The 72,089-nt window shown below is 35.5% G+C and overlaps 3 protein-coding genes and 1 pseudogene across 4 annotated transcripts; 1 reads left to right on the forward strand and 3 right to left on the reverse strand.

Annotated features, from left to right (window-relative positions):
* The first annotated feature begins 10,270 nt into the window (after positions 1-10,270).
* On the forward strand, positions 10,271-41,447 carry LOC127905829 (uncharacterized; annotated as a pseudogene).
* Positions 18,090-24,266, reverse strand: LOC112328848 (uncharacterized). The gene is made up of 5 exons (XM_052456656.1): positions 24,162-24,266; positions 23,214-23,924; positions 22,707-23,015; positions 21,958-22,565; positions 18,090-21,550 (listed from the first exon to the last, which is right to left on the reverse strand). Exons 1-5 carry the CDS (start codon positions 24,264-24,266, stop codon positions 18,232-18,234), a joined length of 5,052 nt encoding a protein of 1,683 aa, XP_052312616.1. The 3' UTR covers positions 18,090-18,231.
* On the reverse strand, positions 41,434-44,911 carry LOC112328872 (receptor-like protein 9DC3). Of its 2 annotated transcripts, none has more exons than XM_024610022.2 (2): positions 41,773-44,910; positions 41,434-41,664 (listed from the first exon to the last, which is right to left on the reverse strand). In XM_024610022.2, the coding sequence occupies exon 1, from the start codon at positions 44,579-44,581 to the stop codon at positions 41,795-41,797; it is 2,787 nt and encodes a 928-aa protein (XP_024465790.1). In that variant the 5' UTR covers positions 44,582-44,910; the 3' UTR covers positions 41,434-41,664; positions 41,773-41,794. The 2 variants fall into 2 exon arrangements, with proteins under 2 accessions (XP_024465790.1, XP_052312173.1); XM_052456213.1 differs by lacking the exon at positions 41,434-41,664 and having other exon boundaries at positions 42,023-42,202; positions 42,292-44,911.
* Positions 44,912-62,002: 17,091 nt separating this feature from the next.
* LOC127905830 (uncharacterized) lies at positions 62,003-68,025 on the reverse strand (the record flags this gene model as incomplete). The annotated part of the gene is made up of 4 exons (XM_052456258.1): positions 66,913-68,025; positions 66,454-66,828; positions 65,725-66,324; positions 62,003-64,900 (listed from the first exon to the last, which is right to left on the reverse strand). Coding segments are annotated over exons 1-4 (4,986 nt in total), but the record flags the coding sequence as incomplete, so codon positions are not given.
* Positions 68,026-72,089: the final 4,064 nt, after the last annotated feature.

Raw genomic sequence — 72,089 nt, forward strand, 5'->3', positions numbered from 1 at the left:
AAGATCCAAGTACTGAAGGTGCTTAAATTTCCCCATTAAGGATATGAGTTTTCCTTGCAATCCGCAGCCATTGAGTTTGAGTGATGACAGAGAAGAAGACAGATTCATCAAGGAACTGGGTACAACCAGTGACATGTGTACCCAACTCAAATCGAGTTCTCTAAGCTTGGTTAGGTTTCGAACAAGTTTGTCAAAAGAAATTGCTTCTCGACTTAGATAGTCGTTTTGAGAGAGATCAAGTGAAACCAATTTGGAGAGGTGAGTTATTTCCGACGGAACTTGTCCTGTAAAGACTGAGAAATTTAGGTTAGGAGTGTGTCAGATTGCAGAACTGGCCAAATCGAGAAGAAATATGGGAGCTATTGAAATGATTGTCAGAGAGGTCGAGCTTTTGAAGATGATGCAGGGAGAAGAGGGTGCTATTGGAATGGAGGGTGCCATAAAGCATGCTGCAAGCAAGGTCCAGTCCAGTGACATGCCCGGTTTTCAGGTCACAAGTGACTCCATCCCACAAGCAGCAGTCTGTACCCTCTTTCCACGACTCTGTCTTGGGATGGTGGCAACGAATTGAAGCAGAGCTATAAATGGAAAAGGATTCTTTGAATTGGAGCAAAGAAGGACTTTGGTGAAGAGCACAGAAATGAGATGAAGAAATTGTTGAATGGAAATGGAAGAGAAACAGAATGAAAGAGAGAGATGAAATAGGTGGAAACCCCATGTTTGGCTGGCCTTACAGGATTCAAAGTATATTTGGGAGAGATGAGGAATGAAGAAAGACATTGTTAGAGCATCTCGAAGCTAAATGGATAATCAAAAATAAAAAATTAATTTTTTTGTTTTTTATTTATATTCTAAAAGAAAAGTCAAATAACATGTTAAAATGTATTTTTTTTCCATAAAAGCTATTTTTATATATCTCTTAAAAGAGTTAAAATTAACAAAGTAGAGCTAACAAAAAAATAAAACAATTAAATCTAGCCATGTAAAAAAAAAACATCAAAATCATTAAAAAAAAATAAAACATTTATTTATTCTATTCTAATAAAATTTGCTTTTCAAATAATTTTTCTTCATTAAAACATAATAAATAAAAATATATTTATATTATTTAAAATGCTATTTTATTAATTTTCCTTTTTAAAAATTATAGACAAACTAATCTTAGATGTGTAAAACATGTAAAGACGAAATCAAAGTCACTGGGAAAGGCATTAAACAAGATTAAACAAGAGTGAGTGAGTATTGGAAACGCGGCAAAGTATATTAAAACAAGATTCCTTGTTGACTTCAAATTGTGCAAACTGAATTGTTGTTTCTTGGCAAAGTAATAATTACGCAAAGCAATGACTTTGCACTTAATATCTCGTTTCCCCTGACCCTAAAGTATAACAGTTTAAAAATCGTGACAGCTTAATTTGAATGTTCAGAGATGTTTTTCCAAATTGAACAAAATCTGTTTCCTGGAATTAATTTAATTTAATTAAAAAATAAAATTTATTTTTAAAAAGCTAGATTTAATAAAGATGAAATAAAAAAATCCAAGTTAATCTTTATTACTTTCAAAATCATAAAAAAACTTATGTAAAGTAAATACAAAAAAATAACAAAATATTGATGGATAAAACTAAAAAAAATAAACTTAAAAAAAATCAATATTGATTCCTAAACAGATTAAATAGTATTTTAGGGGTTGCTAATATTTCTTAAATTAATTAATCATTTTAGTATTAAAAATAACAAAATAGTTATTTGACAAATTTTATATTGTAAAAACTATCATAATGCCAAACAAATATTTCATTCACTGACGGGAATAAAAAAAGGAACACGATAATATTGATTTCCTAAAAAGATTAAAAGGGGTTGCTGATATTTTCTTGCTTATCAATCTTTCAATTTATATACTTTGATTTTTCCTTTTTCTATTATAATTTCCAACTCTTTTTTTTTTTTGGGGTATAGTTTATGCTTTATTTTTCTTTTAAATCTAGAGTTTAGTCACATTATATTTATTTTAAATATCTTATTTAAAAATGCATCTTAACAAAGATAGTGAGCAGCAATAAAACTTTAAGGAAAAATAACTCATCATTGACAATAAGATATTCTTTTTATTTTAATTTAAACATAATTAATTTTAATGCTAGTATGCATGCTAGATTTTTTGATTTTATATCAATTATAAATTTAAAAATATGCTTATGATCTTTTGTGTTGAAAGCAGAACTACTAATGGAAAATTACGATTGTTTGAATTGAAGGAGAGAGACTTAATTTGAATGTAGAGCACACAAAAATTCTTTCCATTCCTTCAATTGATGTACTTTGATTTTTCCCTTTTCTATTTTAAATAAAAAATAATTTAAACTATGGGATTATGTATACATAATTGAAATAAAAAATTGATAAACAAAGTCATCTTCACCTTCTTATGTCCAATCCATTTCACAGTTGTACAGCAAGATTAAGCAACCAATAATTTCATTCAGCGAATATTTCCACACGTTGAGGAAAGATAAATAAGGTAGACAACTAGTTGGTCTAGTGGTAAGAGCTTGGAATTAAGGGGTTTATTCCTCCTGTAGTTTCAGATTCGAGCCCTATGGTTGCTAATATGATGGCTATTGAAGGCTTACATGGTCGTTAACTTCAGGACCCGTGAGATTAGTCGAGGTGCGCGCAAGCTGGCCCGGACATCCACGTTAATCTAAAAATAATAATAAGGTAGATAATTAACCATCTAATAGGTGATCCAGTGGTAAGAGCTTGGGACTTGTGTCGCACGTGTGCGGCGTCGCGGCGAAATATTCCTCTTTAAATCTAGGAAGTGTATATGGTATCTATCTGGCAAATGTGGGGAGACAAGAAAATATTGTCTTTTATTGGTGAAAAATAGAATGGGAGTCGCCACCTAGTATTTTAGTCACTAGGAACCCTAACTGGTCTCAGAGATCGGGTATGGGGACTGGTTGCGTAAAGGAAAGGTATTAGCACCCCAAATACGCCCTACCTAAGGTAAGCTGCATTGTTTTATTGTCTGATAAAATCTAAGGTCTTTTCGTGTTTCCTAGTTGTTGGTATGGTTTAAGAAAAGCCATCCTCGGTAAGGAGATCTTTATCTTATCGGGTAATTCTGACGTTAATAAAAGAATTTAATATCCGGAATACGTCTTATGTATAAGATCGTAACCCCAGATATTAAAAGAAAACAAAATAATTTTTTTGGAATTTTTGAAATATTGGCCTAGTTCTCATGGCTTGAATAAACTGGTTATTAAAGCCAAAATGCATGCTAATACATATATTGTTTTTGAAATTTCCTTTGTTGTGTGAAAATATGATGTTAGAATATATATATATATATATATATATATATATATTGGAGAGACTAGGCCGAATGCATGAAAACAAGTTGACAGAAGCCCGGTGACAACAACTGTTCTTTCCTCTCTGCAGCGGCTCCCTCTCTTCAGTTTTTGGCTTTCTCTCCTCTGTCTCTGGTGTTTCCTTCTGTCATCTGTTCGTTATTCTCTTTAGGTTCTTCCTCTGGTTTCTGTCAACTTGCTTCTCTGGTTCTTCTTCCAAGCGGTGGTTCTGCTGTTGTTGGCAGTGCGGATGGTGGCGGAATGGCAGTGGTTCCAGGGGGTGTGGCAGCTGCTTGGTCTCTTTGTTTCCTCTGTTTCTTTCTCGTTCCCCTCTCTTTTGTTCAAAAACTTCCCCCCTCTTCTTTCCTTCCTTTCTCTCCGTTCTCTCTTCTCTCGTTCAAACTTCTCTCCCTCATTCAATTTTCCAAAAGTTCCCCTGCTTTCGTTCCTCCCCCCCTTTCTTTCAAAACAGCCCTCTCTCGTCCAAAAGATCCTCTCCCTGCTGCTGGTGTTGAGAGCAGTATTTATAGGCTAGAGGGGAGCAGGCTGGTCGGCCAGTGCGGCGGGTTGTCTGCCAGTGGGCGCGGCATCCCTCAGTTTTGGCAGCATGCGGGAAGAGGAACAGTGTCAAAATGACACTGTTCAGTTTCTTTTTTTTTTAATTTTAAATATTTTATTTATTTATGAGGTACCCAAAAATAGGTTACAATAACTTGTGGTCTCAGGTCGAGTTCTGAGGTTGCTAATATTGATGGTCACTGGAAACTTACCTGATCGTTAACTTCAAGGCCCATAAGGATTAGTCGAGGTACGCACAAGTTGGCCCGGACACCACCACGTGAATAAAAAAAAAAGGTAGATAATTATGAATTCCGCATTTTACATGAAATATTTATAGCAAGATACAAAATATATTAAAAATCGTGACAGCTTAATTTGAAAATTCAGAGATGTTTTTCCAAATTGTATTTATCAATGAAATTTATGCGAAGATTGCTTTGCCCACTAAAATGTAATTTACGATCGTAGTTTAAGCAAGTGGGCATGCAGAGTTAAAGAGTCATCCTCACCTTCTTATGTCCACTTCAATTCAATCCAGTCACCACGGTCTGGCAATAGCTTTGTTGAACAGTTGCTAGAAAACTGACAAACAATGGAGATTGGTGTTTTAAGGTTCTTGCCCTCAAGATACTGTGGGATTGGTCGTCCTAAAAGGTCTTTCTCTTTCAGCATCAACAAGGGAGAACTTGGATGTATAGATATTGTCCACTGTTCATGTGGTGCTGAAGGTTCACTTGCAAATATTTCCACACAAGGAGAGCTGTGAGCGTTGGAAACACGGCAGTACTAATTTCCAAAATTGACATTTTTTCAGCAAGTCTTTGTGCTAACAGATACAGTTCATGCTCTAATTAGAACTTCTTTTGTAGCTCGTCTGATGGCAGCTGTTCTCTGGGACATCTACCCTTCTATTATTCCTTGCTGTCTTATAAACTTAATACTACAAGGACCCCCCTTCGCATGTACTGATAGATTATTATTGCTATTATTAACAAGAACAGGGGACTGTTTACTTGAAGGGTTAAACAACTTACATGTTTCTCAGAAGAAGAAGCAGCATTTCATAGCATTTACATGCTATTATTAATCAATCTTCATTTGGTCTGTCCTTGACCTCCAAGGTAGAGGTGGTGAAGTGTCAATTTTATATCAAGGTCAGAAAGCAATAGGCAGTAGTCCAGAAAAGTCTTCATATGCTGCTGAGTATGGAACTGAGGGTAGAATTATTCAATTGCGAATATTTCCTTCAACATTTTTGTTGAGATCAAGTCTATGTGGGTGATGTGCAGCAAGTATATCTGCTACTTAGAACTTTCTTTGTAGCTCGCCTGGTGTTAACTGTGTGTTATTTCCATCAATACATAAAAATAATTTAAAAATATATTAAAAATATAATAATATTGATTTCTTATAAAAAATAAATTTAAAAAAATAAAAATAATATAAAAATATTATTTTGATATATTTTAAAATGAAAAAATACTTTAAAAAACAATCTCTACCTCACTAGCATGCTCTAAAAATAAAAACACGACAATATTGATTGCCTAAATGGATTAAATAGTGTTTTAGGGGTTCTTATTTTTTCTTAAATTAACTACTCCTTTTAGTATTAAAAGTAATTAAATAGTTATTTGACCAATTTTGATCATGCTTATTTGAGTAATATCTTTTTTTTAAATACTTTTCTTGCTTATCAATCTTTCAATTTATATACTTTGATTTTTTCTTTTTTCTTTTTTCTTTTTCTATTTTAAATAAAAAATAATTTAACTATGAGATTATGTTAATAAATAATTGAAAAATATTTATGCAGTAAAAAATAAAAATTATAAACTCTTTACCTGAATGATTCAATGAGTATTTATAGCCCTGAACCTTGTTATTTTGCTGAAATGGAGGGCTTAAAGAGTCATTTTCTTCGTATAACAATAATAAATGATAGATATCTCTTACATAATATTAAATGAGAAACAAATATTTCTTGCAAAATATTAATGAGGGATAAATATCCGTTACAAAATATTAATAGTAATGAAAATATAGTAGGTCCTTAGAAGATTTTTATACTACTAGAGATATAGAAAAATATTACTTGAAACTAATAAATTAATCTCAATTATAGAACAAGATGATCATGATGTTGGCATCAAAAAGTTGATATTTCAAATCTAAATTATCAATGATTTGAAATTTATCAAACATAAGATTGTGTCAAATATTTAGGAAGAATTTTATATATCTAAGGACAAAATATCACTTACACAGTACCATACCCTTTTATATTATAATTCATAAGAATAAATAAATAAAATCTTATAGCTTATAATACCAATTAGAACTTTCTTTTTAGCTCATCTAGTGATAATAATCGTAAAAACATCAAATTAATATTTTTTATATGTGTTTGTTTATATGGTTTGCAATGCTTTTAATATGTTGATGTTAATTACTTTTTGAAAACATGCTATTTCGATATATCTTCAATTGCAATTTTTTTTAAGATTTAATAATTAAAAAAATAAAGTAAGAATAAAAACCTTAGAAATATGTAAGGTTCCTATCAAATTGACTTAAAATTGCGCAAACTAAATTGTTGTTTATTGGCAAAGAAATAATTACGCAAAGCAATGGGGGCACTAACGACTTTGCACTTAAGATCATACTTTTTGTGTGCGCTCGGTAATGTATAGTAGTTTAATTATTTTCCAAATCTGTTATTTATTTGAAAATATATGATATTTTTAAAATTTTATTTTTAATTTTTAATATCAGAATATTAAAATCATAAAAAATATAAAAAAATGAATATTGATTTTCTAAATGGATTAAATAGTGTTTTAGAGGTTGCTAATATTTTTTAAATTAATTAATCTTTTTAGTATTAAAAATAACTAAATAGTTATTTGACAAATCTTGATTAGTAATATTTTTTTAAAAATAATTTTCTTGCTTATCATTCCTTCAATTGATATACTTTGATTTTTCCTTTTTCTATTTTAAAATAAAAAATAATTAAACTATGGAATTATGTATACGTAATTGAAATAAAAAATTGATAAGCAAAGTCATCTTCACCTTTATATGTCCAATCCAATCCAAGCAATGGAGCACTAATGACTTTGCACATATATCATTTCTCATGACTCGAAGTTTTTCAGTGTGATTCATAATGTTGTGCGATATATTTTTTAAATGTATATTTTAATTGAAAATATATTTAATTTGTTTTAATTTTAATATAAATACATCAAAATCATAAAAAAAAACACATATAAAATATTTAATTTAATGTTTTTTTAAGCAATATGTTTTTATAAAAAAACAAAAGCTATCACAATGTTTTATTAATGAGAATAAAAATAGAAACATGACAATATTGATTTTTTTAAAATTAATTAATCCTTTTACTATTAAAAATCTTGTGGGGGGATAGAAAGTGTTGATCATAATACAAATAATAATTAATTAAGTTATAAATACAATTAAAATTATAGAGATTAAATGTATAGTTTGCAAAACTACGCACAAGGTTGAACCATGATTGAACCACAGCGCTAAACATTAATTTATAGAAAACATGGATATACTGATTAATTGAGTGAGAATAATACCTCTTTCAGGATTTAAAATTTAAAACAAAAAAAGCAATATGCATTCCTAATTCTTTGTTGACTCAAATTTGTGCAAAATCATGCTGCCTAAGTAGTTGTTGCTTATGTTTGTTTTGTGTTTAAAAAGTGTTTTTTTAAAAAATTAATTTTTATTTTATTTTTTTCTTTAAACTGAAATTTTTTTAGTTTTTTCATATCATTTTGATGTGATAATATCAAAAATTATTTTTAAAAATAAAGAAGTACCAAGTGTTGGAAATTAACATTATTGTTGTTGATTATAATATAAATTATATAAAAATTATAATTTATGTTGTTATTTATTTGGTCATCACAAAAAACAAAATACATAAAATAAAAAAAAATTGTTGAAAAAAATTAAAATAATATATCAATAAGAAAAAAAATACGAATGCTCAAAAATTAGCAATCACTATTTACAAAAGGTAAGGTTCCTATCAACTTTCCTTGTTGACTCAAAATTGTGCACAATCATGCCCCCACTAATTAATTTATGAAAAAAAAACAGAAAACAAAAGTTGAAAACAGAGAATTAAACCAAATTTTTTTAAAAAAAAGATGATAAAAAATAAGACAACATCAATTTAGAAAAAGAGAAAAAAATAAGGCAAATCTCTTAAACTAATCTATTCTCTAAAAGTCACATCCTGTTAAATTTTTTATCCAGATTAAATCAAAAGGCATAATTCTCAACCAATTTAATTTTGAAGAATGAGATCGATAGAACAGTATTAATAAAAAAACCTGCAAAATAAACAAAAAGAATGAGGATAAAATTTGTTAGAAAAAAACTAAGAAGGATGCAATTTAATGAAAAAAATAAAATAAATATCAAGTAAAATAATAAGGATCAAATTTTAAAAATTAAAAAAATCATAAGTGGTGAAATTATAAATATCTGTAAAAATCAAGCATACTCGAACAAACATCCTTAACATGGTCAAATATTAAAAAGCTTGCAACCTATGAAACCCTAGATCTGGGTCCCATCAATAAGTTTATTATAAGCCAATTTAAGAATATAAAATTTAAAAACTTTATCAAAGCAAAAAAAAAAAGATAACTAAAAAAAAACCTCGAGCGAACCCTACAACCAACTCGAGTCAACAAATCAAACACTTGGTTTAGGACACGAAATTGAGATGACCCTATAAAAAGAAAAGCTAAAAAAACACTAACAAAAAACAACATTAAAAAATAATTTTAAAAAAAAGATAAAAGTCGAATCGGGCTAATGTTTTAGATCTATTACCCAGGTAATGAGACTAGGGTGACCCCATTAAAGGCAAACTTGAAAAAGCAAAGAACGACAAACTTGAAAAAAAAGAAGCAAGATTTTTTATCAAACAAACATTGAAGGATAAAACTGAGAAAATAAATCAAATAAAAAAACATTGCAAAACAAAAAAAAATAGCAATTAAAAAAATTAGGACTAAATTTGACATAAAAATGAAATGAAATTAAATATTTAGGTAAAAATCAAATCAAATCAAATGTTTAGGGATGAAATTGTAAAAAAAAAATCCATTAAGAAAATGATTTAAAAATAGCAAATAAAAGAATTAAGATCAAATTTGACATAAAAGTTAAATGAAAATAGATGCCTAGGGGTGAGATTGAAAAAGAGTAAATTAATCAAGAAAATGATTAAAAAATGGAAATTAAAATAATGAGGATCAAATTTGAATAAAATTTTAAAAATCAAATGACCAGGGATAAAAACAAAAATAAAATCAAATTATAAATAATCAATGTAAATTAAGTAATTGCAAATAAGAGAAGAGAAACTGAATCAAAAGAAGAAATAAAATGAAGAGTTGAAAAGAATTTTTTCATGGCGAACACGCAATCCGATGAAGAAAAAAAGAATAGAAAAGTAATTTCAAGCCAAATCATGCCGAATCACCATACACACGCCATCTAGAGAGGAAGAGAATGCCAAGATGAGTCAAATGATACGGTAGAATCACGGTTACAACCGCATGTGCCGCTAGAAGATTGTGGAGTGCTTGTTGTGTGTGAAGCACGAGTCAACTGCTTTTTTGTTTCATATTTTTTGTGCAAAAACTGAAAATATCCTTTAGACTAAATAATATTAACAAATAAACCACGGTAAAATTACAACCAAGTCCTTAAGACTAAGGTTAAAAAAAATCAAATTGTAAGGGCAATATAGTAATTCAATTGTTCTATAAAATATAAAAATACAAAAACACATTTGTGCATAAAACATTGAATTATTTTATTCAAGGGTTATATTAATAATTTTTCTATGCATTAAAAATATAATTACCAGAATAATCCTACATAATCCTCCATAAACATTTATATCATGGTAAAAAGATTACCTTACTCTTGAAACAAAGACAAAAATAAAATGACGAAGGAACAAAATAATAATTACTGCAATGAATAGAAATTTACGTCTGGAGATACAATAATATTGTTAAGGGGATTCATGTTTTAGGTAATTGTATAAATATTTAAGTATGCATATTATGTAAAAAAATAGAGATAGAGATAGCGGGGCCAAATAAGATATGTTTCTATATATTTTTTTATTTTAAAAATACATAAATTCATTCATCGTGAAGATTAATTTATTTTATGTTTTTTTATCCCTCCAATGAAAAACATTTTTATCCCTACTGAAATACCGTAAAAAATAGTAACCAAACACTAATGAATGTTAATAAAAAAAAAGTTAAATGAATGATAAATGTGTCATTGAACATAAGAAAGAAATCACTAAGCGTTTGGGTCGTCCCCTTATCCAAACAAACCCTTATGAGGTGTGTGTGTGTTAAAGTTTCTGTTTTTGTTGAAAAGTTTGGATTTTGTTTTTTGCATTTTTTGATTTGGTTTTTTTAGGGGTTTTGAAGGATTCTGTGAATCTTGGTTCTAGGGGTAATTAATGGTATTTAGGGTTTGTTTTGGTTTATTGTTTTTTGGAGGATTCTGTGAATTTTGGTTATATGGTCTGATCATGGAACGAAGAATTTTTTGAATTTGGATTATAGGGTTAGTTAATGGCGTATAGGCTTTGTTTTTATTATGTGCTATTGGTTTTATTATATGGTTGAAATGTCATTTATCTGCAAAAGTTTGAATTTTGTCTGTGATAGCGGGGTTGAGGTTGATATTGCAATGAGGGATGAGGGTGGTTTATTTTATGGAATAGGGATTGGGGGGGTTTTGAGTGTTTAATGTAGATAGGTGCTTTAACTGGTGTTTGCGATATGGGGGAGTGATTGCTTGTGCCGAATAGGATGGGATTAAATTTCTAGTTTTGCTGGGATGAATGGAGTTGCTTTGTGGTCATCGAAACTAAGTTCATTTCAGATTGAGTTGTTTGTTGAACTTTTGAACTGGTGGGTTGGCCTCTGGGTTGGTGAAAGGTTCGAATTCTTGTGTGACAATGGAGATGGGGGCTCTGAGATTAAGATTGCGATGAGGGATCCTGGTGGTCTAGTGGGTTATTATAGGGAATAGGGATTGGGGGATTTGGGTGTTTTAGTGAAGATAGGTAATTTAATCAGTTTTTGGAATGTGAGGGAGTGGCTCCTTGTGCTGAATAGGGAGTGTTTAAGTTCCCAGTTCTGTTGGGATGAATGAAGTTGTTTTGTGTTGGTAGAAACTAAGTTCATTTCTGATTGAGTTGTATATTGAGCTTTTGTACTGGAGTTTAAGCCTCTGGACTGATGTTATAGCATGCTTGAATTGTCATTTATTTGCAAGAAGTTTGAATTTTGTGTGATTATAATGAGGGATGTGTGTGGTTTGGTGGGTTATTGTAGGGAACAGTGATTGGGGAATCGGGGTGTTTTGGTGAAGATAGGTGCTTCGATCAGTTTTGTTATCTTGGGCTGGTGGAAACTAGAGACCAAGTTCGTTTCTAATATATTGGAACTTTTGTACTGCTGTGTTGACCTCTAGGTTGGTGCTATAGTATTGTTGTCATTGTTTATACAACCATAGACAGTTATAATATTTCTTCGTGTCTTCAAACGTGCCATTTGTTTTCTAGGCTGTCTATACTTTATTGGCTACTACCTTGCAACAAATACTCAGAGTTTCTAATGTCAACTGAATACATGAAAATATCCATCATATGGAGTGGATTTGAGAATCTGCTATATCATAAACTAATGGCACTTGATTATTAGTTTCATTTGTGCGAGTCCACCTTTTTTGAAAATGATACTATGTGAACACTGATGGCTGCTATGTTCAGTAATAGCCTCCTGCGTGATTGACTGGGACAGGTTCATAGTTGGAAGAAATTAAATTTGAAGACTTGGCCTTGAACCAATATGATGGCTATAACTGGAAAATGTAGATATTAGTTCTTTCTATGCCAGATGAAATTTCAATCGAAAACCAACTTTTCAATTATGAAGCCTTCTGATTGTAATTGCTTTGTGGAAGATCTAAACTACTTTGTAACAATCAAGCCTATCCCCTAAACACTATCTAATATGGCCATATTCTCATGTTGAAAATATAATTGATTGGAATAGAGGCTTTAGAATTTATGGTCGGTCTGATGGTTTATCCAATATGGCACATGATTTTTGAATCAATTGGAGGATTGGAATCTATCAAGCAAGCTTTGTATGAACTGTTGATTCTTCCTCTGCGGAAACTTGAGCTCTTCTCACACGGGAAACTTCTTGGTCCACAAAAGGGGGTATTGTTATATGGACCTCCAGGCACCGGGAAGACTATGCTTGCAAAAGCTAATGTCAGAGACTCTGGAGCTGTTTTTATAAATGTGAGGATCTCTAATCTGATGAGCAAGTGGTTTGGCGATGCACAAAAGCTCGGTGAGTATAGATCGCATTTGAATTGCCTCTCTTGTGCTTGAGCTTTGTCTTGCATTTAGCAAAACAATGACGGTTTAAAATTATTGCCTTGTTATTCTAAAACTTGCTGTCACCCACCGACTATGTTGAGTGAAATTTAGTTTCACTCTGATAATGAAAGCAAGGTAGTACTTTGTGAACATTCTTAACTTGTCCTTATTGAAGATCTTTATCAGCAACAAGATTTTGTTGGATGCTCTATTAACTTTAAAAAACCGGGCACTGTAGCTTGCTTATCTAATGGATCTTACTCTAATGAATAAGATTGCAAAATGATCAAAATATTGGTATTTTTGTTGCTGTGTGGTATTTCTATATATCCTGCATCAGGGATTTAACAAAAGTAATTGAATGGCATACATTCTTGCAATTGTGAAAGTGGTCATTACTGTATTTTGCAACTAAATCGTTGTGTTGAAACCATCCCTCATTAGTCATTACATTCTTTTCTGCATCTGAATCCATTCAAGTCTTGTTGGTTCTGTGCTGACTAGAAACAGACTTAGAAGTAATTAACTAAGTTTGCGTAGTTGCTTTTTTGCTCTTATTGAAGTTCTTATAATCTGATTGATGTTGATTCTCTTCTATGCTGTTGCAGTTGCTGCTGTTTTTAGCCTGGCTTATAAACCTCAGCCTGCCTTTATATATATTCATGGGCCTGGCCTGGCCGGACTCAATGACAATATCTTACAAAAAATTATTTTAATGTTTTCCGTATCAAACATTGTTTGTATAAACCTATCTTGCTTTTTTTTGCTTTAGATATAAACAATGCTTTAGAACATTGTTTGTACATGTTGAGATGGTTTTATCACACTTTTTAATAGTCATTCATGTCTTACAAGTTACCAGAATTACTCTATTTTACTTGCAAGTATTGCTGCTGTTGTGATAATAGAATCTCTTAGTCAAGGGTTCTTTTAAATTTACAAGAATTGCTTCAATATGTTCATAACTCTATGACTTTCAAAATACTCCCAGAAACAGAGATTGATTTAAGAGATCACGAATAAGGAAATGGACACATAAAAAAAGGACCCAAAACATAAATGATTTTATAGTTAACACAAACTTGTACATTTAACCTTGAATTATGTAAACTACAAAAAAAAAAAAAAATCTAATACTATGAATTTGCCACCCTATTGTTGATCCACTTGATATCTTGTTTGTACTGCAAAATTAGAAAGGTAAGACTAATCAAATGAAATAGTAAAGAAAAGACTTGCTGTGAACATAAAATTTGACAACTCAAATGCTTGCAAAACTTACTTGAAAATATCAATTGCATTATTTAGTTTCTTCTAGCACCATATCTGCCAGCATTCTTCTTTGTTTTTTTGCTCTGGAGATTCCATTTATCTTCAACCATCCTAAGAAACCATGAAGGCTTTTTTGTTCTAAACACAACGTATCCCGTTGCAACTCCAAACACAAACCCGCATCCATACCCCATTGTCACAGCTTTCCATCCAAATCCTTCTCCAAACAATGTTGAATCATCTCCTTTGTCGCACATGAGCGACGTCGCGGCGATCGTCCACCCATAAAAAATAAATAAATGGACGGGGGATATATTTGGTCAATGTGGGAGACAAGGAATTCGTTGTCTCTTAGCAGTGAAAAATGGTGTGGGAGTCGCCACCTAGTATTTTGGTCACTAGGAACCCTAACTGGTCTCAGAGATTGGGTACGGGGACTGGTTGCGTAAAGGGAAGGTATTAGCACCCCAAATACGCCCTACCTAAGGTAAGCTGCATTGTTTATTTGTCTGATAAAATTCAAGGTTTCGTTGTGTTTCCTAGTTGTTGGTCCATCTACGGTTCAAGAAAAGTCCTCCTCAATAAGGAGGTCCTTATCTTATCGGGTAAAACTTAACCGTTCTAATGTCTATGTAAAAAAAACAAATTTTTAATATCAAGAAATACGTTTTATGTATAAATTCATAATCCCTCATACTAAAAGAAGACCAAAAGAATTTTTTTTAGAATTTTTGAAATATTGGCCTAGTTCTCATGGCTTGAATAAACTGGTTATTAAAGTCAAAATGCATGTTAATACATATATTGTTTTGAAATTTTCTTTGTTATATGAAAAAGATGATGTTATAATATTTATATATATATATATTGGAGAGACTAAGCCGTATTTTAAAACAAAACATTTTTTAAATATGTATTTTGTACGCTTTGACGCAAATCGGGTATTTTAATACTGGGTTTGTAAAAAATACAACCAAACATTAATCCACTTTGATAAAATAAATGCAGAAAAATCAACAATATTTTCAAAGATATTTTTAGAAAATTTTTGAAAGCAAAAGACATTTTTTGTTTTGAAAATCTTTGATGTTTTGATGAAAACCGGGTATTTTAATACCGGATTTTGTATCTTTACAATATAAAATACCAACCAAACTTAATCAAAATATAATAATAAAATTACAACAAAATCACATATATTTTTCTATAATTTTTGCAAATTTTTATAATTTATATATATATATATATATATATATAAATAATACAAAATATAATATATATATATATAATAATAATATTAAATCGGGCTGGGCCGGCCCAAACCACTGGGCCGGACTCAGCCCAAAACCATGATGGGCCGAGGTCGGCCCAAAAATGTATTGGGCCGATCTCGGCCCAAAAAATTATCTTCTGGGCCAGACCCGGCCCAGAAGACTGGGCTAGACCATGATGGGCCGAGGTCGGCCCAAAAATGTATTGGGCCGATCTCGGCCCAAAAAATTCTCTTCTGGGCCAGACCCGGCCCAGAAGACTGGACTGGGCCAGGACCTGCCTGGCCCAGCAACAAAACGGGCGGGGGGAATTAATTTCCCCCCGCCCCTGCATGCAGAACGCTATTCGTTCTGCATGCAGAGAAGGAAATAAAGAAATGCCAGAATGGGGGAGGGAGAAGGGTACCTGGCGCGGAGGAGGTGGTGGCGCTGTCGTTGCTGGCGGAGGCTGTGGCGGAGGCTGGCGGCGCTGCGACTGTTTCCGGCGGTTTGGTTCGTTCTCCCCGTTGCTCCTTTTCTCTTTGTTTTTTTTTTCGGTTTGCTTTTTTTTCTTTTCTTTTCGGGTTGGTTCTACCTCTCTTCCCGTTCCTCTTCTCTGTTTTTCGTTCCCCTCTCTTCCTTCTCTCTCCTTCGTTCTACCTCTTCCTCTCTCTCTCCTCTGTTTTTTTCGTTTTTTTCTCCCCGTCTCTCCTCTGTTTTTCTCTTTTTTCTTTTCTCTTCCCTTCCTCCTCCTTTCTCTGTTTTTCCTCCCCCCTGCTCTCAGCGTTCTTGGCCTCTATTTATAGAGGCCAAGGACGCTGTTTTTTACAGCTCTCATGGGGGGCAGCCGGCTGGTCGGCCATTGGGCGCGGCTGCCGAGGTTCGGTGGGTGGTGCGCGGTGGGTGGTCGGTGGGCTCCAGGCGAGAGTGGCCGGCAAAAATTCAAAAAAAAGCAACCCTTTTTCCCTTCTTCCCCGCTGCGTGATCGGGGGAAGAAGATGAACAGTGTCGTTCAAAACGACACCGTTCTGCTCTTTCTTTTTTTTTTTTTTTTTTGAATGCATGAAACGGCGTCGTTTTGGCGAAAACGCGCCGTTTCATTTAAATGTGGCGCCAAAAATGCGCTAAATCTCAAATCAGCCCTCAATTATCTTTTGTCCCTTCAATTGCATCCCTGCCGAATTCGAACCCCGTCCCTATATTTGGCCGCGTTTTTCACTTTGGTCCTTGGCCTCTGAATTATGCAATTGAGCCCTTAATTGATCAAAAACTTCTAATTTCTTCAATTAGGCCCCTGAATCAATTAATTCCAGCCCCTCCATTTACGCGCCTCTTCCAATTTGGTCCCTGGTTTCGAATTTTCTTAATTAAGTCCCCAATTGGCCCTTAAACTTCAATATTTATGCAATTAGGCCCCTGATTTGACCTAATAAATTCCTAAAAAATATATTTTGGCCCTAGAACTTAAATTTCTTCTAATTAAAGCCCAAATTGACTTAAAAATCAATTTTTCTTGCAATCAAATCCCCTATAAATTCATTTAAAAATCAAATTAAGTCCATAAACATCTAAATTTGGGCTTTTCTCCTCAAATTTCAAATTTTCCTTCTCAACAGGGCTCTCCTCCTTCAAGAATATACTGTCAAAAATCCAATCTTTGTATTTTTAACCTCATTGACCAATTTTCCAACCATTTTCTGAGCGCTTCTGCCTCCTGTTATTTTTCTAACCCCCTTTGGCTATATATTTTTATATATATTTTGTGGGGACCCAAAAATGGGTTACAACAGATGCCCCCTCTTTATAATGCTTACAGAGTAGAGGTTTTGCGCAGTAAGTTTTATAAAGATAACCCAAAATGGAACTCCCAAAACTGATCTGGTTGAAGCTTGATTGACCTGAAACTTGTCTTTTACAGCAATCCTCCTTAACTTCAAAAACTATGATCAAAATTTATCATCTTGAGATCCCTTCTGGCGATTTCTCTAAACCAAAATCTATAATTATTGCTTACTCAACTTGGAATCCCGTCTGGCAATTCCCTTTTAACCAAACGAAGTGTGAGGTCCCATCTGACGACCTCCAAATAGCGAAATATGAGATCCCTTCTGGCGATCTCCCTTAGTCAACTTGGAATCCCATCCGGCGATTCCTTTTATTCAATGAAAAACGAGGTCCCATCTGGCGACCTCTAAATAACAAAACACGAGATCCCTTCTAGCGATCTCCTTTAATCAACTTGGAATCCCATCTGGCGATTCCTTTTTTCAACAGGTAATACGAGGTCCCATCTGGCGACCTCCAAATAGTGAAACACGAGATCCCTTCTGGCGATCTCCTTTAGTCAACTGGGAATCCCATCTGGCGATTCCTTTTATTCAATGAAAAACGAGGTCCCATCTAGCGACCTCCAAATAACGAAACACGAGATCCCTTCTGGCGATCTCCTTTAATCAACTTGGAATCCCATCTGGCGATTCCTTTTTCAACAGGTAATACGAGGTCGTTCTTCCTGATGGCAGGGTTCAAAACTTTTCATTTTCTCTCTTTTTCTTGTTCTTCTTGTTGTTCCAGAATCCACTACGGTTCGAAACCGTAATTCTTTGCTATTACCCACCATAATTCTTTCTTCGTCTCCAATCTTGCTGGTTTTGAAACATAGGCCCCCATCTTCTTCTTCTAGTTCGTGAGACTCCCTCTTGCTTGAGCTTGCCGTAATTCTTTGCTATTACCCACCATGATTCTTTCTTCGTCTCCAATCTTGCTGGAATGTATTAAGAACTCCTCCTGTAATGATTGAGAAAGCATATATGCAATGATTTATGATTATATGCCATGCATGCATTCGTACCTGGTTTTGAAACATAGGCCCCCATCCTCTTCTTCTAGTTCGTGAGACTCCCTCTTGCTTGAGCTTGCTTTTGAAGTCGTATGCTGGATTCATCTCTCGTGTTGTCTCTGACTTTCTTCGAGTAGTCTTTTTCCCAAAATGTATGACTTGTCATTGCCTCTTTGTCATGCTTTTGTCAAATGTTTTAGCTTGGTTTTTTTTTTTAAATCTATAGGCTTTCGCACATGAAAATATCTCTTATTGCCCCCCAGTGTAGGGGTGTGATTCTAGTCTAGGCTTTTATAGAGAGAAGAAATTCGTTCAGCCGATGCTAAACTTTTTAAATGAGATAACACAAGACATGCACTGTTGGGATTAATGCAAAAATGACTGTTGTGAGATCAATGCAAAAGAGAAAGAAGTCAATGGCCAAACTTTGCTTTATTGATTTAGGAGCCTACATCAAGCATAATATCTTTTTACAGAGTCAGAATTCACAGGTCGAGCTAGGTCTTCTCCATCCATTCTAGCCAACTTCAGTGCTCCTCCTGAGAATGCCTTCTTTACTATGTAAGGACCTTCGTAATTCGGTGCCCATTTGCTTTGATCGTCTCCAGGTAGTGACAATATTTTCTTCAATACTAGATCCCCTTCTTGAAACAACCGCGGTCTAACCTTCTTATCATATGCCTTGGCCATTCGTTTCTGGTACAGTTGGTGATGACATATTGCGGCCATCCTCTTTTCACTGATCAGGTTCAGTTGCTCATATCTCACTTTGGCCCACTCGGCCTCTTCTAATTCGGAGTCCATCAATACTCTTAACGACGGGATTTCTACTTCCAAAGGCATCACTGCTTCCATACCGTACACCAGAGAATATGGTGTAATTCCTGTCGAGGTCCTGACTGTAGTGCGGTATGCGTGAAGAGCAAATGGCAACATCTCATGCCAGTCTTTATACGTGACTACCATTTTTTGAATAATCTTTTTGATGTTCTTGTTGGCGGCTTCTACTGCTCCATTCATTTTCGGCCGGTATGGCGAGGAGTTCGAATGCTTGATCTTCCACTTGGTACACAACTCCACTATCATTTTGCCATTGAAATTCTGTGCATTATCAGTCACCATCTTTTCCGGAGGACCATATCGACAAATCAAATCCTTTTCTATAAACCTCTTTACTACGTTCTGTGTTACGTGGGCATATGAATTAGCTTCCACCCATTTTGTGAAGTAGTCAATAGCTACGAGGATGAATCTATGACCGTTGCTAGCTTTTGGGTTAACAGGTCCGATCACGTCGATTCCCCACATTGCAAATGGCCAAGGGGATATTAGATTAAATAGAGGAGCTGGGGGCATATTGACCTTGTCACTGTAAACTTGACATTTATGACATTTCCTGACATAGTCGATGCAGTCTTTCTCTAAAGTCATCCAAAAATAACCAGCCCTTTGTATTTTCCTGGCTATCATATGCCCGCTAGCATGTGTTGAGCAAATCCCCTCATGGACCTCTCGTAATGCCTTTCTAGCATCTGCCTCATTCAAACACCTTAGCAGGGTTCCATCAAATGATCTTTTGTACAGAATCTCTCCATCTAAATAGAAGTCTGTAGCCAACCTTCTCAAGGTTTTCTTATCCGTTTTGGAGGCTCCCACCGGATATTCCTGATTTTGCACAAGGTTCTTGATATCATAATACCAAGGCTGTCCGTCTATCTCTCCTTCAACTAAGCAACAGTGAGCTGGGTCATTTCTAATGTCAATGTGTACCGGTTGTACCTTGCACTTGAGATCAATGGTAGTCATAGCAGCTAGCGTGGCCAAAGCATCTGCAAAATGGTTCCCCTCTCTTCCCAGATGGGTGAATCTAATTTCTTCAAATTCCTTTGCTAGCGTGGACAGGTATTCCTGGTATGGCCTCAACTTTTCCTCTTTGGTCTGCCATTCCCCCTTAACCTGACAGATAATCAACATTGAATCTCCGTACACATCTAACTTCTTTATCTTCAGCTCTAATGCCGCTTTTAGACCAAGGATACAAACTTCATACTCAGCTGTATTGTTGGTGCACTCGAAATGTAGTTTAACCGAAACTGGATACTGTTTCTTATCAGGAGAGATTATTACCGCACCGGCCCCGTTACCATATACATTCACTGCACCGTCAAAAAACATTGTCCACCAATCTGTCTTTTCTTCTTCTTTTTCTATTGACAATATATCTTCATCAGGGAAGTCAAAATCCAAAGGTTCGTAATCTTCAACAGCATTATCGGCCAGATGGTTCGCGATTGCACTTCCTTTTACGGCTTTCCTTGTCATGTATATTATGTCATATTCTGCTAATAAAACTTGCCATCTTGCAATTCGACTTGAGAGAAAGGGCTTGTTACAAATATACCTCAAAGGATCCACTTTTGAAATCAACCAAGTGGTATAGTATAACATATAATGCCGCAACCTCTTTGCTGCCCACACCAACGCACAACAAAGCCTTTCTATCTCCGTGTATCTAGCCTCACATTCAGTGAATTTCTTACTTAAGTAATAAATAGCTCTTTCCTTCCTTCCGGTTTCATCATGCTGACCCAATACACATCCCATAGCTGCTTCAGTCACTGTTAGATACAATACTAGAGGTTTTCCCGATACCGGAGGGACCAGTAAAGGTGGATTTTGCAAATAATGCTTGATTTTATTGAATGCCTCCTCACACTCCTCATTCCAGGTTCCAGGATTCTTTTTCCTTAGTAGTCGGAATATTGGTTCACACGTCGTTGTTAACTGAGCTATGAACCGAGCAATGTAGTTTATCCTTCCCAAGAATCCTCTTACTTCCTTCTCCGTCTTAGGGGATGACATAGCTTGGATGACCCTTACTTTATCTGGATCCACCTCTATACCTCTATCACTTACCACAAATCCTAACAGCTTACCCGATTTAACTCCAAATGAACATTTTGCAGGATTGAGCCTTAATTCATACTTCCTCAATCTCTCAAACAACTTCCTCAAAACTTCAACATGATCCTCTCCTCTTTTAGACTTGGCAATCATGTCATCTACATACACCTCAATTTCCTTGTGCATCATGTCGTGGAACAAAGTCACCATTGCTCTTTGATAGGTTGCTCCTGCATTCTTCAATCCAAATGGCATGACCTTATAGCAGAATGTCCCCCACAGTGTGACAAAAGTTGTTTTCGTCTTATCCTCCGGAGCCATTTTTATCTGGTTGTATCCTGAAAAACCATCCATAAAGGAATATGTGGAACTCCGGGCAGCGTTGTCCACTAAAACATCTATGTGTGGTAGAGGAAAATCATCCTTGGGGCTAGCTTTATTCAAATTCCGAAAATCCACGCACACTCTAATCTTCCCCTCCTTCTTAGGTACCACAACAATGTTAGATACCCATTGTGGATATCTAACTACTTCTAGAAAACCAGCATCCCATTGCTTCTCGAGTTCTGCCTTGACCTTGATCCAGACATCCGGGTGGGCCCTTCTCAGCTTCTGTTTGACTGGTTTACAACCTTCTTCCAACGGTATCTTGTGTACTACAATATTTGTGTCCAAACCGGGCATATCTTCATAAGACCAAGCAAAGACATCTGCATATTCTTGTAACAGGGCGATCATTTTTGTCCTTTGTTCAGAAGTAACTAAGGTACCTATTTTCAACTCTTTCTTGAGCTGATCACTACCCACATTGATGGTTTCGAGTTCCTCGGCGATAGGCTTCCAAGTCTGTTCCTGTTGTTCTACTAGCCTGGTGAATTCACTAATATTGCTTTCATCCCATTCTTCTTCTTCCATAGCTATCACATGCTCGTTCAAGTTTGGCCATTTATTCTTGATGCTAAATATATGTGATGTTGTTGGAGATCCGCTTTCAGGATTCCTGAAAGCGGGAAGTGTTTGGTGTAAATGCATAAAAAAGAAAGCAATTTGTGGAAAGTGCATGATCTCACAATTTATTTAAAGAAAAAGTGGGCTCCATGACAAACATAAAGTCTAACCGACAATTGAGCCTTGATTGTCAACTAGCGAAAATAAATGAAAACCAAACAAAGCAATGACAAAAGCATGTTAAGACAAACAAAATTGGTTTACATTTTGAAAACCACTGGAGCTTCTTGGGTCACCCAATTCTGAAACTTCTCGTCTTGAGCCAACTTGCGCACAAAGGTCTTGGCGGAGACTTCTTCTATGGTGTAGACCGTCAGTTGTGGGAGTGCTTCATCTCCCTTTCTTGCTACTGTCTTCATGTCATCTCCTTCCACCTTGTTTTCCCCCAAGGTATTTATGCTAAGGTTTGACAGCTCTTGATCGAGGCTTTCGGCTTCTTTATCATGTTGCATTATGTATGCAGCTTTTGAGAATGACACGCTAAGGGGAGGGATTTCTAGCTTTTCTTCATCAGGCTCTCTTCCTTTAATTCTAGCCATCCTTCTTGCCCTTCTCCGACCAGCAGCCCACCGATAATCTTCTTGGTTAGGTTGGTATCCTAACCCAAATCTTTGAGCAGCACTTTTCATCCTTGCCAGATTAACCCCTTCTGGTATCCTGATAATAAAGTTATACTGAAATGGGATCCCGCGGTTCAAAAGGCATAGACTTGCCATCCTTGCTGCTTCTGAGATCCTTGGCCTTCTTAGCACTGTATTCTCCGGCACCCAGTCGGTGTTCACAATCTCAAAGGCATGGATATTGTTACCCTTGCAATCATTCGCTTCGATAAAAGGCACAGCCACATTCTTTATCATGGATACTGTCTCCTCAGCCTTGACAGTTACCAACATCCCATTCATGATATACTTCAGGCATTGGTGCAATGACGAAGCTACTGCCCCCGCTGCATGAATCCAAGGTCTTCCTAACAACATACTATAGGAAGGATGGATATCCATAACTTGAAGTGTTACTAGGAACATTTGTGGTCCCACATATAGCTCCACTTCTAGAGTCCCAATTATTGGCCTAGGTGAGCCATCATACGCTCTGGCCATCATAGTACTTGGCCTTATATGGGATTCATCGATCGGCATTTCTTCCAACATGTGCTTTGGCAACACATTAAGGGCCGAGCCGTTATCAATGAGTACTTTTCCTATGAGGCAGTCCTTGCACCTAACCGTAATGTATAAAGGCTTGTTATGTCCGGTACCTTCAGCATCAAGCTCATCAGCCGTGAAGTACAGGTAATTAGTTGCATGGATCCTTCCCACTAGATGCTCCATGGTTTTATATTCAATGTCTTGGGGTACATATGCCTCATTCAATACCTTCTGCAAGGCGTTTCGATGCGGCTCAGAGCTGAGTATCAGGGACATAAGGGAGATCCTAGCTGGAGTCTTCTTTAGTTGATCTACTATGCAATATTCATTATGCTTGATCAACTTCAGGAATTCATTCGACTCCTCTTCTGTTACTGGCTTATTAACTTCTAGTGCCTTGTCAAGATCTACCACTTCTTTACCCTTTTCCTTTCTCAACTCCTCGGAAGTAAAGCAACGACCACTCCTGGTCAACCCACTTATCTCAGTCTGGAACAAAGGAAGAGGAGCTTGAACGTTGGAGGCATAACCATAATTATAAGGCATGGCATTGTGATTCCCTTTTGTGTAGGACGGTTTAACCAAGATTAGCCTTGGGGGACCATTAGCTGTTTGTTGGACCCTGCATACTCCTGTCATCTCCATTTGACCTTCCATCATACTCACCTCTCCGCTGCTCTTCACGGGTTCAATCCTCAACTCCCCCATTTTTAGCATTTTTGCAATCTTTTCGCAAAACTCGATGCAATCCTCAATATGATGTCCTTCTCTTCCATGGTATTCACAGTAATCATCTCCCTCTAAATGGCTCTCCACCTTTGTCTTTAGAAATCCTGATTGTACCAACATGTCGTACAACCTCTTCATGGACACCTTCAACACCTTGCATTGATTTCCCACTTCGATCATGCCTATTCCACTACTACTTGAGGCATGTTTAGGCAACGGGTTTGAATTAACATTGGGCTTGTCTTCAAAGGATACCCATCCTATCTTAATAAGCTCCAGCAATCTTTTCTTGAAAGCGTAACAGGTTTCAATCCCATGCCCAGGATTACCCGCATGGTATTCACAAGTTAACTCGGGCTTGTACCAAATTGGGAATGGTGGTTGTAATGGTAGTGTAGGGATAGGAGCTATATGCCCAATGCTCAACAGTTTGGCATACATGTCCTTCAAAGGCATGGGTAACGGTGGCAGTTGTTCTGAAGGGTATCTCGTATGGGGTCTTTGGTAGTGATTTTGGTAGTTTGATTGGTTATTTGTTCGATTAGGGGAAAAAGATTGGTTAAAGTTTATGCGTGAGAATTGAGAGGTAGGTACTTGTGGATTGTGGGAATCTACTTTCTTGCCCTTATACCCATCTTCCAGATTGTTAACATCGCCTTCTCTCTTTCTTCCAATAAAGCCCTTCTTTTCCGCTGGCATTGCTATTCGCCCAGCTTTAATCCCCTGTTCTATCCTCTCAGCTATGCGTACCGCATCATAGAAATGTTGAGAGGAGCTACCCATTAGGTGCTCATAATAAGGTGCTTTGAAGGTATTGGCAAACAAGCTCACCATCTCCGTTTCTATCAAAGGGGGTTGGACATGCATTGCCTCATCCCTCCATCTTTGCGCATAAGCCCTTACTGACTCCTGGCTCTTTTTCTCCATTGCCATTAGACTTGTTCGATCAGGAGCGATTTCCATGTTAAATTTGTACTGTTTGAGGAAAGCCTCCACCAAGTCTCTCCAGCTCTTGATCCTGATGCTGTCTAACCTCATGTACCAGCTTAAAGCGGATCCTGCTAGGCTATCTTGAAAGAAATAGATTAGCATTTTATCATCACGGATTGCTTCCGCCATTTTGTTGCAGTATGATCGAAGGTGAGTGTTTGGGCATTCCAAACCGGTATACTTAATGAACTCTGGTATTCGAAAATCTTTTGGTACCACGATGTTTGGTACCAAACATACTTCGGCTGCTCGCATAGGGTCAAACCAGTCATTACCCTCAACTGCCCTTAATCTTTCTTCCAGAGCAAATAGCTTGTCTTGGTCTATCAAACTGGGAGACCTGTTATCCGGGACTCCCTCCGTTGTTAGGTCAACAGTGACTGGAGTATGAGGTGGTAGGATAGGAGTAATAGGCATAGATTGTTGTTCATTGGCCGAGTTTGCCCCCTGGTTTTGAGATGCTTGAGGAATGTGAACTGTTGGCGCTCCTTCAAGCTGTCGTGCTGATGTTCCCTCCCCATTCTTAGCCCTTAGAAGCTGCTCAAGTAAGTCGGTTAGCCGAGAAACTTCATTCTTTACAGACTCCAACTCGGTCTGATAATGTGACTCTAAGTGAGCTCTTTCTTCGTTCTCCATTCTCACTCGAGACCGGGTGTTGTGGATTTTGGATGTGGGACCTATGTTTCACGGTCTGAGATGCATGGAAAAATGTAAATGAACGTATGATAAAGGAAACAATGCATGAATGCTCTTAGAAACTTGTTTTTAAAAAAACGATCGATGGCCAACATTCCTCTTGTGTAATGGGCATGGACTCTTTTTGTCACGTTCCTTATCAGAAGTAGTTGTGCTCAAGCTGCTGCTTTGGTAGGCTTACATTTATAAAAGATGGGTCAAAGCCCCTTTTTCATTAATATTGGCTAATACATCTCTTGAAAAGAGGGTACAAAATAATAAAAGAGAAATACATCAATCTTCCTCTTCGTCCATATCTCTAGCCACTGGTAGGAAAGCGAGGCCTCGATTCTCAATTTTCTATAAAAAGGCATCTGTCTCAGCCAAGCTTTGTCGATAACGAAAGATGTCCCTTCCCACCCTTCGAGCATTGGCTCTAATAATCCGTGCGTGAATGGCAGCTTCATCCATTTGCTCATCTACTTTGGCCATCTTCTCTATAAGCAACATGTTGTTCCGATTCAAGGTATTGTTGTTGGTGTCGATCTGTTCTGTATGTTTTTCTGAAACTTCCAACCTTTTGGTCAACTGTTTCACCTTTTCTCGTTCTTTGTCCAACTTCACCTTCAGCATTCTAATTTCAACTTTCTTAGCTGCCAAATCTGCCTTAAAAACCTCCTCTTCATTCCCCTTTCTTTCGAATTCTTGTAATTCAGCTAGCCGACTTTCTGTCATCATATATTTCTTGTTTAACTCATCATACTTCTCAATTCGGTCTAACAACTCTGCTCTAACATGCAAGAATTTGTCTTGATTGTACTCAACATTCTCTTGATAGCCATCGAAGTCGGCTTTCAATGCTTCTAACTCGGAACTGCTTTGCATCAAATCCAAAATCAGTCTTCCTCTTTCTTTCTCAGACTCTTCTAGTACGGCCTTTCCTTTGCTCAATTGCAGCTCCAACATCCCTATTTTCGCATCTTTGGATTCGAGCTGTTCATTTAGAAACCCTCTGCTTTTATCTCCTTCCATCATCATCCTTTCTAATGCTGCTTTATCTCCCTTACTCTTTCCCAATTCTTTTTGTAGCCTTTCTATTTGCTCCATAAGGTCTTCCTCATTACTGATCTTTTTTCTTTTCAATGACCCTTCTTCAATTCGTGAAGGCCCATCTTCAGAACATGGCTTTTTCGGAGCGGCAATCGGGGTCAAATTCCTCCACTTTTCATATCCTTCGCTTGAGCTAGGGTCTCTCAAACTTTCTGACTCCTTCTGAATTAGAGTTAAATGGCTCCAATCTTGTTTGATGGTTTCAAGGACTTCTCGCGCGGATTGATCCTTGAAAAATCCGGAAAATTCAGCAAGTCCCACAGTTCTTGGGATGTGTTGTATGCCACCTAATTGTCTTATCACCAGAGCCGGAGCGTAGCTGATATAACCTGTGATCCCAATTAAAGGTACCCAGCATTTTTGTCCACAACTTACTATGACATCAACTGATTTAACCCAAGGGGCCTTCCAACTAAAGTTGCTACTAGGTAACTCTTGGAGTTTTTTCATCCAACCCTGATCACCTAGGATTCCCCATTCTTCTTCCTCTACTATCTTCAAAGGTTTTTGGTTAAACCACCAAAAATTATTAAAGATCGGCTTCTTGGTTTCAACATGGCTTACCATCCAGATATATAATAACTGAGTACAACATCTTACTGCGCCTTTCCCTGTTTTTCTAAAATGGTTGAGGGTCAGCAAGGTCTCAGCTAATATGGCAGTTGTAGGGTTGATATGAGTATTTTCATATTCCACAAATGCAACAGCAGCTTCTAGACTTATAACCCCTTTTAAGCTTGGAAATAACACGAGACCATAGATCCCCAGAGCGATTAACCTGTCTCTTTCTAGCACTGAGACGTATTGCTCCTTTTTCTTTTCTAGTTCAACCTCCAAAAATTTCCACTTTAAACCGCTGCCATTCTTCTCCAAAAATCTGCTCAGATGTGGAATCTTCAATAATTTCGACAACTCAGGAATCACCTTGTCATTTCTCAAAGGAAAATAAACTTGGTGCAGGTGTTTGGGAAACTCCATCAACATTCCATATTCCTCTATAGTGGGACACAAATCCACATTTCCAAAGGAAAAGCATCTGTAATCAGGATCCCAAAAGTTAATCAAAGCTTTAATTGCTAGATTCAATACTCCTATCTTTGCAATTTCCAATAATCGCCCATACTTCCCAAAAAATGCCGCCTCATCAATATTCTGACTATGACCCAATATTCTCTTCATCTCATATACTACACAATTCAGGTCTTTGACTACTGGAAGCTTCCTTGCATCATATCTAGAGCAATCTCCCTCTGATAGTTGTGACAATTCAGAATTCTGCCCATATTCCACAGTAGTAAATTTGGTAATGATGGCCATCTTATTGTTTCAAAATGACCTGAAAACCAAATACTTTATGGTTTAGGTTGTGTTATGCAAAAATGTATTTTGTGGGGGCATACACCCTATAGCCTGGTTCTAAATCTTTTGTGTTTGACGAGGGTAGGTTGGCTATGCAGTCTCTAAAAAGGGTCTCTTGCTGTCCCAGTGATTGCCCTCGTGGAGGCAATATGGGGGCTTGTAGGCAATGAGATGGTCACATGTACCAACTATTACCAGTCTAAGCACTCAGCGAAGAGTTGGGGTTTACACAAACTTAAACCTTGACTAACAGTCGTAAGGTAAGCTGCTAGTCCCCCACTTAACTTAAAGTTTGTGTGTGCTCTCAATAATCAAAGTATGTGATGCATGTGACAGTTCTATAAGATGTATGAGACAGTTCTATGAATGCATGAACAATATGTGTAAAAATATTTAAAGCGTATAAGCAGGTAACAAAAGGAAAGGCATATTAACAATAAAAACACGAACACAAATCAGACAAAACAAAGCTTAGTCCACAAGGTCCCCAGTGGAGTCGCCATTCTGTCGCACATGAGCGACGTCGCGGCGATCATCCACCCACAAAAAATAAATAAATGGACGGGGGATATATTTGGTCAATGTGGGAGACAAGGAATTCGTTGTCTCTTAGCAGTGAAAAATGGTGTGGGAGTCGCCACCTAGTATTTTGGTCACTAGGAACCCTAACTGGTCTCAGAGATTGGGTACGGGGACTGGTTGCGTAAAGGGAAGGTATTAGCACCCCAAATACGCCCTACCTAAGGTAAGCTGCATTGTTTATTTGTCTGATAAAATTCAAGGTTTCGTTGTGTTTCCTAGTTGTTGGTCCATCTACGGTTCAAGAAAAGTCCTCCTCAATAAGGAGGTCCTTATCTTATCGGGTAAAACTTAACCGTTCTAATATCTATGTAAAAAAAACAAATTTTTAATATCAAGAAATACGTTTTATGTATAAATTCATAATCCCTCATACTAAAAGAAGACCAAAAGAATTTTTTTTAGAATTTTTGAAATATTGGCCTAGTTCTCATGGCTTGAATAAACTGGTTATTAAAGCCAAAATGCATGTTAATACATATATTGTTTTGAAATTTTCTTTGTTATATGAAAAAGATGATGTTATAATATTTATATATATATATATTGGAGAGACTAAGCCGTATTTTAAAACAAAACATTTTTTAAATATGTATTTTGTACGCTTTGACGCAAATCGGGTATTTTAATACTGGGTTTGTAAAAAATACAACCAAACATTAATCCACTTTGATAAAATAAATGCAGAAAAATCAACAATATTTTCAAAGATATTTTTAGAAAATTTTTGAAAGCAAAAGACATTTTTTGTTTTGAAAATCTTTGATGTTTTGATGAAAACCGGGTATTTTAATACCGGATTTTGTATCTTTACAATATAAAATACCAACCAAACTTAATCAAAATATAATAATAAAATTACAACAAAATCACATATATTTTTCTATAATTTTTGCAAATTTTTATAATTTTTTTTTATATATATATATATATAAATAATACAAAATATAATATATATATATATAATAATAATATTAAATCGGGCTGGGCCGGCCCAAACCACTGGGCCGGACTCAGCCCAAAACCATGATGGGCCGAGGTCGGCCCAAAAATGTATTGGGCCGATCTCGGCCCAAAAAATTATCTTCTGGGCCAGACCCGGCCCAGAAGACTGGGCTAGACCATGATGGGCCGAGGTCGGCCCAAAAAATTCTCTTCTGGGCCAGGACCCGCCTGGCCCAGCAACAAAACGGGCGGGGGGAATTAATTTCCCCCCGCCCCTGCATGCAGAACGCTATTCGTTCTGCATGCAGAGAAGGAAATAAAGAAATGCCAGAATGGGGGAGGGAGAAGGGTACCTGGCGCGGAGGAGGTGGTGGCGCTGTCGTTGCTGGCGGAGGCTGTGGCGGAGGCTGGCGGCGCTGCGACTGTTTCCGGCAGTTTGGTTCGTTCTCCCCGTTGCTCCTTTTCTCTTTGTTTTTTTTTTCGGTTTGCTTTTTTTTCTTTTCTTTTCGGGTTGGTTCTACCTCTCTTCCCGTTCCTCTTCTCTGTTTTTCGTTCCCCTCTCTTCCTTCTCTCTCCTTCGTTCTACCTCTTCCTCTCTCTCTCCTCTGTTTTTTTCGTTTTTTTCTCCCCGTCTCTCCTCTGTTTTTCTCTTTTTTCTTTTCTCTTCCCTTCCTCCTCCTTTCTCTGTTTTTCCTCCCCCCTGCTCTCAGCGTTCTTGGCCTCTATTTATAGAGGCCAAGGACGCTGTTTTTTACAGCTCTCATGGGGGGCAGCCGGCTGGTCGGCCATTGGGCGCGGCTGCCGAGGTTCGGTGGGTGGTGCGCGGTGGGTGGTCGGCCATTGTGTCCGGTCGGTGGGCTCCAGGCGAGAGTGGCCGGCAAAAATTCAAAAAAAAGCAACCCTTTTTCCCTTCTTCCCCGCTGCGTGATCGGGGGAAGAAGATGAACAGTGTCGTTCAAAATGACACCGTTCTGCTCTTTCTTTTTTTTTTTTTTTGAATGCATGAAACGGCGTCGTTTTGGCGAAAACGCGCCGTTTCATTTAAATGTGGCGCCAAAAATGCGCTAAATCTCAAATCAGCCCTCAATTATCTTTTGTCCCTTCAATTGCATCCCTGCCGAATTCGAACCCCGTCCCTATATTTGGCCGCGTTTTTCACTTTGGTCCTTGGCCTCTGAATTATGCAATTGAGCCCTTAATTGATCAAAAACTTCTAATTTCTTCAATTAGGCCCCTGAATCAATTAATTCCAGCCCCTCCATTTACGCGCCTCTTCCAATTTGGTCCCTGGTTTCGAATTTTCTTAATTAAGTCCCCAATTGGCCCTTAAACTTCAATATTTATGCAATTAGGCCCCTGATTTGACCTAATAAATTCCTAAAAAATATATTTTGGCCCCAGAACTTAAATTTCTTCTAATTAAAGCCCAAATTGACTTAAAAATCAATTTTTCTTGCAATCAAATCCCCTATAAATTCATTTAAAAATCAAATTAAGTCCATAAACATCTAAATTTGGGCTTTTCTCCTCAAATTTCAAATTTTCCTTCTCAACAGGGCTCTCCTCCTTTAAGAATATACTGTCAAAAATCCAATCTTTGTATTTTTAACCTCATTGACCAATTTTCCAACCATTTTCTGAGCGCTTCTGCCTCCTGTTATTTTTCTAACCCCCTTTGGCTATATATTTTTATATATATTTTGTGGGGACCCAAAAATGGGTTACAACAGATGCCCCCTCTTTATAATGCTTACGGAGCAGAGGTTTTGCGCAGTAAGTTTTATAAAGATAACCCAAAATGGAACTCCCAAAACTGATCTGGTTGAAGCTTGATTGACCTGAAACTTGTCTTTTACAGCAATCCTCCTTAACTTCAAAAACTATGATCAAAATTACGGAGCTAAGCAATGTATAACAGTGAATTGTTGTTTCTTGGCACTAATGACTTTGCACTTATGGATCTTAATCTTTGCGTATTTAGCAGTGTAATTTGGATGTTCAGAGATGTTTTTCCAAGTTGTATTTAGCAATGAGATTTATGCGAGGATTGCTTTGCCCACTAAAATGTAATTTCCAAGAAATTCAAGCCACAAAATCCTCAATATATAGGAAGAAAACTTCTTAATAATTTACAAAATTTATTTTTAAAAAGCCAGATTCAATAAAGTTGAAATGTAAAAGTCTGAGTTAATCTTTGTTATTTTCAAAACCAAAGAAAGAACTCATAAAAAACAAATATAAAAAAATAACAAGATGTTAATGAATAAAACTAAAAAAAAAAAATCAGTGTTTTAGGGTTGTTAATATTTCTTAAATTAATTAATTCTTTTAATATTAAAAATAATAAAATAATTATTTAATAAGTATTAAATTAAAAAAACTATCTCAGTGCCAAACAAACACTTGAATGACGAGAATATGAATAGAAACACAACAGTATCGTATACTGACATAGGATGTGTAAAACATGTAAAGACGAAATCCAATCTCAAGTACAAGAGTGCGTGTTGGAAACGCGGCAATATAATTTTATTAAACAAAGGCATTGCTAGCAATTAGTATTAAAAACGCTTTCATTAGAAACATAATATGAATAATACCTTTTCCAGGATTTAATAATTAAAAAAACACAATATGAATAAAAACCGATGGAAATGTGGAAGGTTCCTATCAAATTGCGCAAACTAAATTGTTGTTTATTGGCAAAGTAATAATTACCCAAAGCAATGGGGGCACTAATAACTTTGTACTTGTATATCATGATCTTTTTGTGCGCTCCGAAATGTATAGCAGTTTAATTATTTTTTTGGGTCTTTTATAATTAAAAATATATTAAAATAATATTTTTAATTTTTGATAAAAATACATCAAAATTATAATAAAATAAAATAAAATAAATATTGATTTCCTAAATGGATTAAATATACAGTGTTTTAGAGGTTGCAAATATTTCTTAAATTAATTAATCATTTTAGTATTAAAAATAACTAAATAGTTATTTAACAAATTTGATTAGTAATATTTTGTTTTTTTTTTTTTGAAAAATACTTTTCTTGCTTATCATTCCTTCAATTGATATACTTTGATTTTTTCTTTTTCTATTTTAAATAAAAAAATAATTAAACTATAGGATTATGTATACATAATTAAAATAAAAAATTGATAAACAAAGTCATCTTCACCTTTATATGTCCAATCCAATCCAAGCAATGGAGCACTAATGACTTTGCACATATATCATTTCTCATGAGCCGAAAGTCTTTGTGTGTGATTCATAAGATGCAATATATTTTTTAAATATGTTTTTTAATTAAAAATATATTTAATTTTTTTTAATTTTTTAATTTTTAATATCAGCACATCAAAATTATAAAAAAAAACACATAAAAAAATTTAATTTAATGTTTTCTAAGCAATTAAGTTTTTTTTTAAAAAACAAAAGCTACAATGATATCAAATAAGCACTTCATCAACGAGAATAAGAATAGGAACATGACAATATTGATTTCTATCTATTTAGGGGTTGCTAATTTTTTTAAAATTAATTAATCCTTTTACTATTAAAAATAATTAAAGAGTTATTTGACAAATTTTGATCATGCTTAATTTAGTAATATTTTGTTTTTAAAAAATACTTTTCTTGCTTATCAATCTTTTTGTATACTTTGATTTTTCCTTTTTCTATTTTAAATAAAAAATAATTTAAACTATGGGATTATGTATACATAATTGAAATAAAAGATTGATAAACAAAGTCATCTTCACCTTCTTATGTACAATCCATTCCACAGTTGTACAGCAAGATTAATTTCATTCAGCGAATATTTCCACACGAGGAGAGGTCCCTTAATTCACTACCACAAGTGCTAGTAAATAAAACGAGGGGTGTAGCTTAACTGATAAGATTTTAGATTTGTTTTTTAAAAATTACTAGTTTGAATCTCACAAATCTTAGAATCATTAAAGGTTTACATAGTTGTTAACTTCAGGGCCTATGAGATTAGTCGAGGTGCATCAACGCTGGCCAGACACCTATATTTATATATATAAAAAATAATGTAGATAATTATGAATGCTGAATTTTACATGAAATATTTATAGCAAGATACAAAAAATATTAAAAATCGTGACTGCTTAATTTGAATGTTCAGAGATGTTTTTCCAAATTGTATTTATCGATGAAATTTATGCGAAGATTGCTTTGCCCACTAAAATATAATTTCCGAGAAATTCAAGCCACAATATATAGGAAGAAAACTTCTTAATAATTTACGATCGTAGTTTACTCACAGCTTAAGCAAGTGGGCATACAGAGTTAAAGAGTCATCCTCACCTTCTTATGTCCACTTCAATCCAGTCTACAGTCAACACGTTCTGGTAATAGCTTTATTGAACAGTTACTATAAAACTGACAAACAATGGAGAATTAATGGAGTTTGAAGGTTCTTGCACTCAATTAGATACTGTGGGATTGGTCGTCCTAAAAGGTCTTTCTCTTTCAGCATCAACAAGGGAGAACCACTCTTCATTTTGTGATCTGTCCGTTACCTCCAAGTCGTCGATCGGAACTTGGATGTAACGATATTGTCCACTCTTCGTGTGGTGCTGAATATGGAAGTGAAGGTTCACTTGCAAATATCTCAGCTGTGAGCGTTGGAAATACGGCAGCACTAATTTCCAAATTTGACATTTCTGCAGCAAGTCTTTGTGCTAACGGATACAGTTCATGCTCTAATTAGAACTTTCTTTGTAGCTCGTCTGATGGCAGCTGTTCTCTGGGACATCTACCCCAGTATTATTCCTTGCTGGCTTATAAGCTTAATACTAATTGGACCCCCCTTCGCATGCAGTGATAGATTATTATTGCTAATTTAAGAATGAGTGAATTAAAAGAGAAGAAGGATATATATATAGAAAATGAAGTTAGAGAATCAAAATTTTCAGATAAAACCTTAATCAAGTTAGATCTTCTCCAATGTGCCTTTTAATCGGAGTAAAGAAAGACTAATTTGTTCATGAGCACATAATTGTTAGTATTGAAAATGCAACAGAAACATAATATGAATAATACCTTTTTCACGATTTAAAAATAAAAAATAAAGTAAAAATAAAATTGAGCAGAATAATGTCCCTCTAATTAATTGTCGTGTAGACGGATGGAAACCAAGGCAAAGTAGTAATTACGCCAAGCAATGGAGCAGCACTAATGACTTTGCACAATTAAATATTACGTAAGTCATGTAACCTCCATCAAAATATAGAAAATCTAAAGTTTAATATTGATGGTTCCATCATAGTATGGTTAAATCAACTCACATGAAAGGCCCAATGATATATGGGCTCGGAAAAAAAATATATATATGCACACAAAAACTCAAAAGAAATCAATCTAGGAAAGTATAGCAAAATGCTTCCCTAGCTTCGCTCTAGGTTTAAGAGCATATAAATTTAGGAAAATATCAGACCTAATTTTTTGGAAAAAAAATCAGCGAATCTTTATTTATTAATTAGACGCAACTCAATATATACAAAGTGGAATTCTATTCATGTCTAATCTTACATCAAAATATTTTAAGTCTTTTTAATACTCTATATTATCCTTTATCTTTAATATAATATGGAGTATTCTCATGAGTTGAGTTTTTGCACAATCTTAAACCATGTTGCCATCTCTGAGCTATAGATAGAGTTAGATGAAGGGAAGTTTAATCCTAATCACACGAAAGAAAGTGTCAGGTGTGCAGTAAGGGCGAGACACCATTTCTACAAATTTTCTGAATTCTAATGAAATCTACGGCAATTTGGAAAAAAACCAACTCTCTGGCAGGAGGGAGAAGAAAGAAGCGTGGAAATCTACGTCAATGGAAGGTTGGAAAAACTGGCAACTTATACTGAACCCACAATAGTCTATAGCTCTGAACGTGAGGTGGCAGCTACACATCACCTTGGCAAGGTTTTAGGGATTCATAGAGATACTAATGATGGTTTGCATGCTGAACATATTCGGAGGCAGATTGATATGAAATATATAGAAGGAATGGTTGGACTCCCTCTGAGTTCTTGCTCTGGTGCCCAGGTTAATGACTTTTATTCTAATCTTAAGCAGTGCTACCATGGAATTATAGAGATTTAGGCAGTCTTTGTAGAAGGGGGGCTGCCTGCACAAAAGTATGTTAGTTCCAATGATATTGAAATTTTTGTTTCTTGGAAACTAAAATTTCTAAGTATTTGGAGTGGGTCTAATGTTAATTAGAATGGTATAGTTTCTGAGCAATTTTAACTATGTTATTGTATGTGTGTTAAGCATTATTGCATGCATCATTCATAAAGTATTTTTATTTTTGAAGAGGATGTCATAGCATGTGATGTTAGAAATCCTGATCACATAGATGTGGAATTTGAATCAATTGGAGGATTGGAATCTATCAAGCAAGCTTTGTATGAACTGGTGATTCTTCATCTGCGGAAACCAGCAAGATTTTGTTGGATGCTCTATTTACTTTAAAAATCAGGGCACTATAGCTTCCTTATCTAATGGATCTTACTCCGATGAATTTGATAGAAATAAAAAGAATGACGATAAAATCTAATAGAAAAAACCTAAGGATGATGTAATTTAATAAAAAAAAATCCCAAATAAAATAAATATCAATTAAAAAAATAAGGATCAAATTTTAAAGATTAAAAATATAATAGGTGGTGAAATTGTAAACATCTGTAAAAACCAAGCAAACCATGACAAACATCTTCAACATGGTCAAATCTTAAAAAGCTCGCAACTTATGAAACTCTAGATTCGGGTCCCATCAAGAATTTTATTATAAGCCAATTTAAAAATATAAATTTAAAAAACTTGTCAAAGCAAAAAAAAAAGATAACAAAAAAAACCTCGAGTGAACTTTACAGCTATTCCGAGTCAACAAATCAAACACATGGTCTAGAACATGAAATTGGGATGACCCTATAAATAAAAAAGCTAAAAAAACACTAACAAAAGAAAACTTAAAAAATGATTTAAAAAAAGATAAAAGTTGATCGGGCTAATTCTTCAAATTAATTACCAGGTCATAAGACTGGGATGACCTCATCAAAGACAAACTTGAAAAAACAAAGAAGCAAAATTCTTAATTAAAGAAACATTGAAGGATGGAATTGAGAAAAAAATCAATAAAAAAAAAACATTGCAGAACAAAAAAAAGGCAATTAAAAGAATTAGGATTAATTTTGACATAAAAATTAAATGTTTAGGTAAAAATCAAATCAAATCAAATCAAATCAAATATTTAGGGATGGAATTGTAAAAACCAAATCCATTAAGAAAATGATTAAAAAAATAGCAAATAAAAAAATTATGACCAAATTTGACATAAAAATTAAATGAAAATAAATGCCTAGGGATGAGATTGGAAAAGAATAAATTAATAAAGAAATAATTAAAAATAGAAATTAAAATAATAAGGACCAAATTTGAAAAAAAATTAACAAAATCAAATGACCAAGGATAAAATCCAAAATAAAATCCAATTAAAAATAATCAATGTAAATAAAACAATTGAAAATAAGAGAAGAGAGACTGAATCAAAAGAAGAAATAAAATGAAGGATTGGTATGAATTTTTTCATAGCCAGCATTCAATCCGAGAAAAAAAAAAGGAAAAAAAAAAGAAAAAAGAAAAAAAAAGAAATTTCAAATCAAATCATGTTGAACTGCTATACATGTGCTACCCAAAAAAAAAAAAAGGATTTCAAGATAAATCAAATGATGTAGTACAAGGGATAGCTATTGGTGTCAAAAATATTATCTGGAGGATTTTTTCATTGTTTGAGTTTGCTGTGGATTTTTTAACCCTTAACAAGGCACCTAGGGCATTTTGTGCTAAATAACCATTATTTTTTAACCCAGTCAGACTTGCAGGGAGTTCTGGCACATCAACTAAGACTACAGTTGCTGTAAATGGGTACAGTAAGCCAATGCTAGAATAGTCTGTTACGTGATTTACCCAACTTGATATTGTTGGATTTATTGTTACTGATTTGTTATAACTGCCTAGCTCTAGAATCTGTTCATAGCTGGTTTACTGTTATACCAGCTGTCATGACCCTTCTTCTGTAACCGTCTTCTAAGAAACAACATATATATATGATTTACTCTCTGACCTTAGAGATAAGGAGAACAGAGATTCACATTCTCAAATTCTATCCTTTTGAAATGATTGTCAGAGAGGTCGAGCTTTTGAAGATGATGCAGGGAGAAAAAGGGTGCTATTGGAATGGAGGGTGCAATAAGGAATGCTGCAAGAGAGGTCCAGTCCAGTGAGATGCCGGTTTTCATGTCACAAGTGACCCCATCCCACGAGCAGCAGTCTGTACTATCTATCCATGACTCTGTTTTTGGAAAAGGATATTGACAGTACTCCAATGAGGCATATCTATTAATGGAGAAGGATTGTTTGAATTGAAGGAGAGAAAGAGATTGGTGATGAGCTCACAAATGAGAAGAAGAGGAGGAGGAGGAGGAGGAGTGATTTGAGGAGAGTGGAGATGAAATTGTTGAATGGAAATGGAAGAGAAACAGAATGAAAGAGAGAGATTGAGAGAGGCACAGTTGTGAAAACCCCATGTTGGCTGGCCTTACAGGATTCGAAGTATAATTGGGAGAGATGAGAAATAAAGAAAGGCATTATTAGTAGTATTTAATTATTAGTAGTTTTATCTTCAACACTATGAATCTGCCACTTTAGTGTTGTTCCAATGTCAACTCCAATCTTCAACACTATGAAAGGCACAGCCTTTATTGAAATAATACTGCAATAAAAACAATATATATCTGTAGTTATGATTACTTCTAAAATCAGAAAGGAAACAGCTTACAGAACGAACTTTGAAGATACTGACTGCATTTTTTAGTTTCTTCTTGCACCATTTCTGCTAGCATTCTTCTTTGTTCTGCTTGCATTAAGACTCCATTGATCTTCAACCATTTTCAGAAACCATGCAGGTCTTCTTGTTTTAAACACAACATATCCCATTATGACTCCAAATATAAACCCACATCCATACCCAATTGCCACAGTTTCCATCCAAACCCATCTTCAAACAATGTTGAATCATCTCCTGCAATAAAGTTTGATGGTGGTAATGGTGGTGCCTCGCCATTGCTACATACTTCTGGCATTGGAAATCCACACAAACCCGAGTTTCCTTCGAATGAGCGATGATCAAACGTGTTGAACTGCTTTCCTTTTGGTATGGGTCCTTCAAGCTGGTTATGTGAAAGGTCAAAGACTTGAAGAAATGTTAGATCTACCAACTGTATAGGAATCTTTCCGGTGAACAAATTTGAAGATAGATCTAATGATTCTAGATTGGTTAAATTCCTAATGATGATCAATTTTGGAATCTCACAAGTGAAACTATTACTCGACAAATCAAGTACTCTGAGGATATTTGAATTTTTACAAACTCAAATTCCAATCCTTTCCACGTTATTTATACGGAAGAGGCATAAATATTGGCAAAGCCATAGTAATCAAGTACTCTGAGGGATACTGATGGGGAGTGGGTCTTTATGGAATTCACCAAAGAAGAAGCTAGTGAAGTAGTAGGAACTGTTGATGATAAAGGGACAAGTGGGTTATGAGGGATGTTTGGATTGCTGGAAAATGAAGGAAAATAATGGGGTTTTTCAAGAGGTTTCTATTAACAAGACAAATGGATAAGGACGCGTCGGCTAATTGATTGATAGCGAGTAACATCAAATCAAGAGCTGCTGCTGCTTCTTCTTGGGCTCTGTAAGGGCTTCATCTTGCCTTTTAATTAACATTCTCAAGATGATGGAATATGAAGTGCATTATCTGATATAAACATGAGGGAAACAGGATGGTTCTCAGGTATCATTAGGAATTGTTTCTTGGAGGAAAAAGTATAAGGTTAGGTTTCTTAACGCCAGAGGGAGTTTGACAGAGATGGATTAAGGAGGTTAGTGACAACTCTATGGACTCCACTATTGCCAACGTCAATGGAAGGTTGGAAAAACTGGCAACTTATACTGAACCCACAATAGTCTATAGCTCTGAACGTGAGGTGGCAGCTACACAGCACCTTGGCAATGCTAATTAGAAAGGTATAGTTTCTTAGCAATTTTAGATATGTTATTGTATGCGTCATCATATATAAACTGACTCTTCTGACTGGTAGGATTCTGTTTTGCTTTGCGATCGAATTCGGTTGAAATATTCCTGAGAACGTGGGAGGCTGCTAGCGCGTGGGAGACGCCAGTGGACTTTGTTCAGACGCCTGCAACGTGGTGCTCATTGTATTTTATGTGTTGAAGTTCTTGATGTGTTTTCTGACAAATGGAAAACAAACTAAAAAAGTTGTTTAATATATTAAAATTTTGAGATTAATATTAAAAAATATCATTAAATTACTTTGAATACATCAAATCTATTGTAATTGGGTTATTATGATGAAATTAGTATTCGAAAACCAACTTTTCAATTATGAAACCTTCTGATTGCAAATGCTTTGTAACAATCAAACCTATCCTCTAAACACTATTGAACATGGCAGTATCGTACTACAGATCATGAGGCATTAACCAATATGAAGACTGAGTTCATGGCATTATGGGATGGGTTTACTACAGATCGTGAGTTCTTCCTCTTGAAACAAGTGCTGCATTTGTGTAGTCTTTTTATGTAGTGACTTGCTAGAATGTGTTTTTATGTAAGGCTATGTTTGTTTTTTTAAAAATGATTTTTGGGAAACCATTTTTAAATTTTCCTGTATTTGTTTGTCATTATAAAAGTTAGTCAACGAAAAACACTTTCCAGTCAAAGGAAAATTTGGTTTGGATTCCAGGAAAGTGTTTTCCTGAAAAATTTTGGGAAGAAAACACTTTCCGGAAATTGTGAAAAATTTAGAAATGTCATATTATTTGCTAATTATATCAAATTTAGTCCTCAAACTTTTGATTTCTATATATATTTTGTTTTGAATATTTATTTTTCAATTTCATCTCTTAAAATTTAATTTTTATATTAACTTTGGTCCTTATTTTTATAATTGTTATTTGTTTTTCCCTTATCATTTTTTTATTGAAATTTTTTATGTATCAAATTTGATCCTCATTCTTTTGATTGTTACTTATTTTATTTGAAATAATTTATGAAATATTAATTATTATTATTTTAATTTCTTCATCTTTTATTTTTTAAATTTTATCTCTATTATTTTGATTATTATTTATTTTATTTGTGATAATTTATGAAATTATATTTTTTTTCAATTTCATTCTCATTCAACTTTTTAATTTGTAAGATTTGTTCCTCATTATTTTAATAAACTTGAGAAAAATAAAACATTAATAAGTTATTTTCCAGCTCATTTTCCATGATATAACTAAACACTGGAAAGTGTTTTCCAACTTATTTTCCATTACACTAACAAACATTAGAAAATAATTTACTTTTCTAGAATTCACTTTCCAAAAGAAAACTACTTTCCAACAAACAAACGGGCCTTAGATTTGTGAAAGTGTGATTTATTCATGGGCCTGGCCTGAGTGGACTCGGTGATACTATTCTTACAGAGAACGCACAAGAGATGTTACTTGCTGCAACCAACTGACCTTAAGAACTCGATGAAGCAATCCTCTGGCGGCTTCCTCAGGCCTTTGAAATTGGGATACCTGATCAAAGAGAGAGGGCTGAGATCTTGAAGGTTGTTTTGAAAGGGGAGAAAATCGAAAGCAAAATTGACTTTGACTGTATAGCAATTTTGTGTGAGGGCTACACTGGTTCAGATCTTCTTGAACCTTGCAAGAAAGCAGCTTATTTTCCTATTAGGGACCTCTTGGATGAGGAGAACAAAGGGGAAAAATCTAGTGTAAGTATATATTTATTAGGGACCTCTTGCAAGAAACCAACTGTATGCTTTCTTTTGCTTTAGATATAAACTTGCCAATCACCAATGTTGACTGATTTTGGATCTGTGTAAGAGTTGTCGAACATTGTTTGTACCTTTTGAGATGGGTTTGTTACACTTTTTAATAGTCATTTATGACTTCCAAGTTATCAGAATTACTCTATTTTTCTTGCAAATATTGCTGCTGTTGTGATAACAGAATCTATCAGTCAAGTGTTCTTTTAAATTTACAAGAATTGCTTCTATCTGTTCATAACTCTGTAACTTTCAGAACACTCCCAGAAACAAAGATTAATTGAAGTTATAAAGAATAAGGAAATGGACACATAAAAATAGGACCCAAAACATAAATGATTTTATAGTTAACACAAACCTGTGTTACATACATAGATTCGTTTTCATAAAAGAAACACCCAATTAACCTTGAAACTAAAAAAAGAGAGAAAAAAGTAAAGGGAATATGCCACCCTGGTGTTGTTTCAATGTCAAATCCACTTGATATCTTGTTTGTACTGCAAAATTAGAAAGGTAAGACTGATCAAATGAAAGAGTGGAGAAAAGATAGCCTAACATAAATTGTGAACATAAAATTTGAAAACTCAAATGCTTGCAAAACTTACTTGAAAATATCAATTGAATTATTTAGTTTCTTCTAGCACCATATCTGCGGAAATTCTTCTTCGTGTTTTTGCTCTTGAGATTCCATATATCTTCAACCATCCTAAGTAACCATGAAGGTTTATTTGTTCTAAACACAACGTATCCCGTTGCAACTCCAAACAGAAACCCGCATCCATACCCTATTGTCACAGCTTTCCATCCAAATCCTTCTCCAAACAATGTTGAATCATCTCCTTCATTAAAGCTTGATGGCGGCAATGATGGTGCCTCGTCACCGTAGCATTCTTTTAGCACTTGAAAGCCACATAAACCCGAGTTTCCTTCAAATGATCTTGCATCAAAGGTGTTGAATTGCTCTCCACTTGGTATGGGCCCCTCCAGCTGGTTATGTGAAAGGTTTAGGGTTGCAAGAAATGTTAGATATGCCATCTGCATTGGAATCCTTCCAGTAAGCAAATTTGAATATAGGTCTAATGATTCCAAATTGGTCAAATTTTCCAATGATGATTGGATATGACCTGTAAGGAAATTATGAGAGAGGTTGAGTTGTTGTAGTGCTTTAAGCTTTCCGATCACCTTTGGAATCTCTCCAGTAAAACTGTTATTTGACAAATCTAGTACTCTGATGGTACTTCGGATCTTCGGAAACTTAATTTCTACACCTTTCCATGTCATTTCTATGGAATGAACACAGACAATGTCATTTGTCGTGTTAAGGTAAATCATGTTTTGATCTGAGATCATCATTGCTTCAAGAGTATTAAAATACCCTGTTGGCAACGGCCCACTAAAATTATTGTTAGAAATGTCAAAAATCCATAATTTAAAGAAGGAATTATCTGCAGTCGGACCCTTCACAAAACCTTGGAGGTTATTGAATTTTAGAATTAGAATTTGCAGCTCCGGAAGCGTTTCTAGAAAATAAGGAAATGTATCCTCAATCTTATTGTTACCAAGATCAAGAACTTCCAACATTGTGCAGTTGATGATAGATGGTGATATTTCCCCTTCTAATTCATTTCCATTGAGGTCGAGATATTCCAAGCTATTACCCTTTGAAAATGTTGAAGGGATAGTGCCTTGAAGATTGTTCATGGCTAGATGCAATACTGAGAGCTTGCTGCTGAAGTTCCCCAAACATAATGGTATAGAACCATTCAAGCTGTTGTCGGACAAGTCTAGGACCTCAAGGGATCTCAGCTTGCAAATAGAAGAAGAAATCTCACCTGTCAATTTACTATTGGACACAAGAATGAGGGCTTCCAAGTTCTCTTGTTTGAAAATTGAACTTGGGATTGTACCATGCAAGTGGTTATTGCTCAAATCAAGGTATACCAATGAATCGTGTTGGAATTCACTTATATTGCCTATGAGATTATTGTTATGAAGGTTAAGAAATTGTAAAGAGGGAAGAGCAAACAAAAAGGATGGTATTGTTCCATTGAACAAGTTATCAAATAATAATAGATATTTTAAATTTGAAAAGGTATTGTTTCCAATTGATGATGGGATCTCACCTATAAAATTGTTACTTGAGAGATCTAAATAAGTGAGCTGTGTGAGATTACCAAGCAGAGCCAGATCTGACCTTATAATGTTACAATTACGAAGAGACATATATTCTAATGACTTTAGATTACTGATTAAGTCGTTTTCTAAATAAACTGAAATTCTTGTATTAGAAAGACCCAACAGAAAGAGGACATTACTCAAATTGGACGAAGGAAAAGAGCCAGTGAGGCCTTTGTTTTGTGACAAATAGAGAAATTCAAGGTTTGGGAGGAGAAAGATGTTACCCGGGAATTTCCCCTGCAATCCACAATTACTGAGGGAGAGAAATGACAAAGAAGAGGACAGATTCGTCAAGGAATTAGGTGCAACCAAAGACATATTTACAGAAGCCAAATTGAGTTCGCTAAGCTTGGTTAAGTTTCGAACAAGCTTGTCAAAACAAATTGGTTCTGGACTTAGATAGAAGTTTTCAGAGAGATCAAGTGAAACCAACTCTTTGAGTTGCTCAAAATCACATGGAATTGAACCAGTAAGATTGTTCCCTCGAAGACGCAAGTACTGGAGGTGCTTAAATTTCCCCATTAAGGATGGGAGTTTTCCTTGCAATCTACAGTCAATGAGTTTGAGTGATGACAGAGAAGAAGACAGATTCATCAAGGAATCGGGAACAAGTAGTGACATGTCTACCGAACTCAGATCGAGTTCTCTAAGCTTGGTTAGGTTTCGAACAAGCTTGTCAAAGGAAATTGGTTCTAGACTTAGATAGCCGTTTCCAGAGAGATCAAGTGAAACCAACTCAGTGAGTTGCTCAAAATCATATGGAATTGGACTAGTAAGATTGTTCCCTCCAAGATCCAAGTACTGGAGGTGCTTAAATTTCCCCATTGAGGATGGGAGTTTTCCTTGCAATCCACATTCGAGGACTTCAAGTGATGACAGAGAAGAAGACAGATTCATCAAGGAATCAGGAACAACTAGTGACATGTTTACCCAACTCAGATGGAGTTCTCTAAGCTTGGTTAGGTTTCGAACAAGCTTGTCAAAACAAAGTGGTTCTAGACTTAGATCGTAGTTCCAAGAGAGATCAAGTGAAACCATTTTGGAGAGGTGAGAGATTTCTGACGGAACTTGGCCTGCAAGATCTGAACCACTTAGGTTAAGATGTGTTAGATTGAAGAACTGGCCAAATCGAGAAGAAATATGGGAGGAGTTGAAATCATTGAAAGAGAGGTTGAGGTGTTGAAGATGATGGAGAGAGAAGAGAGAATTATTGGGAAGGAGGGTGCCGTAAAGCATGCTGCAAGAGAGGTCCAGTGCAGTGACATGCCCGGTTTTCAGGTCACGAGTGACTCCATCCCACAAGCAGCAGTCTGTACCCTCTTTCCATGACTCTGTTTTTGGAAAGGGATATTGACAGTACTCCGATGAAGCAGAACTATCAATGGAGAAGGATTGTTTGAATTGAAGGAGAGAAAGAGATTGGTAATTCGAGGAGAGTGGAGATGAAATTGTTGAGTGGAAATGGAAGAGAAACAGAATGAAAGAGAGATTGAGAGAGGCACGGTGGTGAAAACCCCATGTTGGCTGGCCTTACAGGATTCAAAGTAAAACTGGGAATTTAAGATGAGAAGTAAAGAAAGGCATTATTAGTAGTATATATAGACAAACGCTACAGTCTTAGATTGTATACTGACGAAATCAAAGTCACTGGGAGAAGCATTAAAAAAAATTTTCTTTCTTTCAATTGATATATACTTTGATTTTTCCTTTTTTCTATTTAAATAAAAAATAATCTAAACTATAGGATTATGTATACATAATTGAAATAAAAAATTGATAAACAAAGTCATCTTCACCTCCTTATGTCCAATCCATTCCCACAGTTGTACAGCAAGATTAAGCAACCAATAAATTCATTCAGCGAATATTTCCACACGAGGAGAGGTCCCTTAATTCACTAACAAAGGTAGATAAGTATGAATTCCGAAGTTTACATGAAATATTTATAGCAAGATAAAATTGAAAATTAAAAATTGTGACAGCTTAATTTGAATGTTTAGAGATGTTTTTCCAAGTTGTATTTAGCAATGAAATTTATGCGAAGATTTCTTTGCCCACTAAAATATAATTTCCAAGAAATTCAAGCCACAAAATCCTCAATATATAGGAAGAAAACTTCTTAATAATGGAGAATTAATGGAGGTTGAAGGTTCTTGCACTCAATTAGATGCTGTGGGATTGGTCGTCCTAAAAGGTCTTTCTCTTTCAGCATCAACAAGGGAGAACCAATCTTCATTTGGTCTGTCATTGACCTCCAAGTCTTCGGAACTTGGATATATCAATATTGTCCACTCTTCATGTGGTGCTGAATATGGAACTGAAGGTTCACTTGCAAATATTTCCACACAAGAGTGAGCATTGGAAACACGGCAGTACTAATTTTCAAAATTGACATTTTGACAGCAAGTCTTTGTGCCAGCAGATACAGCTCTAATTAGAACTTCCTTTGTAGCTCGTCTGATGGCAGCTGTTCTTGGGGACATCTACCCCGCTGTTATTCCTTGCTGTCTTGTAAACTTAATACTAATTGGACCCCCCTTCGCATGCACTGATAGATTATTTTTGCTATTATTAACAAGAACAGGTGACTGTTTACTTGAAGGGTTAAGCAATTTATATGTTTCCCAGAAGAAGAAGGAGAAGCAATTATTAGCTTAGAAAATAGCAATGGATATGTGCTAATTAATAGATACAGTTTGTGCTCTTCCTTTGCAGCTCGTCTGATGGGAACTGTACGTTGCTGGGGACTTCTACCACTCGTCCTCGTCTTCTATAAGACTCCATGCCAACAAAAGACAATAATGCAACCCTTGGTACAGATTTTTGCTGGATAAATCTGCGGTCACATGCAACATCCACCTTCGTTTTGTTTTTTGTGTTAGTACGAAGAAAAATCTGAAGGAGTGCAGTGCTTAGCTGTTGTAGTGTACTAACCGATCTTGCAGTGAAATTGGGACTCTCGTGAAGTGTCAATTTTATATCAAGGTCAGAAAGCAATAGCTAGGCAATGGTCCAGAAAAGTCTTCGGAACTTGGATATTTAGGTATTGTCCACTCTTCATGTGGTGCTGAGTATGGAACTGAGGGTTGAATTATTCAATTGCGAATATTTCCTTTAACATTTTTGTTGAGATCAAGTCTCTGTTAATTAGAACTTTCTTTGTAGCTAGTCCGGTGTTATTTACTTCAACACATCAAAATAATGTAAAAACATATTAAAAACATGAGAATATTAATTATTTTCAAAAGTAAATTTAAAAAATACAAAAATGTTATTTTAATATATTTTTAAATAAAAAAATATTTTTAAAAGCAATCTCCACCATACTAATATGTTTTAAGAATAGAAACACGAAGATATTGATTCCTAAACGGATTAACTAGTGTTTTAGGGATTGCTAATTTTTATCAAATTAACCAATCCTTTTAATATTAAAAGTAATTAAATAGTTGTGACCAATTTTAACAATGCTTATTTCAATAATACTTTTTTTTAAAAAAATACTTTTCTTGCTTATCAATCTTTCAATTTATATACTTTGATTTTTCATTTTTCCTTATTTTATTTTAAATAAAAAATGATTTAACTATTAGATTATGTAAACAAATAATTAAAAAATATGTATGCAGTAAAGAATGAATGTAAACCTTTTACCTTGATTGTTTAATGAGTATTTATAGCCCCTGAACCTTGTTATTTTGCTGGAGTGAATGGCCTGAAGAGTCATTTCCTTCTTATAGCAATAATAAAGGATAAATAATTCTTACATAACATTAAACGAGGAACAAATATCTCTTGTACGATATTAATAAGTGATAAATATCTGTTATAAAATATTAATGGTGATGGAAACATGTAAGCCTATAGAAGACTTTTATACTCCTAGGAATATAGGAAGATGATACTTGAAACTGATGAATTAATCCCATCTATTGAACAAAATGATCATGATGTTGACATCAAAAATTGATTTTTCAAATCTAAATTATCAATGATTTGAAATTTATCAAACATGAGATTGTGCCAAACATTTAGGAAGACTTTTATACCCTTGGGGACAAATATCACTTCCACAATACTATACCATTTTATATTAAAATTTATAAGAATAAACAAATAAAGCTTTGTAGCCCAACACGAGGCCTATAATGTTAATTAGAACTTCCTTTTTAGCTCGTTTAGTGGTAGCTGTAAAAGCATCAAATTGATATTTTATATATGGTTTTCAATGTTTTTAATATGTCGATGTTTTTTTTTTTTGAAAACATGTTATTTTAATGTATTTTTAATTAAAGAATATTTTAAAAAGTACTCCGCACTGTATTATCAAACACATACTTAGTGGTAGATTTTTGAACATGAAAGACTAAATTATAATCACATTCATAAATCAAGGAATAGACAATAATTTATTTATAAATCATCAAACGTTACATTGGAATGAAAATTTGCTAAAAGAACAGCCATTCATATGGAGTTTAGACCATATGAAATCATCAAACGCTACATTGGAATGAAAATTATAATCACATTCATATTATTTATATCTCTATTATCTATACGAAGCATGTTAAGAAGGGTGACAGAATGGGAATATTCATGTACGTACTAATAAGAAGGGTGACATCTGATCTTTTCAGCAAATTATATATCTCTTAATCGGAGCCAATATGAAGGCGATCGAATCAAAATTGGTTGCTTCGTGCAAAGGGGATCCTCTCGTCATAGCACAATCGTCCTAGGAATCCCTTTCGTTCTTTTGCATCAAAAAATGATTCCAAAACAAACACCACATATACCCTCCAAGAAGGAAACGATTTTGCTGAAAGGAGTAGGCAATAAATATCTCCGTTTAAATCACCTTAATTCAGTGGAAAATTAGAGTAGGTCACAAAAAAATAGTTGATGGGTAGATGGAATAAACTACACAAGAATTTATAATATGATTGATTTAATTCATGTAATTTAAATTAAAGAAAAAAAAAAGCACACATTTCCTCTGCCTCAAAATAAATGAAAAAAAAATACAAACGAATTATTGAATTTTCAAGTGATTTTATTATTCCTATTTTCAAACTTGGAATGTCATAATTCCTCATCTAATTTTTTAATCGGATGCAATAATTTATTATTCCTTTGAAAATGAAAAACAAAATCACTATTATTTATCTCTTAGTTTACAAAAAAAAAAAAACATTTATTTCAAAGTGTAGATTATCATCGAATTAATTTTGAAAATTATCTATCATCGAATTAATCTAGAAGAAGCATGCTAAGAAGGGAATCACTTAATAGGAGCCGATCGAGTCAAGATTGATAGTTACGTGCAAAAGGGGAACCCTTTCGTTCTTTTGCACCAAAAAAGTCATCAAGAAATTATTCCAAAACGAACACCACAGACACCCCACTCACCCACCCTCCAAGAAGCAAACAATTTTGCTGAGAGGAATAGGCAATAAATATCTCCGATTAAATCACCTTAATTCAGTGGAAAATTATGTGCGCATTATTTGTACATTATGCTATGTGCATGCATCAAAGTGTGGTTTGATTTGATTTGATTAACTACTTGACATAAATAAAATGAAGAGAGTTCTTTTGCATTTTTTAGAGAGAAAAAAAGTTACTTTGTTATGGGTTAGAAATGTTTATGATATTTGTTTTTCTCTAACCCAAGTTTTGTGGATATGAAGCAGAGAAAATGTTGAAATTACATATAGATAGTAAAATCCAACTTTTTAATTATTAAAACTCAGATAAAAAATCTAGATCATAGGTTAAGCTCTATTAATTAAAATAATATTTTTTTAATATTTTTTTAAAATTGTTTCAGATTTTGACTGTATCAACTAAATCATGATTAGGTCCTTTAAATTATATTAATTCAACTTCCACTTAATTTTTAAAAAAACCAACATGAACTAATCGAGTCTAATAGCTTGTTACAAATAAATTACATCATTTTACGTTTACTTATTTTTTGGGGAGTAAGAACTCAATTTTGAAAGGGACGGTGAGTTTCAATTTTGCACTTTCTTTTCGTCCAATATTGCACTTTGTTTTTACCTTTTATTGGAACTCAATATTGAAAGGGACGGTGAGTTTTAGTTTTAATTCTAGCTAGGTAGGCTCGATTGGATTGCTTTGTTTAAAAAAATATAATAACATGATCAATATCTTCAAATCAACTTTAGTGATGTTCATATAACTTTTTTTTTGTACAATAGGATGTTTGGATCAATATCTTCAAAGCTGCTAAGTGCTTTTGATTGCACTAAAAAAATTACATCCATGTTCAGACTTATATATTTTTCAAGAAATTAATTATTTATATAAAAAAAATGGAGGATACTTAATATTTTACAACAAAACTAAGCCTGTGAGAGTTTACTTTGCACGAATAGATATCTATGTTGACAAATTATTTGCCTCTTGAGGTTGAAGATCATGTCGTTTAAAATGAAATTAACGCATTATAAGCTAATTATGTGGATTCCAACTCATAATTAGTTTCATGTTAAGAGCATGATTTCATGTTTTACTTAAGAAACATTGATTAGCACTTAGCAGCTTTAAAAAATATATATTATAAGCCTTTTCTTTTTTTTTAAAAAAAAAACAAAGAATGGTTGCGTCGAGTTAGAGTGTGTTTGGTATTGCGGTCGCTGTTGTGGTTGTGATTTGAAAAAAGTTGTTTTATAAAAAGTACTTTTAGTTGAGGTTGGTTTAAAAAAATAGGTGTTTGGTTAAAACTGTGGTTGAAATTGAGGTTGAAGAAAAAATAGTTTTAATGTGTTTGGTTAAGAATACTTTTGAAATTGAGGTTATAAAATAATTTTAAAAAATATATATTAATATTGATGGTTTTTAATTTAAATATTGTGGATTTAATATTGCTATTACATCATGAAATAAATCACACTTTATATAAAAAAAATTACTTTAACAAAAAACTATCTACAATTCCATTACGTACAAAATTCATCCGACAAGAACTACAAAATTAGATAAAATATTATCAAGAATAAAATTAAGATTACAGTACGAATAATTTAATTCACCTTAAACTAATTTAAAAAAAAACAAAAAAAAATTGGTGTTCACGTTCACTGAACAGTGGAGGCATGCCTCCACTGTTTTCAAAAATAAAAAAAAACTGTTCAGGGCACAGTGGAGGCATGCTCTACTGTTCATTGAACAGTAGCATGAATTAGATTTTGGCCACGCAGGAAGCAGCTCGTAGCTGCTTCCCCTTTTCTTGCATTTCAAACGCAACAACATGTGGGACCCAGCAAACAGTAACACGCGTTTATTATTAACCAAACAGCTTGTTGCATGAAATCGCACGAAACGTAGACGCAACCACGTTGCCAAACGGTTTCTTAGAGTTGATATAAATTGACATGTATGCCACTTGAAGCTGAAGGCCTTTGCATTTAAAATTAGGTTAATGCATCTGGTGAGTAAGCTATTTATTGTGGTTTCCAACTTCAAAATTGGAGAATCAATTATATTGTGGATTAGTGATAAAAATTGGTGATTTCTTTCATGTTAAAAGCATTAATTACATGCCCTGCTTTAAAAAAAATCATGATTAATTTGCTATACCATACTTGTTTTAACAAAAAAAAAATAGAGTGAATCATGCATTGCGTGAATAAATATAACTATACATTTCAAACCTGTATTTCGTATCAATATGTTAAATAAAGAGTGTGGATTATATCTCATTTAGTTTATAACTAGATATGTTGTCCGCGTGTTCTCGCAAGTCAAACAATTATTTTAATATAAAAAAATGATAAGTTAAAAAAAATCCAACAACAACAAATAAACTGACAAAAAAAATCCGCATCTAAGCCTATTTAGATTATAACACAACCCAATGTTAACCTAATTGAAAAAAAAACAAAGAAAAAAAAAGAGTCAATCTAAAAAAAAAAACAAATAACAAAAAATATTGGCTTAAAAAAAGGGATAAAAAAATCAAGCAAACATATGCTAGAAATATCGTAATTATTCAAAAAAAAAATTTAATTAAAAAAAACTAGTACCAAACTTGAAGATTAAAAAATCATAGGGGGTGAAATTAAAAATCATTTATAATATGATAGAATATTTATAGATTTCAAAATGGTGGGCGCGAAATATAAAAAAATTGTCGACAGCTAACCCAATATAATCAAATCAAAAATAAAATAAAAATAGAGAATTAAACAAAAAAAATATAAAAAAAGTAAAAAAAAGATAAAAAATAAGACAACATCAATTTAGAAAAATAAAAAAAATAGGATAAATCTCTTATACCTGATTTAATATCTAAAAGCCGCATCTATTGAAATTTTTTACCCAAATTCAATCAAGAAGCATAATTTTCAACTAATTTAATTTTAAAGGATGAGATCGGAAAAATTATAAAAATTAAGAAAAATCATAGGTGGTAAAATTGTAAACATCTGTAAAAACTAAGTAAACCCGAACAACATCATCAACATGGTCAAATCTTAAAAAGCTTGCAACCTATAGAATCCTGAATCCGAATTCTATCAATAAGTTTATTACAAGGCAATTTAAAAATATAAATTTAAAAAACTTATAAAAAAAAACCTGGAGCGAACCTGACTGCCAGTTCGAGTCAACAAATTAAACACATGGTCTAGGACATGAAATTGAGATGACTCTATAAATAGAAAAGCTAAAAAAACTCTAACAACAAATATATTAAAAATGCTTTTAAAAAAACAAAAGTTAAATCAAGCTAATCCTTCAAATCTATTACTTGGGTCATGAGACTGAAATGACCCCATCAAAGGCATATTTGATAAAACAAAGAAGCAAGATTCTTCATCAAACAAATATTGAAAGATGAAACCGAGAAAAAAAAATAAACCAAAAAAATATTGTAAAATAAAAACAATAGCAGCTAAAAAAATTAGAACTAAATTTGACATAAAAATTAAATGAAATTAAATATTTAGGGATGAAATTGTAAAAAACAAATCCATTAAGAAAATGATTTTAAAAATAGTAATTTTAAAAATTAAGACCAAATTTGACATGAAAATTAAATAAAAATAAATACCTAGGGGTGGGATTAGAAAAGAGTAAATCAATCAAGAAAATGATTAAAAAAAATAGAAATTAAATTAATGAGGATCAAATTTGAAAAAAAATAAAAAAAATCAAATGACCAGAGATAAAATCAAGAATAAAATTTAATAAATAATCAATATAAATAAAACAATTATAAATAAGAGAAAAGAGACTGAATCAAAAGAAGAAATAAAATGAAGGGCTGATATGCATTTTTTCCTAGTATGAATTTTTCCATGGCCAGTACGTAATATGAGAAAGAAAGAAAAAAAAAGAAAAAGAAAGAAGAAAAATAAAAGTAATTTCAAGCTAAATCACATTGAACCATCATACATGTATCATCTAGAGAGGAAAAGGACGTCGAGATAAATTAAATGATGCGGCAGAATCACGGTTATAATTGCTTGAGCCAACCGCACGCGCCGCAAGAAGATGGTGGAGCGGCTGACTTGTGCGAGGCATGTGTCAATTGTTGTTTTGTTTTATATTTTTTTGTAAAAATAAAAATAAAAATGTCTTTTGGACTAAACAATATTAACAAACAAATTATGGTGAAACTACAACCAAACCCCTAAAGCTAAGGTTAAAAAACTCAAATTGTAAGGGCAATGTAGTAATTTAATTGTGTTTATAAAATATGAAAATACAAAAATGCCCTTGTGCAGAAAGCATTGAATAATTTTTTTCAAGAGTTACATTAGTAATTTTTCTATGAATTTAAAAATGCAATTACCAAAATAACCCTATACAATCATTAAAAAGACATTTATGTCATGATAAAAAAGACTACCTTACCCTTGAAGTAAAAACAAAAGATAAAATGATCAAGGAACAAAATAATAATTACACTATTGTAATGAATAATAATTTACATCTTGAGATATAATAATATCGCTAATGGGATTAATATTTTGGATAATTCTATAAATATTCAAGTATGCATATTATGCTTGTAAAAAAAATAGCGATAGCAGGGCCGAATGATATGTCTCCATATGCCCTTTTGTTTTAAAAATATATAAATTCATTCTAGAATTATTCTAGAGATTGATTTATTTTATATCTTTTTTTTATCCCTCCAACGAAACAAGTTTTAATCCCTTCTAAAAAACTATAAAACAAATACTAACAAAACATTACCTTGTTTCCTTGTGTGAATATTAATAAACAAATGTTAAATGAATGATAAATGGGTCCAATATATTTTTTTCCTTGAGATCAAGTTGTTCAAAGAAAATAGAAAAGTGTGGGTTGAATCCCAAGACCTCTTGGAAAGTCCATTGTAATTTTTTTTTATTATTTATAATCTGATTTCAATGAAATTCTAGAAAATTTTATTGTAGCATAAATAATATACATTTAATTGGATTTGGATAATATAGCCTCTTTTATTAAAATTAAATCTGGCATTATATTATTTATTTTCATAAAAATATTATTATTATTATTGCTATTGTTATTTCATCAAAAGGCTTTTAAGAAAACTTGTAGAAGTAGAAAGAGAGTTTAAAGGATATTTGAGAGTGTTGTAATGATTACTTTTTAAAGTGCTTTTTATTTTAAAACATATTAATATAATATTTTTTTATTTTTAAAAAATTATTTTTAACATATAAAAATGATCTGAAAAAATAAAAAAAAATTAATTTAAAAAAAAATTAAAATTTTTAAAAAATATTTCCAAAACGCAATATCAAATATAATCTTATAATGCTTTACCCCAAAATCTAATCTAGAGTGTCCTTTCCCACCCCAACCCTAACCACCCATTACAGCCCAAACCCTGACCACCACCACCACATAAATTTGCAAAACCCCAACACGCCACCCAAATACAATAGCAATAAGTTTTTGCTATTGTATTATTGTACCAATACAATAGCAAAACCCCAACACGCCACCCAAAAAGAGCACCAAGCAAAGGATATTATTGTACTTTAAACACAAATACAAAATCAATGGGGGGTTCGTCAGAGACAGTTTTTGCAAGAACCAGTGCAGCTTTAAGTTGTTTATCATTGTTTGCTGGGCTCTGGAAACCTAACCTGAATCGCGAAGAAAGCCCTTGAACATAAGAAGGAAATCGATAAGCGTTTGGGTCGTCCCTTTATCCAAACAAACCCTCATGAGGGGTGTTTAATATTTTTTTATATGTGTTTTTTTATATGGTTTTCAATGTTTTTAATATATTGATGTTAATTATTTTTTAAAAACATGTTATTTCGATATATTTGAATATTTTTTAGGATTTAATAATTAAAAAAATAAAGTAAGAATAAAAACCTTGGAAATATGTAAGGTTCCTTTCAAATTGACTTCAAATTGCGCAAACTAAATTGTTGTTCATTGGCAAAGAAATGATTACAAATTTATTTTTAATTTTTAATATTAATTCATTAAAATTATAAAAAAATATATAAAAAATCAATATTGATTTCTTAAAAGGATTAAATAGTGTTTTAGAGGTTGCTAATATTTCTTAAATTAATTAATCCTTTTAGTATTAAAAATAACTAAATAGTTATTTGACAAATCTTGATTAGTAATATTTTTTTTTTAAAATACTTTTCAGGCTTATCATTCCTTCAATTGATATACTTTGAATTTTTTCCTTTTTCTATTATAAATAAAAATAATTAAACTATGGGATTATGCATAGGTAACTGAAATAAAAAAAAATTGATAAGCAAAGTCATGTTCACCTCCTTATGTCCAATCCAAGCAATGGAGCACTAATGACTTTGCACATATATCATTTCTCATTACCTAAAAGTCTTTCTGTGTGATTCATAATGTTGTGCAATATATTTTTCAAATGTATTTTTTAATTGAAAATATATTTAATTCTTTTTAATTTTAATATAAACACATAAAAATCATAAAAAAACACATAAAATATTTAATTTAATGTTTTTTTAGGCAATATGTTTTTATAAAAAAAAACAAAAGCTACCATCGTGTCAAAAAAACATTTCATTATATAATGAGAATAAGAAAGGATTAAATATCTTTTCTGGGGATAGGTTGTTGGAAGAAAAAGGATAATTATTTTCCTTTCCCCCCTTTTCAGCTGAAATCAGTTGTGCTCAGAAAAAGGATAATTATTTTCAGGGATTGTTTTTCATGCGATTGTTCATTCTAAAATGCAAAACTGAGAGTCTGTCGCTGAAGTTTCCTGAATATGCATGGTGGTGTAGAACCGCTCAGACTATTATTTTACAAGTTAGACTTGAAGGAATTTCAGAGCAGCGTACCGGAAATTAAAACAATATTTAGTGAAAGATTGTAGGCCTAAAAGATCTTTTCTATCTCAGCATCAACAAGGGAAAACCAATCTTCATCTGGTCTGTCCTTTTCCTCCTTGACCTCCAAGTCTTCGCAACCAGTAAGTGGTTCTGCATATGGAACTGCAGGTTGAATTACTGATCAATTGCAAATATTTCCATTGTTGACTATGCAAGAATGTTGGAAACACGGCAATATTAATTTCCAAAATTATAAAAATTTGAAATTTTGAAATTTTTTTTTATTTGAAATTAATATTTTTTTAGTGTTTTCATATCATTTTAATATGCTAATATAAAAAATTATTTTAAAAAAATAAAAAAAATATATTATTTTAATATATTTATGAGTGAAAAAAAAAACAACCGCAACAACATTCCAAATAAAAACCACGATAGGAAAAAGAGTAATGAGTGTTGGAAATTAACATTGTTGTTAATTATAATATGAATATATAAATTTATAATTTATGTTGTTATCTATTTATTTTGGTTAAAAAAAAACAATACATTTAAAAAAAATTGTTGAAAAAAATTAAAATAATATATCAGTAAGAAAAAAATATAAATGCTCAAAAAATAGCAATCACTATTTACAGAAGGTAAGGCTCCTATCAACTTTCCTTGTTGACTCAAAAGGGTGCAAAATCATGCCCCCACTAATTATGCCAAGCACTAATGACTTTGCACTTATAAATCGTTTTTCACGACCCAAAAAAGAGTACTGAGCGTTGGAAACACGGCAATATTAATTAATTTCCGAAATTAACATTTTTGTTGAGATCAAGTCTATGTGAGTGATGTGCAGCAAGTCTATGTGCTAATTAGAACTTTCTTTGTAGCTTGTTTTGTGGTAACTATACTTTTTATATTATCACATCAATCTTTCAATTAACTAATTTGAAAAATAATATCCACCACACTACCATGCTCTAAGAATAAAAACACTAATTTTACTGACGGTAGTTTTCCCTTAAATTACAGAGAAAAAAAAATAATTAAAACAAAGCAAAAAAAACAATGACGTGCCATTTTTACAAACGAAATCACCGACGGAATGCATTCCGTCGGTAAAATCTATTGGTAAATTCATTGGTAAACTGTGAACATTGTTCATCATGTCAATTACAAAAAGGAATCACCAATGGAAAATTCTGTCATTATTTTCCAAAGAGCTCTAGAACTGTTCACTTCCTAATTGCACCATTAATTACTGTTCTTTGCAGACAAAATCACCGACGGATTGAAAATTTGTCGGTGTTATTTGGCGGTTTTCTGAAAAATTTTGATTAAATTAAAAATTTAAATTAAATATCACAGATGAAATCACCGATAGATTGAAAAGTCGTCGGTAATATTTGGCGGTTTCTGAAAATCTTTGATTAAATTGAAAATTTAAATTAAATATTACTGACGGAATCACCAATGGAATGATTAAAAATATTAAGATTTAATTATTCATCGGTAAAACCGTTGGTAAAACACCCCAATAAAAAACCTAGAATCCTTAATTTCACAACAGACGGAGCTCCTTTCTTCTTCTTCTTCTTCTTCTTCTTCTTCTTCTTCTTCATTTCTTTCTCTCCTCTTCTCTCCTCAACTCTTTCTCTTCTCCTCCATGCTTAGGTATGTATTCTTCTCCTTTCTTCTTCTTTCTTTATATTTTTTTTTAATTAATATACTTTACGAATTTGTTTTTGTTTTTCTCTTCTTAGCTTCACTTGCAACCACAGTAAGGTACAATTTTTTTTTTCTTTTTTTTTGTCGCGGGTGCGCGGCGTTGCGGCGAAAATTCCACTTTTTAGAATCTAGGAAGTGTGTATGGTATCTATCTGGCAAATGTGGGGAGACAAGAAAATAGTCTTTTGTTGGTAGGAAAATGGAATGGGAGTCGCCACCTAGTATTTCGGTCACTAGGAACCCTAACTGGTCTCAGAGATTAGGTACAGGGACTGGTTGCGTAAAGGGAAGGTATTAGCACCCCAAATACGCCCTACCTAAGGTAAGCTGCATTGTTTATTTGTCTGATAAAATTCAAGGTCTCGTTGTGTTTCCTAGTTGTTGGTCCGTCTATGGTTCAAGAAAAGTCCTCCTCAATAAGGAGGTCCTTATCTTATCGGGTAAAACCTAATCCTTCTAATGTATATGTATGTTGGTCCGTCTATGGTCCAAGAAAAGTTCTCCTCAATAAGGAGGTCCTTATCTTAAGGGGTAAAACCTAATCCTTCTAACTGTCTATGTATGTTGGTCCGTCTATGGTTCAAGAAAAGTCCTCCTCAATAAGGAGGTCCTTATCTTATCGGGTAAAACCTAACTATTCTAACGTCTATGAAAAACCATATTTTTTATATCAGGAATACGTCTTACGTATAAATTCGTAATCCCAAATACTAAAAGAGGACAAAAAGATTTTTTTAGAATTTTTGAAATATTGGCCTAGTTCTCATGGCTTGAATAAACTGGTTATTAAAGCCAAAATGCATGCTAATACATATATTGTTTTGAAATTTTCTTTGTTGTGTGAAAAATATGATGTTATAATATTTATATATATATATTGGAGAGACTAGGCCGTATGCATGAAAACAAAACATTTTTTTTGTAATTATGTATTTTTTATGTTTTGACGAAAACCGGGTATTTTAATACCGGATTTGTATCTTTACAGTATAAAAATACAAACCGATATTGATCAAAATACAGTAATAAAATTACAATAAACTCACATATTTTTGAAATAATTTTCGAGGAAATTAATTAATTTTTCTATATATATATCAGATATAAATAATACAACCACAATATAATATACATAACATTTAATATATAATTGGGCCGGGCTGGGCCGATCTCGGGCCAAAGGATATTGGGTCAATCTCGGCCCCAAACAAAGTCTGTTTTATCATGGGCCGGAACCAGCCCAGCCAGTAGGGCTGGGCTGGTATCAGTCCGGCCCACAGGAGGAAACCACATTGCTGGGCCAGAACCAATCTGGCCCAGCCTAATTAAAAAACAAACGGGGGGAATTATTTTCCCCCCTTCCTGCATGCAGAACGCTGCTCGTTCTGCATGCAGAACGCTGCTCGTTCTGCATGCAGGAGATGAAACCAAACAATGTGCGAAGAGGGGGGAGAAGAGCACCTGGCGTGGAGGCGGCGGTGCGTCGCTGGTATGTCGGCGGTGCTGCGGTGGAGGCTGGTGGTTTCACTGGCGTGCACTGGTCCCGGCTAGAAGATGAAGGAGCCGATTCCTGCAGAGGAGAAGGAAAGCTCTCGGCTGGAGCTGTCGGTGTAACTGAGGAAGGAGCTGCTACTCCGGTTGCTGCTGGGCGTCGCTGGAGGAAGGAAGACTGCTGTTGGCCGGCGAAGAAGCTGGAAGGCGGAGGCTTGCTCCTGTGGAGGCTGTCACTGCTGAGGAGGCCGCGGGAGGCGTTGCTGGGGCTGTTGAAGCTGCGGTGAAGGAGAAGCTGAGGTGAAGCTCTGTTGCTGGCGTTGTGTTGATGGGAGGGAGAGGGGACAGTGTTTCTTTGTGACTGCTGGAAGAGAATGAGAGGAAATGGAGGGGGCTGCCCCGATTTGGTTTTGCAAGAGAGAAGGGTGTCCCTTGTTGCTGGTTGCTGAGGGGAAGAAGAAAATCAAGGGGAGTGGCGCTAGAAGAAGGGCTGTTCGGGTGTGTGTGGGTCTGTGGGGGAGCTGGACTACGGTGGAGAGAGAGAAAAAAAAAAAAAGAAAGGGAAGGCTGTTTGCAGGAAAAACCGGGCAGAAAAGCTTATTTTGTGCCAACTTTGAGCTCCTCTTTTGCCAACCCTTTGAGCATGAAAATTGATCCTATTTATAGGGCCGGACAGAGGGTAATCTCGTCTTCAATAGGAAAAACATCCCAGCCCTTGATTCGCCTTGAGTAATTCAAACCGTTGGTTCAAAGTGTGCACCTCGAACTGCCAAATTTGCAGACTGCCCGAGGTGCACGATTTGGGCCACAAAACGGAGCTGTTCCAAACTTTTTTGACCCGACCGGACCACTCCCCATGATAAATGGGTTCCAGGTGGACATGTCGGTGCATGCTTTGTCGGATTTGGGGGCCAAACGAGGCAGCAAACACGCCTGGAAGTCGGCCACTCGGGCAGCTCGGCGGGGAAGACAGTGAACAGTACCGGGCGATGCGTCGCCTGGTTCCTGCCTCTTTTTTTTTTTTTTTTTTTAAAGTGCAAAACGGTGCCGTTTTGATAAAAATAGGGATTTCTTTGCCAATTTTCAATTTAGTCCTCCGACTTTCAATTTCGTTCAATATTATTCCCTAATTGACCCTAAAACTTCTGATTTGATGCAATTTAGTCCCGACATAACTTCACCTTCGGCCCCAAAGTTACGCGCCTTTTGCAATATGGTCCTTGGTCTCGGATTTATGCAATTTCATCCCTAATTGGCCATTAAACTTCAATATTTATGCAATTAGGCCCCTGATTTGACCTAATAAATTCCTAAAAAATATATTTTGGCCCCAGAACTTAAATTTCTTCTAATTAAAGCCCAAATTGACTTAAAAATCAATTTTTCTTACAATCAAATCTCCTATAAATTCATTTAAAAATCCAATTAAGTCCATAAACATCCAAATTTGGGCTTTTCTCCTCAAATTTCAAATTTCCCTTCTCAACAGGGCTCTCCTCCTTCAAGAATATACTGTCAAAAATCCAATCTTTGTATTTTTAACCTCATTGACCAATTTTCCAACCATTTTCTGAGCGCTTCTGCCTCCTGTGATTTTTCTAACCTCCTTTGACTATATATTTATATATATATTTTGTGGGGACCCAAAAATGGGTTACAACAGATGCCCCCTCTTTATAATGCTTACGGAGCAGAGGTTTTGCATAGTAAGTTTTATAAAGATAAACCCAAAACAGAATTCCCGAAACTGATCTGGTTGAAGCTTGATTGATCTGAAACTTGTCTTTTACAGCAATCCTCCTGAACTTGGAATCCCATCTGGCGATTCCTTTTAACCAACATGAAATATGAGGTCCCATCTGGCGACCTCCTTTAACCAATATCAAAATACGAGATCCCTTCTGGCGATCTCCTTTAATCAATTTGGAATCCCATCTGGCGATTCCTTTTTTAATCAACATGAAAAACGAGGTCCCATCTGGCGACCTTCAAATAGCAAAACACGAGATCCCTTCTGGCGATCTCCTTTAATCAACTTGGAATCCCATCTGGCGATTCCTTTTATTCAAACGAAATATAAGGTCCCATCTGGCGACCTCCAAATAGCGAAATACGAGATCCCTTCTGGCGATCTCCTTCAACTTGGAATCCCATCTGGCGATTCCTATTATTCAACAGGTAATACGAGGTCCCATCTGGCGACCTCCAAATAGCGAAACACGAGATCCCTTCTGGCGATCTCCTTTATTCAACTTGGAATCCCATCTGGCGATTCCTTTTATCCAACATGTAATACGAGGTCCCATCTGGCGACCTTCAAATAGCGAAACACGAGATCCCTTCTGGCGATCTCCTTTAATCAACTTGGAATCCCATCTGGCGATTCCCTATTACCAAAGCTGATATCGATGTCGTTCTTCCTGATGGCAGGGTTCAAACTTTTCATTCTCTCTTTTTCTTGTTCTTCTCGTTGTTCCAGAATCCACTATGGTTCAAAACCGTGATTCTTTGCTATCATCCTCTATGATTCTTTCTTCGTCTCCAATCTTGTTGGAATGCATCAAGGTCTCCTCCTGTAACGATCCATAAAGAACATATATGCAATGATTTATGATTAGATGCCATGCATGCATTCGTACCTGGTTTTGAAACATAGGCCCCATCCTCTTCTTCTAGTTCATGAGATTCCCTCTTAACATAAGCTTGCTTTGGATTCATCTCTTGTGTTGCCTCCTATCATATTCTTGAAGAAGAAGTCTCTGACTTTCTTCAAGTAGTCCTTTTCCCAAAATGTATGACTTATCATTGCCTCTTTGTCATGCTTTTGTCAAATGCTTTTAGCTTGGTTTTCAAATCTATAGGCTTTCGTAAAACTTTTCATGAAAACATTTCTTATTGCCCCCAGTGTAGGGGTGTGATTTTAGTCTGGGCTTTTGTATAAAGAAGAAATTCGTTCAGCCGATGCTAAATTTTTTAGGTGCGATAACAACAAGACATGCACTGTTGGGATTAATGCAAAAAATGATTGTTGTGAGATCAATGCAAAAGAGAAAGAAGTCAATGGCCAAACTTTGCTTTATTGATTTAGGAGCCTACATCAAGCATAATATCTTTTTACAGAGTCAGAATTCACAGGTCGAGCTAGGTCTTCTCCATCCATTCTAGCCAACTTCAGCGCTCCTCCTGAGAATGTCTTCTTTACTATGTAAGGACCCTCGTAATTCGGTGCCCATTTGCTTTGATCGTCTCCAGGTAACGACAATATTTTCTTCAATACTAGATCCCCTTCTTGAAACAACCGCGGTCTAACCTTCTTATCATATGCCTTGGCCATTCGTTTCTGGTAAAGTTGGTGATGACATATTGCAGCTATCCTCTTTTCGCTGATCAAGTTCAGTTGCTCATATCTCACTTTGGCCCACTCAGCCTCTTCTAGTTCGGAATCCATTAATACTCTTAACGATGGGATTTCCACTTCCAACGGCATTACTGCCTCCATACCGTATACCAAAGAATATGGGGTAGTCCCTGTCGAGGTCCTGACTGTAGTGCGGTATGCGTGAAGTGCGAATGACAACATCTCATGCCAATCTCTATATGTGACTACCATTTTCTGAATAATCTTCTTGATGTTCTTGTTGGCGGCTTCTACTGCGCCATTCATCTTTGGTCGGTATGGTGAAGACTTCGAATGCTTGATTTTCCATTTAGTACACAGCTCCGCTATCATTTTGCCATTGAAATTCTGTGCATTATCTGTCACTATCCTTTCAGGAGGACCATATCGACAAATCAAGTCCTTTTCTATAAACCTCTTCACTACGTTCTGTGTTACGTGGGCATATGAACTAGCTTCTACCCATTTTGTGAAGTAGTCAATAGCTACGAGGATGAATCTATGACCATTGCTAGCTTTTGGGTTAACAGGCCCGATCACGTCAATTCCCCACATTGTAAATGGCCAAGGGGATATTAGATTAAATAGAGGAGCTGGTGGCATATTGACCTTGTCACTGTAAACTTGACATTTATGACATTTCCTGACATAATCGATGCAGTCTTTCTCTAGTGTCATCCAAAAATAACCAGCCCTTTGGATTTTCCTCGCTATCATATGCCCGCTAGCATGGGTTGAGCAAATCCCCTCATGGACCTCCCGTAATGCCTTTCTAGCATCTGCCTCATTCAAACACCTTAGTAGGGTCCCATCAAATGATCTTTTGTACAAAATCTCTCCATCTAAATAGAAGTCTATAGCCAACCTTCTCAAAGTTTTCTTATCCGTTTTGGAAGCTCCCACCGGATATTCGTGATTTTGCACAAGGTTCTTGATATCATAATACCAAGGATGTCCGTCTATCTCTCCTTCAACTAAGCAACAATAAGCTGGGTCATTTCTAATGTCAATGTGTACCGGTTGTACCTTGCACTTGAGATCAATGGTAGTCATAGCAGCTAGCGTGGCCAAAGCATCCGCAAAATGGTTCCCCTCCCTTCCCAGATGGGTGAATCTAATTTCTTCAAATTCCTTTGCTAGCGTGGATAGGTATTCCTGGTACGGCCTCAACTTTTCCTCCTTGGTCTGCCATTCCCCTTTAACCTGACAGATAATCAACATTGAATCTCCATATACATCTAACTTCTTTATCTTCAATTCTAATGCCGCTTCTAAACCGAGGATACAAGCTTCATACTCAGCTGTATTGTTGGTGCACTCGAAATGTAGTTTAACCGAAACTGGATATTGTTTCTTATCAGGAGAGATTATTACCGCACCGGCCCCGTTACCATATACATTCACTGCACCGTCAAAAAACATCGTCCACCAATCTGTCTTCTCTTCTTCTTTCTCTATTGACAATATATCTTCATCGGGGAAGTCAAAATCCAAAGGTTCGTAATCTTCAACAGCATTATCGACCAGATGGTCCGCGATTGCACTTCCTTTTACAGCTTTCCTTGTCATGTATACTATGTCATATTCTGCTAATAGAACTTGCCACCTTGCAATTCGACTTGAGAGAAAGGGCTTGTTACAGATATACCTCAGAGGATCCACTTTTGAAATTAACCAAGTGGTATAGTATAACATATAATGTCGCAACCTCTTTGCCGCCCACACCAACGCACAACAAAGCCTTTCTATCTCCGTGTATCTAGACTCACATTCAGTGAATTTCTTACTTAAGTAATAAATAGCTCTTTCCTTCCTTCCGGTTTCATCATGTTGACCCAATACACATCCCATGGCTGCTTCAGTTACTGTTAGATATAATACTAGAGGTTTTCCTGCTACTGGAGGAACCAGTAAAGGTGGATTTTGTAAATAATGCTTGATTTTATTGAATGCCTCCTCACACTCCTCATTCCAGGTTCCAGGATTCTTTTTCCTTAGTAGTCGGAATATAGGTTCACACATCGTTGTTAACTGAGCTATGAACCGAGCAATGTAGTTTAACCTTCCCAAGAATCCTCTTACTTCTTTCTCCGTCTTAGGGGATGACATAGCTTGGATGGCCTTCACTTTATCTGGATCCACCTCTATACCTCTATCACTTACCACAAATCCTAACAGCTTACCCGATTTAACTCCGAATGAACATTTTATAGGATTGAGCCTTAATTCATACTTCCTCAGTCTCTCAAATAACTTCCTCAAAACTTCAACATGATCCTCTTCCCTTTTAGACTTGGCAATCATGTCGTCTACATACACCTCAATTTCCTTGTGCATCATGTCGTGGAACAAAGTCACCATTGCTCTTTGATAGGTTGCTCCTGCATTCTTCAATCCAAATGGCATGACCTTATAGCAGAACGTTCCCCAAGGTGTGACAAAAGTTGTTTTCGTCTTATCCTCCGGAGCCATTTTTATCTGGTTGTATCCTGAAAAACCATCCATAAAGGAATATGTGGAACTCCGGGCAGCGTTGTCTACTAAAACATCTATGTGTGGTAGCGGAAAATCATCCTTGGGGCTAGCTTTATTCAAATTCCGAAAATCCACGCACACTCTAATCTTCCCCTCCTTCTTAGGCACCACAACAATGTTAGATACCCATTGCGGATATCTAACTACTTCTAGAAAACCAGCATCCCATTGCTTCTCGAGTTCTGCCTTGACCTTGATCCAGACATCCAGGTGGGCCCTCCTCAGCTTCTGCTTGACTGGCTTACAACCTTCTTCCAACGGTATCTTGTGTACTACAATATTTGTATCCAAACCAGGCATATCTTCATAGGACCAAGCAAAGACATCTGAATATTCTTGTAATAGGGTGATCATTTTTATCCTTTGTTCAGAAGTAATTAGGGTACCTATTTTTAACTCTTTCTTAAGCTGATCACTGCCCACATTGATGGTTTCGAGTTCCTCGGCGATAGGCTTCCAAGTCTGTTCCTGTTGTTCTACTAGCCTAGTGAATTCACTGATATTGCTTTCATCCCACTCTTCTTCTTCCATAGCTATCACATGCTCGTTCAAGTTTGGCCATTTATTCTTGATGCTAAATGTATGTGATGTTGTGGGAGATCCGCTTTCAGGATTCCTGAAAGCGGGAAGTGTTTGGTGTAAATGCATAAAAAAAAGAAAGCAATTTGTGAAAAGTGCATGATCTCACAATTTATTTAAAGAAAAAGGTGGGCTCCATAACAAGCATAAAATCTAGCTGACATCATGAGCCTTGATTGTCAACTAGAGAAAATAAAAGCAAACATAAGCAATGACAAAAGCATGTTAAGACAAACAAAATTGGTTTACATTTTGAAAACCACTGGAGCTTCTTGGGTCACCCAGTTCTGAAACTTCTCGTCTTGAGCTAACTTGCGCACAAAGGTCTTGGCGGATACTTCTTCTATGGTGTAGACCGTCAGTTGTGGGAGTGCTTCATCTCCCTTTCTTGCTATTGTCTTCATGTCATCTCCTTCCACCTTGTTTTCCCCCAAGGTATTTATGCTCATGTTTGACAGCTCTTGATCAAGGCTTTCGGCTTCTTTATCATGTTGCATTATGTATGCAGCTTTTGGGAATGACACGCTAAGGGGAGGGATTTCCAGCTTTTCTTCATCAGGCTCTCTTCCTTTAATTCTAGCCATCCTTCTTGCCCTTCTCCGACCAGCAGCCCACCGATAATCCTCTTGGTTAGGTTGGTACCCTAGCCCAAATCTTTGAGCAGCACTTTTCATCTTTGCCAGATTAACCCCTTCTGGTATCCCGATAATAAGGTTATACTGAAATGGGATTCCGCGGTTCAAGAAGCATAGACTTGCCATCCTTGCTGCTTCTGAGATCCTTGGCCTTCTTAGCACTGTGTTCTCCGGCACCCAGTCGGTGTTCACAATCTCAAAGGCATGGATATTGTTACCCTTGCAATCACCCGCTTCGATAAAAGGCACAACTACATTCTTTGTCATGGATACTGTCTCCTCGGCCTTGACAGTTACCAACATCCCATTCATGATATACTTCAGGCATTGGTGCAATGACGAAGCTACTGCCCCCGCTGCATGAATCCAAGGTCTTCCTAACAACATACTATAGGAAGGGTGGATATCCATAACCTGAAGTGTTACTAGGAACATTTGTGGTCCCACATATAGCTCCACTTCTAAAGTCCCAATTATTGGCCTAGGCGACCCGTCATACGCTCTGGCCATCATAGTACTTGGCTTAATATGGGATTCATCGATCGGCATTTCTTCTAGCATGTGTTTTGGCAACACGTTAAGGGCCGAGCCATTATCAATGAGTACTTTTCCTATGAGGCAATCCTTGCACCTAACCGTAATGTATAAAGGCTTGTTATGTCCGGTACCTTCAGCATCGAGCTCGTCAGCTGTGAAGTACAGGTAATTCGTTGCATGGATTCTCCCCACTAGGTGCTCCATGGTTTTATGTTCGATGTCTTGGGGTACATATGCCTCATTCAATACCTTCTGCAAGGCGTTTCGATGCGGCTCAGAGCTGAGTATCAAGGACATAAGGGAGATCCTAGCTGGAGTCTTCTTTAGTTGATCCACTATGCAATATTCGCTATGCTTGATCAACTTCAAGAATTCATTCGATTCCTCTTCCGTTACTGGCTTATTAACTTCTAGTGCTTTGTCCAGATCTACCACTTCTTTGCCCTTTGACTTCCTCAACTCCTCGGGCGTAAAGCAACGACCACTCCTGGTCAAACCACTTATCTCAGGCTGGAACAAAGGAAGAGGAGCTCGAACGTTAGAGGCATAACCATAATTATAAGGCATGGCATTGTGATTCCCTATTGTGTAGGGCGGTTTAACCAAGATTAGCCTTGGGGGCCCATAAGCTGTTTGCTGGACCCTGCATACTCCTGTCATTTCATCTTGACCTTCCATCATACTCACCTCACCGCTGCTCTTTATGGGTTCAATCCTCAACTCCTCCATTTTTAGCATTCTTGCAATCTTTTCGCAAAACTCGATGCAATCCTCAATATGATGTCCATCTCTTCCATGGTATTCACAGTAATCATATCCCTCCAAATGGCTCTCCACCTTTGTCTTTAGAAATCCTGATTGTACCAACATGTCGTACAACCTCTTCATGGACACCTTCAACACCTTGCATTGATTTCCCACTTCGATCATGCCTATTCCACTACTATTTGGGGCATGCTTAGGCAATGGGTTTGAATTAACATTGGGCTTGTCCTCAAAGGATACCCATCCCATCTTAATAAGCTCCAACAACCTCTTCTTGAAGGCGTAACAGGTTTCAATCCCATGCCCGGGATTACCCCCATGGTACTCGCAAGCCAACTCGGGCTTGTACCAAATTGGGAATGGTGGTTGTAGTGGTAGTGTAGGGATAGGAGTTATTTGTCCGATGCTCAACAGTTTGGTGTACATGTCCTTCAAAGGCATGGGTAAGGGTGGCAGTTGTTCCGAAGTGTATTTTGTATGGGGTCTTTGGTAGTGATTTTGGTAGTTCGATTGGTTATTTGTTCTATTAGGGGAAAAAGGCTGGTTAAAGTTTATGCGTGAGAATTGAGAGGTAGGTACTTGAGGATTATGGAAATCTACTCTCTTGCCCTTATACCCACCTTCCAGATTGTTAACATCGCCTTCTCTCTTTCTTCCAATGAAACCCTTCTTTTCCAACGGCATCGCTATTCGCCCAGCCTTAATCCCTTGTTCTATCCTCTCAGCTATGCGTACCGCATCATAGAAGTGTTGAGAGGAGCTACCCATTAGGTGCTCATAATAAGGTGCTTTGAAGGTATTGGCAAACAAACTCACCATCTCTGTTTCTATCAAAGGGGGTTGGACATGCATTGCTTCATCCCTCTATCTTTGCGCATAAGCCCTTACTGACTCCTGGCTCCTTTTCTCCATTGCCATTAGACTTGTTCGATCAGGAGCGATTTCCATGTTAAACTTGTACTGTTTGAGGAAAGCCTCCACCAAGTCTCTCCAGCTCTTGATCCTGATGCTGTCTAACCTCATATACCAGCTTAAAGCGGATCCTGCTAGGCTATCTTGAAAGAAATAGATTAGCAATTTATCATCACGGATTACTTCCGCCATTTTGTTGCAGTAGGATCGAAGGTGAGTGTTTGGGCATTCCAAACCGGTATACTTAATGAACTCTGGTATTCGAAAATCTTTTGGTACCACAATGTTTGGTACCAAACATACTTCGGCTGCTCTCATAGGGTCAAACCAATCATTACCCTCAACTGCCCTTAATCTTTCTTCTAGAGCAAATAGCTTGTCTTGGTCCATCACACTGGGAGACCTATTATCCGGGACTCCCTCCGTTGTTAAGTCCACAGTGATTGGAGCATGAGTGGGCAGGATAGGGGTGATCGGCACGAAATGTTGTTCATTGGCCGAGTTTGCCCCCTGGTTTTGGGATACTTGAGGGACGTGCGCTGCTGGCGCTCCTTCAGGCTGTTGTGCTGATGTTCCCTCCCCATTCTTAGCTCTTAGAAGCTGCTCAAGTAAATCAGTTAACCGAGAAACTTCATTTTTTACGGACTCCAACTCGGTCTGATAATGTGACTCTAAGTGAGCTCTCTCTTCGTTCTCCATTCTTGCTCTAGACCGGGTGTTGTGGACCTTGGATGTGGGACCTATGTTTCACGATCTGGCGTGCATATGATAAATTAAACAAATGCGTGATGAAAATATGATGCTCGTGCAAATGTATATTTTAAAATTGATTCATGACTTTCGTAATCCTTTAGGCAAGATTTCTGAGTTGACCCGATTGCTGTAAAGGAGGGTTTGCCAAGTTCTTATCATTGTAGCTTACCAAAACATTTTAGAAAGAAAGATAGGTCATGGCCTTCTTATAAATAGAAGTCATTCATACAATGATTACAAAACAGGGCGTTATACATTGTTACCCTTTAAAAGGCGTTTCCCCTATTAGCTAAGTCCCCAATAAAACATGTGATGGCTGCCATGTATTCCCGATACTTTGAAGCATCATTTCCAACTTGGGTAGCTTGTCGTTGCAACCTTTCCGCATAACGGGCTACTTGCTCGACCTGCTTCGTTATATGCCTTATCTTATCATGGAACACAGTGTTATCTGCAATTATCACTTCGTTGCTGGCTCCTAGGGCTTCATTACTTCTTTCCAACACTCGAACCATATCATCTGACCGGGCCAACTTATCCCTTACCCTCTGCAGTTCTTCCTTTTCGATATCCAGTTCGGCTATTTTGGAGTTAATTTGGACTGTAAAGCTGTCCATGTAGCCTTGACATTCTTGACGCTCTTGCTTAGCCTTACTAAGCTCCTCCTCCATCTCGAAGTAATGGCTTCTCAACTCCCTCAACTCTTCTACTTGTATCTCGATCTCAGATTGTAAAGTCATCATTCTTCCTTTCGAAGACTCAGCTCTTTTCTGGTAATCTCTCATATCAGACTCGGCGGCCTTTCTTGCACTTCTCTCTTCCTCAAGCTGCACCATATATTGAGCTCTAATCCTTCTTTCCTCTTCTATGTCGAGCTGGGCTAGCCGATTCTTCTCCTTTTCAACTTCTATTTTCTTTGAAAGAATGCTCTTTCCCTTCTTCAAGGAATCCATCACTTCTTTGTCAACATTCATCTTGCCTTTTGTTGATCTTTTAACCTTTGCCAACTCTTTTTCTGCGAGCACATTCTTCTTAACCAGCTCATCATATTCGGTCATTCGTTTCTTTAGCTCAGCCTGGACCCCTTTTGCTATTTCTTCCGCTACCTTGGCCCTTTTCTGCCATTCCTTTAAAGATGTCAATTGTTTATCCTGTTTTTCCAACTGCTGATTCAAGTAAACCCTCATCGTGTTTTCTTCCTCTAATTGATTTTCTAACAGTCGCAACTGCCCTTTGCTCTTGCTAAGATCAATTCTACATTGTTCTAGCTGCTTTCTCAGCTCTTCCTCAATATCAGTCCTTTTCCTTTTTGGTTGCTCTATTGCGGATTCTGGATGTTTTGGTATGGAGAAACCCCTTTCTTCAGCAAGCTCTTCATTCCTCCAAACTGCATAATTCTGGCTGAATGATGTTTCAAATGTGCTCCCTTCTTCCCTTTTTACCATCAGGGGTCTTTCCCAATCTTGTCGGATAAGCTCCATTTCTTCGAGGAAGGGTTGGTGCTTGAATAAACCGATGAAATCAGCTAAACCCAGAGTTCTTGGCGCGTACTGCATTCCACCCAACTGTCTTGTTACTAGGGCGGGCGCGTAACTGATGTACCCGGTTATACCAATCAAAGGAACCCATATCTTATTTCCACAGCTCATTGTGCAGATGGCATTGTTCATCCATGGTGCTTTCCATTTGAAGTTGCTCCTTGGCAATGCTGCATATTTATCTATCCATGCTTTCTCATCCCAATTCTTCCAAGTCTCATCCATGGTAACCTTTAACGGTCGTAGGTCAAACCACCAAAAGTTGTTAAAAATGTCCCTTGGTGTTTCGATATGACTGATAATCCATAAATACAACATAGGGGTGCAACATCTCATGGCTCCTTTTCCATGCATTCTGCAGTGATTGAGTGATAACATGGTTTCTCCCAAAATAGCTGATGAAGGATTGATCTGGTCACGCTCGTATTCTATGAAGACACTTGCTGCTTCCAAACTGATGACTCCGATTTCGGAAGGGAACAATACTAGCCCAAAAATGGCGAAGGCCACCAACCTGTATCGTTCCTCTCCTAACTTCCCTTCTTCAGCATTTTTCTTCATTCGGGCCTCAATGACTTTCCATTTGAAACCCCCATCGGCGACTCTATATTGACTGATTTTTCCCAAGCCTAATAAATTGATTACCTCCGAAGCTGTATCTTCAAATCTTCGCCTTAGGTAGATCCTGTGGCTGTCGTTTGGAAAATCTAGAATCCTTTCATATTCCTCCAAAGTCGGTGTCATATCAATGTTCCCAAAGGTAAAACTCCGATAACTAGGATCCCAAAAATTCAGTAGGGCTTTGATTGCTGCTGCTTGTACGGGTAACCTCATTAGTTGTGCAATTCTCCCATATCGCCTTTCAAAAATAGTCTCATCAATGTATTCCATAATAGACACTAACTTCCCCAAGTCATTTACCATGTGATTTATCTTAGTAATGCAAGGCAACCTACTAGCATCGATTCTTGGGCATTTTCCTTCAGCTACTTGAGTCAACTCAGATTCTTGCCCAAACTCTTGGAAAGATAGGTACTTAGTCATGATTTGGTTCAAAACCTGGATTGATGAATTTAACATTGTTAATCATGATGCAAATGAACATAAGATAGATATCCTAAGGACAAGTTCTAATTATTAGGTGAGAATGGGTAGGTTTTCTATCTGGTCTTTAAAAGGGTCTCATATCTGCCCAGTGACGTTCTTCGTAAAGACAGTATGGGGGCGTTGCAAGGAACAGTTAAGGTAAGTATACCCACCATTACCAAGCAGGCACTCAGATATGAGTTGGGTGTTTCACGCATCTGAACCCTGACCGATAGTCATAGGGCAAATCGCTAATCCCCCACCTAACTTAAAGCTTGTGTGTGCTTCTCAAAATCAAAGTATGTGATGCATGTGACAGTTCTATAAGATGCATGAGACAGTTCTATACAAATGCATGAAAAATATGCGTAAAAATATTTAAAGCATATAAGCAGATAACAAAAGGAAAGTATATTAAAAAACACACGAAAACAAAAACAATTCAGACAAAAACAAAGC

This window comes from Populus trichocarpa, chromosome 10 (genome assembly GCF_000002775.5).
Source record: "Populus trichocarpa isolate Nisqually-1 chromosome 10, P.trichocarpa_v4.1, whole genome shotgun sequence".
NCBI lineage: Eukaryota > Viridiplantae > Streptophyta > Magnoliopsida > Malpighiales > Salicaceae > Populus > Populus trichocarpa.

Coding starts and splice junctions, on each gene's coding strand:
- LOC112328848 (XM_052456656.1), bottom strand. CDS start 24,266: ATGCCAGCGGAAAAGAAGGGCTTTATTGGAAGAAAGAGAGAAGGCGAT. Junction 23,016..23,213: donor CACTAGAAGTTAATAAGCCA/GTAACAGAAGAG, acceptor AAAACCATGGAG/CATCTAGTGGGAAGGATCCA. Junction 21,551..21,957: donor GCCAAGACCTTTGTGCGCAA/GTTGGCTCAAGA, acceptor TGAATTCACCAG/GCTAGTAGAACAACAGGAAC.
- LOC112328872 (XM_024610022.2), bottom strand. CDS start 44,581: ATGCTTTACGGCACCCTCCTTCCCAATAATTCTCTCTTCTCTCTCCAT.